The following is a 72,089-nucleotide window of genomic DNA, read 5'->3' on the forward strand; positions in this document are numbered from 1 at the left end:
TTGTCACTATACCCTAAGGGGGAGGAGACTTTTCCATATGACACAAATCTGAGACCTATATGTGTTGTCTTCCCAGTTAGAATGAAAATTTCTTGACAGGAAGGATTATCTTGTTTTTCTATTTGTATCCCCAGCTCTTTGCACATTGCTAGATGCTTAACAATTTTTTTTTCATTTATTCATTCATGTCTGGCACAACTCAAATATTTGTAGACTAGGAGTCCAATGGTCTCTTTTGGAGACCAGAATAAAAGTCACTTTTCTTGATTAGAATAAAAGACACTTTCCATTTCCAAAGGCAATAGTAACACCTTACTCTCACTAGCTTTGTTCCCTCCCACAAAACCCCTGGTATGGAAAAACAATTTGGAAAAGTGAGCAAACCTCTTTACCTAAGCAAATTGTACCAAAATAAATGAGCAAATTGTATAAATTAGAGTAGATGAAAGAACATATAAAAGTAAACGAGCTCTCCAGAAGGGAAATATAATTTTAGCTCAACTAAACAGAGAACACTTTCTGGGAAGTCTGTTCATAGCAGTCACTGGAGGTGTGGGAGGACCAGGAATCAAAGGACATCTTGAAGGGACCCAAGTTCCCCACACATCTGTGTCTCTGGAGACGTTTTCTGTACATCATTACAGTATTTCCATTTTACCTCTCATCTCTCTCTCTCTCTGAAATTCTTCTTATGCAGTATCCTGGATCAAAGGACTCTCAGTTTCAATCAGGAATCATCTCTCCACATACACAACACTCAGCATCACAGGGCCATCCTTCAGGAAACAACCCAGGCTTGGGGCAGCAGTGGATTATAATAAAGATATAACTTCTGGTTCTTTTCACTTCACTCTGTATCAATTCATACAAGTCTTTCCAGGTTTCTTTGAATCTGTCTGTTTCATAATTTCTTAGGAAAGCAAGGAAAAAATATTAAGCCCCTGCTATGTGCTAGGCACTATGCTAAGTGCTTTGTAAATATTATCTCATTTAATCCTCACAACAATCCTGGGAGATAGTTGCTATTGTTGTCACCATTTTGCAGTCAAGGAAACTGAGGCAGACAGTATTTAAATGATTTACCCAGGGTCACAGAGCTAGGTCTGAGTGTTAAGTTTTTAAGTGTCTGAAGTTAAATTTTAATTCAGGTTTTCCCTACTCCAAGCCCAGTGCTCTAGCTACTATGTGACCTAGCTGACTATTATGGAGTAATAACATTCCATTACATTCACATATCATAATTTGCTCAGCCATTCACCATTTAATGGTTATCCACATTGTTTGCAGGTGTGTGTCATAGTAAAGAGAGGGATTATATATATATATATATATATATATATATATATATATATGCTTTCCCCCTATCTTTTTTAGTTCCAAAATTCACAGCTCCATCAGCATTGTATTTGTGAGCCTATCTTTCCATTTTGGAGGGCCACATTCCAGGTTTTATTACAATTTAATTTTATTGTATTTTAGGTCCAAATTCTTTTCTTCCCTTACCTCTCTCCAATCCATTGAGAAGACAAGAAATACAAAGTAAATTACAAATATAAAGTCATGCAAACAAATTTTTGAATATTATATTTTGAAAACATAGTACTTTTAACAACTATTGTTTTCTATTTTTGTCAGCTTTGACATCTGATAGGTTTAAAGTGGAACCTCAGAGTAGTTTTAATTTGCATCTCTTATTAGTGATGAGGAGAATCTTTTCCCATTGTTGGTAGCTTAGACTTATTTACTGAAAACTGCCTATTTATATTCCTTGGTCATTTACTTCTTGGGGAATAGCTCCTGTACTTATATGTATATATGTATGCATTCCCTACCAAGCCTTTGTCAGAGAAATTTTTTGCAAAGATCTTTTCTTAGGTACCTATTTCTATTCTAAGTTCAATGGTTTTGTTTGTACAAAAATGTAACAATTTAGGTAATAAAAATTGTCCATTTGATCACCTGTGATCATATCATCCATTGTTTGATCAAGAACTCTTTTCTACCATATCTGTGAAAGGTATCTCCATATCTGCACTTTTTCTTTTAAAGTTATTATTACATGAAGATTATATATCCATTTTGAGTTTATATGTGCCAGGCATCATAAAATTTCTTTCAGATTGCTTTTTGATTTTCCTAAGCATGTTTTGTTGAATAGCGAGTCCTTACCCTTTGCGTTCTTGAATTTCTACCTTCAATTACTTCTGGATATTATGTAACTAATCTGTTCCATTGATATTTTCTTTTTTTAACCAGTACCAAATTAATGACAACTGCTTTGTAGTGTAGTTAGTGATTTGGTCTTGCTAGCCTCCTCACCACATCTCCTTCCTATTTTTTTCGTTATTTCCCTTGACCTTGATTTTTTGTTTCTGCGCTAATTGTTATAATTTTGTCTACTTATATAAAATATTCCTTTGTATTCAGTCTTCTGCCTTCATTTTGTTTTCTGGCCAACAGAATGTGAGGGACCGTTTCATTTTTGTCTTTGTATCCCTAGCTCCCTGCACAATGCCAGGAACACAGTATACAGAATTGGACAGAATAGAATTGACTTTACTTGCTAGATGGCTGGATGGACAGAAAAGAAGCGCAGAGCTCAGAGCTCGGAGGACTTTGGCTCTACTCTATGGTAGGAACGGACAGTAAGACTACAAGAGGGAGGACATTCTAGCAGCTTCTACAGATCTACTCTATGGCTCCTGGTTTCCTCCTGGAGAGGAAGCTCTGCGGAAGCCATATTTGGAGGGGGAAGAGAGGAAGTGGCGTCCTCTTCCCTCGCCCAGGCAAGATGGAGTGGAGGGCGCAGGACCTCTAACTGAACTCCCGGCGCCCAGGAAGGGCAGGGGCCTGTCCGGTTGGGACAACTGCCCATGGAGCTGCCATAGGGTGAGTGATATCTTAGGGCTCTCCCGACTCCCCTGGAGTGTATGAAAGGGGAGGCCGAGGCGGTGGCTGCGGGGGTACTAGGGCGAGGCGGAGGCGGAGGCGGAGGCGGAGGGGGAGGGGAGAAGTTACCTCGCTGGAGCCTGGGGGGGGGGGGGGAGGAGGAGGAGGAGGAGGCTGCGCAGGCGCATGAAGCCCGGGAGGGAGGGAGCCCGGGCGGAGCCGACGCAGGCGCGTGGAGGGATGGAGTGAATATGTGGGAGTTTGGGAGGGCGGGGTTTGAGACTGCTACGTGAGGCTGGGCGGAGAAATAGTCTGGGCGGGTTTGTAGAGAGTGTGGTGGGTTTTGGGTGGTGATGGGCAATTTGGGAAGGAAGAGGAAATAAGCGTTTAAGCGCCTATGTGCCAGACACTGTGCTAAGCGCTTTATGATTATTATCCCGTTTGATCCTCAGAACAACCCGGGGAGGTAGGTGCTATTAATGATAACCACCCCATTTTGACAGTTAAGGAAACTGAGGCAGACAGGTTAATCCTAGAGCGATCAGCTAGTAAATAAAAATCTGTGATTGGAATTGAACTCTCAGGTCTTACTGGTTCCAAGCCCGGTACTCGTGCCCTGTCCACTGCACCAATGTACATTGAAGGCATATGCCTTGTAATTGGGAGGTAGTCCCAGGGAAAAGGCACCAAGGACAGGAAAAGGCCCTGGAGGAGATGGGGTTTGAACTGAGTCTTGAAGGAAGGCACAAGGAGTGGGAGAGTCCAGGCTTCAGTCTCAGCAACTGTAAAGGCACAGAGGTGAGCAACGAGATTGTAGGGAAAATTGGAGGCAGCTGTGGTGTAGAGGGCTTTGGATTTGGAGTCAGTCCTGGGCTCAGATTTGGCCTCTGTCACTCAGTGGTTATCCTACTAAGGGGGTAAGGACTTCTCTAAACTAATTTATTCATCTGCTAGACTGTTGGGGAACAGAAAGCCTCCAACTAGCTTTGAGTCTCATATGAGAAATATGTGTATATATATATATATATATATGTGTGTGTGTGTGTGTGTATGAAATGACATAACATATAGGGAAAGGCACTAGCAGCTCAAGACATCAGGAACAGCCTCATTCTGGAAGAAGTAGGCACTTTAACTGGTTCTTGAAGGAAGCCAGAGTCCAAGAGTTGGAAGTTGAGTAGGGAAAGTATTTCAGACATGTGGGATAGTCATTGCAAAGGAATTGAGATGGGAAGTATCTGGCCAAATTCCAACCTAGGATTACTCTAACCCTCTCCTTCCCCTCCTAATCTGTTGCTGCTGAAGTTAGCTGGAGGAAGGCACCCCAAAGAACTGATTGGGAACACTGCTGATTTGTTTCTAATCTCATCTGGGCCCTCACTGTGGCTAGGCTGTCCTTGTACTCTTCAGCCTAATTAATTACCTTCTCACCGAAGTTAGAAACCTTTGGGGACTTCAAACCTCCTTCCCTTCAGCTCTCCCTACCTGCTTAGTGGAGGACTTCATTTCTGAGAAAATTCAGGCTAGTTCCCATGAACTTCCTATGCTTTTCTTCAAAAACCTTGACATCATCCCCAACTGTTTCCTCTTTTTTTCTAGTCTTTGATAATGAAGTGACTTATTTCCTTACTCAGACATTCCCTCTTCCTGTGCCCTTGATTCCCTTGCCTCCTGTCCTCTCCAGTATATTGCTTTCTCAACCATCCTCTCTCTATGTATGCTTCAGTTTTCTTCTGTATTTCTTCTTGCTTTCCTTTTGCCTCCAAATAGCTCCATCTCTCCTTTCCATAGGACAGAATTTCACTAGACTCTATTATCACTTCAAGCTAGTGTGCTCACACACCCTATGTGTGTGTACATACACACATACATAAAGAGAGATCTATATATCTATATCCCCTTCCTTTTTCAGCCAGACTCCTCGGAAAAACTGTCTACTCTCATTCCTTTCACTTCCTCCCACTCTTCAACCTTTTTCAGTCTTGTTTCCATCTTCATTACTTAACAGAAATGGCTTTCCAAATTTCCAGTGCTATCTCAGTTGCCAAATGTGGTATGCTCTTCCCATACTTCGTTCTTCTTCACCTCTCTGCTGCATTTGACACTGTTGATCATGTTCTCCTGGGTATTCTTGTCTCAGTTTTCTTGAGACCATTCTTTTTTTTTCCCCCTCATAACTGAACACCTGTCAGTTTCTTTTTGCTGGATCAACTACATAGGACCTGTCTTGGACCCTCTTCTCTTTCCTTTGATAACCTCATCAGCTTTTGTGGGTTAAGTTAAATTAAGTTCTCTGCAGAAAAGTCCCAGTTCCTATATACCTAGTTCTGTTTTCTCTCCTGAGCTCCATTTTCACATCACCATCTGCCTATTGGGCATCTCAAATTCAGCATTCCAAAAAGCATTCTCTTTTCACCCCCCCCACCCTCTTTCAACAAACTTTTCTTCCAGTCTCCCAGGCTTATAACCTTGGTGTTATCCTTTTTTGTGTTTTTTAATCTTTTTTAAAAATTTAATTTTGAAAAATTAACAAATACTTATTTTCTCTCATTCCTATCTTTCCTCCTCCAGTTAAACCAAAAAGAAAGAAAAAAACCCTCATAAAGTGAATTCCTGCATTGACTATGCCTAAATATGTATGTCTCATTTTTCACTTTGACCCCATTATCCTCTTTTCTTTTAGGAGGTAGATAGTATGATTCATTTTCAGTCCTCTGTAGATGTGCTTTGTCATTGCATTAGTTGAAGTTCTCAAACCTTTCAGAATTGTTTTTTTTTTTTTAAAGCAATCGGGGTTAAGTAATTTGCTCAAGGTTACATGGCCAGTTATTTCTGGGTGTGGTGCTGAGTATCTGAGCCCAGATTTGATCCAGGTCATCCCAACACTGGGGCCAGTGCTGTTACTCGCTGAGCCACCTGGCTGCCCCTAAGCAATTGGGGTTAAGTAACTTGCTCCAGGTTACAGGGCCAGGTGTTTCTAGGTGGGTGCTAAGTGTCTGAGCCCAGGATGCTATCTCCAGGTCATCCCAACACTGGAGCTGGTGCTCTTACTTGCTGTGCTACCTGGCCGCCCCCAGAATTGTTTTTCTTTATAATGTTATTTAATTGTCTATAAGTTTTTCTTCTGGAGATGTATTTCTCACTTCTCTTTGCATTAGTTTATTCAGGGCTTCCCGGTTTTCTCTGAAGCTGTTCATTTCATCATTTTCTTATGGTGTAATAGTATGCTATTACAGTCATATACCATAATGTGTTTAGCCAGTTTCTAAAACATGGACGCCTGCTTAATTTTCAGTTTTTTGTTACTATAAGAACTGCTGTCTGTTTTTTCCTTATGAGTCCTTTTACTTTTTTCTTTGATGTCTTTAGGGTACTGTTCTCGTAATGGTATTCATGGTTCCAAATTGCTTTCCACAATGGTGGTGGACCAATTCATGCCTCCGCCAGCAGTGCATTAGTGGGCCTGTTTTTCTGAAGCCCCTTCAGCAATTGTCATTTTTACTTTTTTGTCATTTTTGCCTGACAAGTATGAAGTGAAACCTGACAAGTATGAAGTGAAATTTGAGAAATTGTTCTGATTTGTATTTGGCTAATAGTGATTTGGAGCATTTTTCCTTATGGTTGGGTATAGCTTGAAAACTACCTATTACTATCCTTGACCATTTATAATTTGGTGTTCTTATAAATTTGGGTCGGTTCCTTATATACCCCAAATGTAAGGCCTTTATCAGACAATCATGTTGCAAAGATTTTTTTCTGAGTTATCTTCTTCCCTTTTAATTTTAACTTCATTTATTATGTTTGTGGAAAAACTTTTAAATTTTACATGATCAAATTGGCCATTTTGTTTTTGTGATTTTTTTTCCTATCTCTTGTTTGTTCATAAAATCTTCCCTGTCTATAAATGTAAGAGATCTGTTTCTCCTTTGTTCCTTTAAACCGTCTAGGTAGGATGATGCCTTTAAGAGGCCACTAGGTGGCCCAGGAGAGCGCTGACCAGTGTTCACAAATGGTCTCAGACCCTGGGCAAGTCACTTCACCCTTGTCTGTCTGTATCATCCACTATAAAATAGAGATAACAATAGGACCTACCTCATAGGATTACTGTGAGGATCAAATGACATAATATTTATAAAACTTTTAGTACAGTGCCTGGCATGCAGTAGGTGCTTAAGAAATGCTTATTCCATCTATGCTTTTATGTCTAAGTCCTCTGTTCAGACTGCTTTCTTGTTTTTTCAGCATTTTTTGTTGAACAGTAAGACCCCAGCCTGGGGTCTTTCATTTATTGAATGCTGTGGTATTATTTTTGGTTCTTTGTGTGGTGTACATTATCTGTTCCACTGGAAAAAAAAATCTGTTTTTCCATATTTTTGATATCTTTTCCTCTTTTTGATACCTTGTAAATCATTCCCTTCATGTTCTCACAGTTGTATTGCCTTCAGCATTGATCTTCTCTATATCTACTTGATTCTATCTGACTGCTTTTTTTCTCTTTGTGGTCTTCTTTCCATTTTCATTGTTGAAGGTCCCTGGGATGACTTTACTTAACTGGATAGATTGCCAAGCTTTCTTTAGACTGGTTTTATCCTTCACTGCTTCTTTGTTTTATGAGATGACACTGCTCATAATTATACATCATCCTTTTAAGATTTTTCAGATGAGTTCATATTCTAACATAGTGTTGCCTTTGGTAGCAATCTTTCTCACTGGAACATAAGTCAAATGTATCCAGAATAAAGTGCTTTCTGAACTCTTGGTCTTGTAGTGATTAATTTACATTGATTTTAACTTCTGGATAAAATTATTATAGTTGGTGTTGGTGTCGTTTTTATTGTACATTTCCCCTTTTGATTTTCAGTAACTTGTTAAAAACAGGTTTAAATTTTCTCTTATATCACATCCTTTTCTCTTTATTGGTATTTTGATCAGAGTTTTGACAAGTCACTGGTCTGACTGCACAGGTAGCTGACTGAGATAACTCCTGTGCAGAAGTCTTCCTTCCTGTGAAAATGTAGTCATTGTTTTTTTTTTTTAATCAATGCGGGTTAAGTAACTTGCTCAAGGTTACATGGCCAGTTATTTTGTGTGGGTGTTAAGTATCTGAGGCCAGAACTGATCCCAGGTCTCCTGACTCTGGGGCTGGGCTCTTACTGTGCCACCTGGCCTCCCCCAGTCATTGTTATTCTTTGTGGTATTTGGTGCTCACCATGTCTAGTACCTAGCAGAGTCTTTTTATTTATTTTTGAAGAATGTTTTTGTAATATGGAGACCTGAAACTTCCATATTATCATCTATAAGCCTTTGACTTTTCTTATATCTTTGTTCTGAGCCATATTTTCCCATATATTTCTCGCTATCTTCACCTTTTCCCATCTTTGCGTTGAAATCACCAAGAATTAGAACATGATGTTGATTTGGTTTGAAGGGTCTTACTAAGTTGATCATAAAATTTCTCTGCCACTTCATTCTTAGTAATGGTTTTGGTAGTAAGCTGCAGTTATTTTCATGATCTTTTTTGAAGATATTCATATATACTGTAATACATATTGGCCAAATGTCCCATGAATAACAACATGTTTCTTGTAGTTTTATAAAATCAAGTCTACCAACTCTTGTTTTGTTTTGGTTTTTTTGGCTGCTCCAAGGAGTGTCTTCAAGCTACTTTTCCATTTAGCAGCAACTTCCTTATTCTGATTTCACTTATGACAAGAATGTCAAGATTGATTTGATTTAGCTCCTCCAACATCATGTCCACTTGTTGATTCCTGGAGAAGAATCTCATAGACAGTCAGATTGGTGGGCGATTAGAACTGGGTGATTCTTTGTTCTCTTTGTTTCTTTTTCCTTCACTTTGCTACCCTCACTACTTCTGTTACCATACATACATCATGATCATTCAAAATTTTCCCAAGGTAATCAGGAAAAAAGGAAAAGAACTATATATTCTAAAATATTTATAGTAGCTCCCTTTGTGGCAAAGAACTGGAAATTGAGGGGATGTCTATCATTTGGAGACTGAATAGTTTGTGGTATATGATTGTGATGGAATACTAATGTGCTGTAAGAAATGAGAAGTAGGTTGTTTTTAGAAAAAGAAGGAAGACTTGCATGAAATAATGAAGAATGAAATGAGCAGAACCAAGAGAACATTGTATACAGTAACAATGATATTGTTTGAAGAGTAACTGTGAAGGACTAAGGTATTCTGAATTTAGTATTCAAATCAACTACAAAGTTCTGTGAAGAAAGAACTGATATATGGAAGCATGTATTATATGATTCTCTGGGTGTGTGTAGGTGTGTGTGTGTGTGTGTGTGTGAAATGTTGGACTTTCTCTAGTGAGAAGTTGGGAGGGCTGGATTGTCAAGATGATCCAATAAAATTTCAAAACAGAAAGTAAACACCTAAAAATTCAAAAGGATTGAAAATCTAACAATAGAAGTAACTATGTTCAATGACTCGCTGATAGTGAATATCAGGTAAGGCATAAAATGGAAATATAGATGTTAGTTAAAATATTCATCACTGTGATACAAGAAAACCAGTGCAGAGTCCAGGTTTGAGGATTCCTTTTATATTATGAGGATTTCCAGACACTTTCGTTTGTGAGTGATACTGTTGATTGCATTGAGCCCCAGTATACTGCAAAGCCTTCTAGAAGAGATCTATGATTGATCAAAGGAGTTTGACCTGTCCAGTCATACAACAAAGACCAAATCATTGAAGAATGTCTATTGCACAGATTTCAGCATGCATCTGGATGACCACTGTAGAGCTTGTCCAGTAGTTTATATATCTGGAGCAGAAGACAAGTGGGTGCTGAGCTGAGCCCAGAATTGAAAAGAACAAAAAGAGCAGGCTGGATTGCTTTCCAGACACCACAAAGCATTTTTACAGACTCTCAAGCTTCCACCAACAGTGGGGGCCCATCTTTTCGATAGGAACATTTTTATCATTGTTGCAATAAAACCTGAAACACCATTACCTTTGAAGAATGGAAGATGAGCATCATACAGGCCAGTGGAGAAGCACATGGTAGGTGTTAGGCTGTAACAAAATCAGCAACGAAGAATAGGAATAAAAGATAACATCAATAAACTATGACAGAAAGAAGATGGGCTGGTCACATGAGAGAACGCATCTACACACAACACGTGGGAGAGCATAGATGGGAGTTGCCTAGATTGGGCAGGCATGGATGGTTTGCAATCTGCCTTTTTGGTGTGAACTCTAAATTAGAGATCACAGATCCATTTGAATATTTGAGCACATCTGACCCGCTTAGCTCCCCTACTCAGTAAACTTAAGTGTTTCTCTGTTTTCTCCAGGATAAAACTGGCACTTAAAGCTCCCCAGCCTTCCCTCAATCTATCTTTCCAGCCTTATTGTTACATCTTACTTCCTTTCCTCCCTTTTCTCTGTTTGCACATTACATCTCATCTGCTTTCTTTGTGTTTTTGCACTGTCTTTCCCCAATGCCTGGAATATACTTCCTCCTCCTTTGCCTCATAGAATCCCTCACTTTCTTCAAGATGCTCCTGAAAGTACATCACTTTGTACACAAAGCTTTTATTTATTCATCCCCTTCACTGCTAGTATGTTCTTTCCTGACTACCTTGTATTGTTTTTGTTCTGTGTATACACAGAAATGTGTTACTTGCTGTGATAGAAGGTAGATTCCCTGAGAGCAGAAATTGTTTCCTTTTTTGTCCTTGTATCCCTAGCACACAGACGTGCTTAATAAAGACTTCTTGACGCAGTAATCAGTTTTAGCTTATTCCACAGGATTTTAAAACTGTTCTCTCTTCCTGTAGCTGCTGGTGGGTATCCAAGTAGATAGAGCAGCTGGGAGAGACTGGACAAGTAGGACAGGCTCATGTTGTGGGGAGCTGATATTGGGAGTGAGGCGAAGAGCTTAGATTTGACCCTAAAGGCAGCATGGGGAGCTTCTGGAGTTTATAGTAGCACCTGTAGCACTCATATCATCTCTGTGTCGTCCTGAGAATGGCATGATGACATGACCATAGATTTTGAGCTGGAAGGGATATTAGAGGTTATTAAATCCCACACACTCTTTTAGTAGGTGAGTAAATTAGCTTACTGAGAGGCTGAGTGACTGGTTTATGGTCCCATAGCTACTGAGTGTCAGAGTTGGGGTTTGAACCCTGTCTCCAATTTAGCACACTATCCTCTGTGACATGTGTCTTCTACATAGGGATCAGGTTTTCACTCTGAGAAGGGAGGTTTGCAAACACCAAGACAAGTGGCAACTTGGAGAATTTTGTAAAATGTGTTTGAGGTATATATCACACTGTATTTAGAAGTTGGAATGTAAATTTCCCAATTGTTTGAGAATTGTGCCACATTTATTTTTATGTCCAGAATTGGGGTTTTAGATGTGACCAAAACCATTCCAACTGATTGGCTAGGCACAGCCAATACTTGGAGGGAAAATGTTAGGGGACAGGGAATGTTGGTTACTGAATACCTTTATTAGGATCATAAGAATCTTAGATTTTGTTTTTGGTTTTTTTTGGAGGGGGCAAGGCAGGGCAATTGGGGTTAAGTGACTTGCCCAAGGTCAGACAGCTAGTGTGTCAAGTGTGTGAGGCCGAATTTGAACTCAGGTCCTCCTGACTCCAGGGCAGGTGCTCTATTCAATGCACCACCCAGCTGCCCCAAGAATCATAGGTTTAGAGCTAGAAGGGACATCAGAAGGCATCTAGTCCAGTCCCCTCATTTTATAGATGAGGAAACAGGCCCCAGAGAGGTTAAGTTGTTTAATTAAGATCTGTAGTTAGAAGCAGAATTGCCGAGGTTAAGTTGTTTAATTAAGATCTGTAGTTAGAAGCAGAATTGCCATTTGAACGTTGATCCTCAGACTCCAAATCCAGGGCTTTTTCCATTGTACCTTGCTAACACAGTAGGCAAGCTAGTTGCTGTGTCTTCAGTTAAAAAACTTATGGTCAGTTTATAGGGAGCTCTAAGACAGTGCCCGAAATGGGACCAACTTGATTCTCATTGCCTTACTAGCCTCTACCTCATACTTCATTGCACAACCCTTTAAGACTTTGTTTCCTGCTACACTTTTTTCTTTTATTCTAATACCCCAACTGTGCTGCCTTGTAGTTAGTTTCAAATATGTTCTCAGTGGAGGCTGGCACCTGGGGAGACAGATGGATCAGGTGGTGTTTTTGATTTACATATAAAGAAAACTGATGCTCATAGGTGGTGATGTGCCTAGTAAAGTGTTGACATTTATTGTAAGGGATAGGATCTGGATATTTTGACTCTTTTTTGACTGCCTTTTGCCTGTTAATAAGAAAATTGCTGGCACCATCACATCATCCACCATTCAGCTTTAGGACTTAGCTAGATGAAACCTCAGCTGTTTTTTCCTTTCTTCCCAGCTTTGCTCCCTGGAAATAGCACATGGCACTTAATTTTTTTTTTTTAAAGGTTTACTCCTTGGTTCTCCAGAGAACTATATATAGGACAGAGGGGCCAGGATCATTTCTGAAGGCTGAGGGACTTGGGAATGGTTTCCTGGATTCAGATCAATTCAGCAAGCATTTTTGTTAAGTGCCTACTATCTATGTTCGGGGCTGGGGATGTACAGATAAAAAGGAAACAAAACTTGCCAGTCATCAAGGACTCCCTGGTTCAGCTCAAGCTTGCAGGGAGACTTTGCCTCATTCCTCTAGGTATTTGTGCTCTACCCACTTCCTTCAGAATTACTTTTGTATTTACTGACCTGTACCCTGGGGTTCCCCCTTTCAGTAGAATGTCATTTATTACTCTTTCATTTGATGTAGAATTGATAAGACTTGACAATAGATAGCATGTGGAGTAGGGCTGAGAGTGAGGTGAGAAGTCAAGGATGACACGGCAATTTTGAGCCTTGAATGACTGGGAAGATGGTGCTTTTGATGGTAATAGAAAAGTTAGGAATGGAGGAAATAATAGTGTTCATTTTGAGCTTTAAGATGTGTACGGCTAGAGATGTCCAATAGGCATTTAGAGATGCAAGTCAGTAGATTAATTAAGGCTAGATAAATCTGAGAAGTAACTGCACAAGAGATGATAATTGAATCCATGGGGAACTTCAGCAAGCAAAATAGTATGGTAGAGAAGAAAAGAGGGCTTGAAGATCCAGCAGAGGAGACTGAGAATTGCTCCCTCAAATAGAACCAAGAGAGAGTGGGGGGGGGGGAGGGATCAGCAGTGTCAAAGACAGCAGAGACGTCAAGAAGAATGAGGATTGAGGAAAGGCCATTGGATTTGAAGATTAAGACATTGTTAGTCATTTGGAAAGAGCCATTTCTTTTTTTTTTTTTTTTTTTTTTTTTTGCAGGGAGGGTAATTGGGGTTAAGTGACTTGCCTAAAGTTCACACAGCTAGTTTTTGTGTTAAGTGTCTGAGGCTGGATTTGAACTCAGGTCCTCCTGACTCCAGGGCTGGTGCTCTATTCACTGCGCCACCTAACCGCCCCAGAAAGAGCCATTTCTGTTGAATGATGAAATCACAGGACACATTGTGGAGAATTAGAAAGTAAGAGGAAAGAAAATAAGAGTGGAGGCACCTATTGTAGAACAGCTTTCTCAAGAAATTTAGCCACAAAAAAATAAGAGATATTCAAAGATAATCAAGGATAGATTGAAGTGGACACCTGAGCAGAAACAGGACAGCAATGCCAATTATAATTTGATAGAAATGTTTATTAACCACGGTGACTGCCTCCCCAGTAGGGAAGACAGCATCCAGCCTACTGCAGAGCAAACTTTTATAGAACGAGATGTTACTAACAACAAAATATGGTTCCAAGGGGGTGTAATGCCCTTTCTAGTGAAGCCTTGATTACCTAGCAAAAACAAGAACAGACTTGCATGTGGGGTATGTTTCTAGCAACACAAGTGGGAAGTTCCCACCCTGGTAGGCGCCCCTTCTGGCAGGTTTAGGGGGTTTTGGTGTATAATTTCTGGTGGGTACTTCAGGATCAATCGAGGGTTTTTTGAGGATGAGGAGACATTGGGCATGTTTGTAGGCAGGAGTCAGGGGAGACTGAAGATAAATAAGAGGGGTGGCTAGGTGGCGCAGTGAGTAGAGTGCTGGCCCTGGAGTCAGGAGGACCTGAGTTCAGATTTGGCCTCAGACACTTAACACACACACACACACACACACACACACACACACACACACAAGCTAGCCGTGTGACCTTGGGCAAGTTACTTAACCCCAGTTGCCTTCTGAAAGGCCCCCCCAAAAAAGGAAGAAGATAAATGAGAGAGTGGAGATATGTACATAGGTAATTTTCACAAAAGATTTCATAGAAATGAGAAGGTAACAGTATTTTCTTGATTGCTTTTTTTTTTTGGTAGTAATAAGGTCTGTCACCTTTTTCAGACTTTTTGTGTGTCCCCCTCTCTTTCATATGTTTTTGAACTAGATCCCTCAGTGCCTCCAACACAAATCTCCTTTGTTTGTATACTTCCATTGTTGGTTTCTCTTAAGCAAAACTCAAGAGTATCTAGGCTGACTTTGTCCTTTGTGGTTAAGTTGCTTCCTCCTCCTAGGTTGGTATCATTTTGGACTCTTCACCCTACCACATCCCTAACTCCAGTCAAGTGCCAGATTTTGTAGATTCTCTTGTGGCCTGTCATTTTCTTCACCCATACTATACCTCCGTAACTCAGACCCTTATCACTTCTTACTCCTTAATTTATTTCCTTTCTTTTTAATACTTTCTCCATCCTCCACACTTGCTTGCCATAGAATCTTCTGTGGTTCTCAGTTGCCATTAGAAGGAAATATGTGCTCCTCAGTTTATCATTTAAAGCCCTTCATAGTCTGCTTTCCAGCTGCCATTCTAGATGTACTGTAGTTCACATTAATCTGCCTTCATAGTCTATTGAAGTATTTCATATTAATTGCCTTTATGGTCCAGCTAACTCGGTCCATGTGCTACTTCTAAAACTCACATTTTATGTCTTGTATTCCTTTGCACTGGTTTTCTATGGTACCTGTAATACGATTCCTGCTCCTCTCCACTTCAGGTGCAACCTCCTATGTAAAGGAACTTTTCCTTAATGATTAGTGCCTACTCTTTATTTAATTTTTTATTTTTATTTATTTACTTTGCTTTTTGGAGGGGGGAAGACAGGGCAGTTGGGATTAAGTGACTTGCCCAAGGTCACACAGCTAGTACGTGTTAAGTGTCTGAGGCTGGATTTGAACTCCGGTCCTCCTGACTCCAGGGATCAGTGCTCTATTCACTGTGCCACCTAGCCGCCCCTATTTATTTTCTTATATTATGTGGCAGTTATACAGTAATACATGGCAGTGAATTTGTGTTTTGTTATCTGAAGAAATAAGTGTTCTTTTTGCACACAATTTATCTTTGTTGTTTTCATCACAAAATCATTTTAAGGATCATTTCTATTTTGCATAGTTGGTGTTAACTGTAGTTCATTAAAACACCTATTGTCAATACTAGCCAATTCTTGATTTTTCTGTGATAGATTTTCTAACCTTTTCACGTATTTTCCCTGTTGACTATTAAAATTTTATCCTTGATAGATTAGTATTTTTGTCAGACAGTGAATGTAAGGCAAACTCATTAAGGTAAACTACCTACCACTCTATAACTTTATTCCTATAAAAATTGAAATTTGGGAGTAATGGAAATTAGGCAAAGATGAATCATCTTTGGATTTGTTCATGCCTTTTTTCTTCATGAAAAATCAAGAGTTGATAGTACTTTATTCTTGGTTTGACTCATTTATGTTGTGACCTTTGCTGTGACTGGATTTCACATTGTTCTTAAAGGTTGACTAAGCTGTTACTAACTATTTTGACTCACATTCCCATGACCTGGTTCAAAGACTTGTCCTAACTTGTCTCTGGAGATTTCTCTTTAAGTGCTACTGAAATACTTTAGCATCCTTATCTACCTCCCACTGAAGTGGTATTCTGGAGCTTAGAGAGGAAGAGCCAAGTAAAGATCAGGGAGGAGTTCAGGGAAGAAGGAGTAATATGTGAGTTGGAGTTGAAAGTAAAATAATTTAGTTTTAAAATGTTGTGTTGAGGTTGGACCATATATAAACCTATTTTTTGCTTCAGACAAAATCACCTGAGATGGAGGGGTGTTAGTGATTTACTTGTTGGAATGTGCCTGAAAGTCATTCAGACAGGTCAGAATACACTGATCTGCTTCTGTTGGAATTGTCTTTATTTTAGAATGATGATGAGTGCTTTGTCTTTTATATCTTGAAAAATTGATATGATTAAGCTTTTTTTGAATTTAGGAAGTCTAAAATGCTTTGAGTAACTTTTTTTTTTTTTTTAGTTAATCCTACAAGATTGCAACTTCACTGCCAAAATGTCATTGTCTTCTACTTCTGCACATTGTTCAGCATCTGAAAATGCTTGCAGGATTTCACCAGGACAAGGCAATCAGGTAACCTGCTTTTGGGTATTTCTGTTTCTCTCTCTTTAAAGAAAGCATCCAGTTCTGGTATGGGAACTGAACTAACTGGTGATTTAATTTTCAGACAATAGCATTCTCTGTAGAACTGCTTTAGAAACACATCTTGTAGAAGCCATGTACAATTTTTCTGGCTCTCATAACCTGAGTTGACTACTGAGTAAAAATATATTGGTTACTAAGGAAGGAAATAATTTGAAAGTTAATGTTTTTCTTAATGTGAGGATTTTGCTAATATGGTAAGACAGTCTTCTGTGTATTATTCAGAAATAGGTTGTCCAGCTGCTTAAGGGCCAGCTCCTTTTTTGTTTTTTATTAGTACCTCTGTGAAGTAAGTACTTAACTCTTTTTTTTTTTAAGCAGTTGAGGTTAAGTAACTTGCTCAAGGTTACATGGCCATTTATGTTGTGTGGGTGCCAAGTATCTGAGGCTGGAACCGATCCCGGGTCTCCCGATGCTGATGCCGGGGCTGGCGCTCTTACTCACTGTGCCACCTGGCCACCCCTAGTACTTAACTCTTAATAAAAGTAATAAGTGTTATAAGGACATTAATCATTGATTCATTTTAATTTAGTAATTAAAGTTTAATTGAAAACTCTACTGGGATTTATTATGGGGGCTATGTCTTCATATTCTGTTGTAAGAAATTTACACTTCAAAGACACAGAAGTCGGTAGCAAAATTAGGCTTGTACTGATCAGTCTGTCAGACTGATTTGGCAAAGATTTGTAGTGTGTCGCACCAGCCTGCTACCACCACTATCCCAACCATTTTCCTGAGTTTTGCCTTTTTACTTTTCTATAGATTAGGGTAGTAAATCTGGATTAGTTATAATTTAACAATGAAAAGAAATTCAGAGAAAATTTTGAAATGACAATTTGTGGGATAGAGGCTTGAATTTTTACTTAGGAAAAATACCACCTAGATTGGACAAAATAAACGGAAACTTATGGGTTAACTATTTCACAATTCACACCTTGTATTTAGGGACATTATGATAGTAATCATGTTTATTTGTTTAAAAAAGTGTGGTTACTTTCACTTTTTTTTACCTGAGAGTATATTTCCCAGTAGCAGAAGGGATTAGGGGAAGAAGAGAAGGAATGTTCTGTCTTTGTTACAGCTGTCAGCAACTATGTTTGTCCATCCATTTGAAATACAAAAAGATAAAACAAAGCATTAGGGTAGTTGGGGAAGGAGACCAGATAGGAGATTGTAGAAAAACTGTCTTAATCAACATTGACTACTTGAAGTAATGGTAGAAACTATACAATTTTTATTTCTTCCTGTCCTGGAGTTTTGTAGTACCTGATCAAGGAATACTTAGAAAATTATTGAACTCTCAGATTGTACTGTGCAGATGTGAACGTTTAAGAAAAGGGGGTGGCTAGGTGATGCAGTGAATAGAGCACTGCCCTGGAGTCAGGAGGACCTGAGTTCAAATCCATCCTCAGACACTTGACACAATTACTAGCCTTGTGACTTTGGGCAAGTCACTTAACCCTAACTGCCCTCCAAAAACAAAAAAAAAAAGTTTACAAAAAACCATCAAAAGTACATTTAATATAATGTCCTTTACTGACCTAATCAGATTATAGAAAATTTGGATATTTGGATTAGTAAGACACTTGTGGTTAACACCAAAAAGTGATCCTAATCTTGAGCACTTACTGTCTTGTGCTATAAACAGTATAGGGAAGTAGAGGCAATTTGCTGTAGCAGAAAGAATGCTGCATTTAGAATCTGAAAAGAGTCTAACTGCTTATGAGTAGTGACTTTTCTGAGCCTTTATTTGTAAATGTTAGCTTTATGCTACCAATTTTGCAGGGTTATCGTGAAGATTAAATGAGGTCATGAATATAAAATACCATATAATGAACTGTTATTAAACCAGTGTTATATTCAGTGAATCAACCAAAAATAACCCTTATTGGTATTTTTAATATTTAGCTTATCTTGAAAAATATTTTATGACTTAATTTTAAAAGCTGTGATTTCTTTGGTATTGTAAACTTCCTCGACTAATTTAGATTGGCACCTGCTTTGCAATTTAATCTTAGAGATGTATCTGGGAGCACTGAGAAGTTAAGGACCTTGCCATGGTTATCCAATCAATATATGTCAGAGGCAAGACTTGATCTGTGGTTGTCTTTCTGTCTTCTGTGTCATGCTACTCTCCTACCTTAATTTTAAGGCTGCATTTGGCTGACATACCTTTTCTTGTGAAGGTTATACAAGAGACCAGTTTCTCAGAAGTGTTAAATGCACAAAATGTACTTGAATGACTAAAGTTATTTTAAAATACATGATTAGATATCTTAATAGATGGATATTAAAACTAATGTTTTATTTTGGGAATATAAATTTGTAAAGGGAAGATAGGACAAATGTATTTCATGTTCTTGAGGGCAATGAATACCTATTATTGGTTGCTAATGTAATAGCCTATATGCAAGAAATAACCACCAGTGTTTCTTAGGCATTTAGAGAGACTCACATTTGTGTATGTCTTTCAGTATATACATGAAATTTAGCTAAAATGTAAACAGCAGATTATATTTATTTCTATATTAGGTACGACTGAAACTGCCCCTGCTCAAGATTTTGCAAGCAGCAGGTGCACAAGGTGAAGTGTTCACAATGAAAGAGGTAAGCATCTAGACCTCTTGTACATTAACTTTTAGGAAACAAATAGAAGTCAACTAATTCTCCAACACATTTCAAGAATACTTCAACAGTGGAAACCAGGAAGTGAATTAGTGTCTTAATTCTCCTAGTAGCTCACTGTCCATATTTTTAGACAATCTAGATGACTGTGTGACCCAAATTTTTAGGACACATCATGGAAAAGGGAGAAGATTTAAATCAGTAGTTCTAGTTTTGAGACGTTGGAGTAGCAATTTCTGCTGTCTTTTAAACACTTAAGTTCAAGTTGTATTTGATTATAAATTTTTTTCTCGAGTTCTTTTTGAAGTGGGTTGTCAGCTAAATGTAAGATTCACTGTGAATTCATTTATTTTAAGATTAAAATGCAAAGTATGTACAAGATTAAAAAATGACACTGTCACTGATTTACAGGGTATCCTGCCTGCCAGGAATTAAATGCAGTAGTTTTTCATTATAAATATGTCAGATATTCCTGCAAAACCCTATGACTTATTTTAAACACTTATGCATTTAAATAACTTATTTAGCTTCTAAATTTTTTTTTTTTTGCAAAAACAAATTGAATACTTTTAAATGGTTAAGGGCTTAGTGTTAAAATGTTAATCAGCGTTAGCAGCCCACACATAGCATAGTAGAGCTCTTCCATTGAATGGAAAAAAAATCACGTGTGTCTCTCTAATTTACTGAAACATTTTGTTTTGACACAGCAAACAGTTCCAAACAAACTGTTTTAGAGAGCACATTCTTGGAGAAAGTTAATTTACTTATTGTTAATCTAGAGGAGGCATGTGTCATTTAACTTTGACAGAATGCTTTTTAATATTGACTTTTGCATTTGGCTAGAGTTTTGTTGCTTTTTCCATTGTACTTGTGTCTACTGTTCATTTGGTTCTGTTGACTTCATTTAATGTGTCCTTTTGTAGGTCTTCAGGTTTCTCTGGATTCATTATTCCTTATGTTGCAATAATATTCCGTTTCATTCATGTACCTTAATCTGTAAAGCATTTCTCAAAAGTTTGGAGGCTTTTTGTTATCACAAGTAGCCTATTATGGTCATGTATGTACATAGCGTCTTATCTTTCTGTAATTTACCTTCTGTATTAACGATTTCAGTAGAGAAATGTCTTGAAGAGTATGAACAAATTAGTAACTTTAATTGCATAATTTAAGATTTTTTTTTCCAGAAGGATTGAACCATTTCAAAGATAACTTTACTACTAATGAATTGGCAGTCATGTTTTTCAACAATGAGTTTTCTTTTCTTTTTTTTTTTTTAGTATCTTTGCTGCCTTGATAGTTGCAGGATAGGGGATTAATGCTTCAGGATTGTTTTAGTATGTGTTTGTCTTAATAGGGATTTTGAAAATTTTTCAAGTCTTTTTTTCAGTTGAAGGGATAAAATTTGTTAGTATCTGAGTACTGACTAGGGAGTGGTTCTTAGTCATACACTTGTTATTCCCTATAGTTTTTAGCTATCAGACTTTCATTAGAGGGTTTTTTTTTTTTTTTTTTTTTTTTTTTGGGGGGGGGGGGAGACAATTGGGGTTAAGTGACTTGCCCAAGGTCACATGGCTAGTTTTTGTGTTAAGTGTCTGAGGCTGGATTTGAACTCAGGTCCTCCTGCCTCCAGGGCCAGTGCTCTACTCACTGCGCCACCTAGCCGCCCCCATTAGAGGTTTTAAATGTAGTTTTCCCCAAGATTTTCTTTTTCCTTCTGATGTTAGATGGATAGGTTTTTATTTGTACAGAAGCTTTTTAGTTTTATAAGATGATTATCTGTTTTGTATGTCATGATATTTTCTATCCTATGTTCAATTATGAATTTTTTCCCTAGTGGAAAAATAGAATCAAGTAGAAAATAGTGGAGAATTTCCATTCCTAGTAGAGAAATTAGTTGAGAATAGAAGGTTTCATCTTTCATGATTATGGAGTTGTGAAAGAGTTTTCTTTTCTCTCTAGTTTTTAAAAAAATTATAACTTTACATATTTGTGCTATTTATCCATTTGGAATTTGTTGTAGCAGAAGATATAAAATGCTGACCTAAAGATTTTTTGATTAGGTTTTTTTTTTTAATTAAAAAATTTTTTTTATTGAATAATAGTTTATTTTCTCTCTCACCCCTTATGTTACCTCCATACCATTGAAAAAAAGAAAAACAAAACCCTTGCAACAAATATAGTCAGATAAAACACATTTTTGCCTTGGCCATATCTAAAAATAAATGTCTTGTTCCATATCCTGAGCCTGTTACCTTTCTTCTGTCTGTCAGGAGGTGGGTAGCATGCTTCATCACAGGTCTGCTGGAATCATGGTGTTGATCAAAAGTTCTTTTTTTTTTTTTAACTATATGTTATTCTTGATTTGTTCGCTTCATTCTGCATATAAATCTAATCCAGGTTTCATGGAAACATCCTCCTTTATAATTTCTTACGGCACAATAGTATTCCATTGCATTTGTATGCCATAATTTATTTAGCCATTTTCCAATTGATGGGTACCCCCTTAGTTCCCAGTTCTTTCCTACTACAAAAAGAGCTGCTATAAATATTTTTGTATATATAGAACCTTTTCTTCTTTCTTTGATATATTTGGGGTAAAGGCCTAATATTATTGCTAGGTCAAGGAGTGTGCACAGTTTTAATGACTTTTTGGACACACTTCCAAATTGCTTTTCAAAATGGCTGAACTAGTTCACGGCTCTTTGAGCAGTATATTCATGTGCTATATGTTAAGTTTCTTTATTGTTATCAGTAGTTAGGTGGCAGCTAAGACATGAGGAAGACATGTGTTCTAATCCTCATGCAGACACTGACTCTCTGACTGGGCAAGTAACTTAACCTCTCAGTGTTTCAGTTTCCTCATCTATAAAATGGAGATGATAATCACCTACCTCACAGGACAGGGTTATTGTGAGGATCATATAAGTTTATATATGTAAAGCACTTTGCAAACCTTAAAGAACAATATATATGCTAGCTATTATTAATCATATGGCTTGTGCTCTTGGATTTATCAAAAGCTAGTTGCATTTGTTTGTAGGTCATGTTTATTTGGCCTGTTCTACTGATGTACTTTTCTATTTTTTAATCCAGTGGTAGATAATTTTATTAATTGATGCTTTGTGGTGTAAGATGAAATCTGGTGCTGTTAAATTTCTCTCCTACTTTTTTTCATTATTTACTTGGATATTCCTCCAAATAATTTTTTTAAAATTGTCTAATGACTTTGGCAATTTGATTAATAAAACACTAAATCTGTAGAGTAATTTAGATAGTGTTGCAATTTTTACTGTATTGGAGTGTCCAATGTGTTTGCATTTCAAAGACTTTGCCCAGTTCTGGGTTTCTTAAATGGAGTGCTTGGAAATCAGTTCTGTGAAAATTCCCCTCCTCCTACTTAAGCTCAATATTCAATATGCATTTTTCTTGTGTGAAACATTTCCGCCTTTATATTCCAGTATTTCTGTTCTTGTTGCTGATAAAAAATAGTTTTTTAGGTAGTTTTGCATGATTTTGACCAGAGTTCCCTTTTGTAGAGGTGGTTTTTTTTTTTAGACCACTTAGAATATCTTTTTGCCCTATGAGTTCTTGAGAGTAACAATCACTTTTTTTTTGATGATGGCTTGTAGATTGTATTGATTATCAGTCTCTTTTTTTTCTTCTCCCAATGATACCACTCCCTCCCCCGAAGTCTGAAGGTATTTCCAATTAGATGTAATTGCCTTCCAAAAGGGCTAGATTTTGAGCAAGCTTTTTTATACCACTTCCTAAATTGTAAATTGCTTGTGTCTTTGAGAATCTAAACACCATGGTGGCTCTGTTGGTCTGTCAAAGTCTTAAGTTTAGGAGAAAGTTCTTTACAGAAATAACAGTAAAAATAAATCAAATGCTTTGTAATTATAATGATAAAACTTTGACCCAGAGAAGAGTTGAAAAGAACTCTCCATTCATTTTTGGGGCGGGGGGGGGGACCTATGGCAGGGAATATTGAATGTCCTGACAGACAAGGCCTATGTGTTAGTTTTGAACTGATTTTTTTCTTCTTCTTTTAAAATTTTTGTTGTAAGGTAGAGTTTGGTTGGAAGAGTTAGAGATGTATTTCAGGAGGAATGTGATAAAAAAAAAAATTCAATTATAAAAGGGAAAAAAAGAAAACACTGTTTTAGCACCATTCCTAAACCTTCAGTTTCTACACCAGTGTTGCTTTATAGCAGTGGCACTCACCTTTTCAAATATAAATGCTCTTTTTGCTTAAATAATTTGTGGACCTTGTTCCCCCCACATGATAATTACATGCATGAATGAGTATTGTGCTGGAGCTAAATAGAGATCATAGTAACAATGTTAGGTCTAAAGGGACTATGCAGATCCTCTGAATAACTTGGGGACTGTAGCCTCAGCATTGGGATCCACCATCCTAAGATTTTACTGTTTGCTGTTTGAGTCTTAATGGGGAAGATTAAAAGGACAAGATTGCTTGATGGTTGCTGAGATCTTGTTTTTATTTAGTCAGCACATCAGCAAGCATTAATTAAGCTTCAGTTATGTGCCAGTCATTGTGCTAGGCACTGGGCATATGAAATAGATCTGTCTTCAAGGAAATTACTTACTCTTTGGTGAGAAAACACTTCTTGGGCATTCGAGTCAACAGGAAACTAAGAAGTACTTCGGGTCATACCTGTTCAAATTAATATTAGCACATCAACACTTAATGGTTTCCTAGAATTTCCTGTCAATGCACTTAATGCAAAATGCATTGAGGCAGCAGAGTAAAGCCAGGAGCCCTGAATTGTGTCACTACACTTGTGTTTTGGTTCCAGTTCTGTCATCTGCTTATTGTATTAAAATAATAACTGGCATTTATATATCACTTTAAAGTTTGTAAAATGCTGTGGGCATATAATCTAATTTGAACCTCATGACAAACAGTACTGAAAGGTACTACAGGTGGTATTATGACTATTTTCTGAATGAGGAGCATACTTGGAGAGATGAAGGGACTTGTTCATCATTACACATCTTGGCCTATGAAGGAGATGAACAAAGATTTTTGTGACTCAGAAAACCACCTCTCTTTGTCCAAGGCCACCCCTCTGTCTAGAAAGCCATGTTGCTTTTTTTTGGGCAAGGGAGTACATTGCTTTGGACCTCAGTTCCTGTTCTTTGCAATAATGTTAGGTTAATACTGCTTGACCTCCCTAATTTAGAGGATTGTTGTCAGATTCAAAGTAATTGAGGTAAAAGTATTTTGAAAAGTATAAATTTCCATAACAATATTATTAGAGGAGCCTGCTCTCTGTTCTGTGCAAGTTCTCCTCCTTAGAGTTTGACACATGTGGTTGCACTTTGTTGCTAGGTGTCTTTCTCCTTTCTCTCTTTGCTCAGGTTACTTAACTGTTTATATTGGTACTCTGGGGCATGTCTCTTGGAAAAAGGCACATAGTAGTATCACTTATCCAATGTAATGAGAGTAGCTTTAGGAGATTGTGCAGATGTCTAACATAATAATGAGGTGGGTATTGATAGTTCCCTTAGGCTCTGCTAAATAAGTTTGAAAGGTGTTAGGGGCATAAATGATTTATATGTACTTTACTTTGCTGATGATTGAATTGTGATTGGAGCAAAATTCTAATTGACTGAGGACATAAATGGACTTAATTAATGAAGCATTGTTGCTGCTATTTTGGGGGGTTTTTTGCCTGATACTTGGGCAAATCAGTTTGTAGTTGCTTTAATTTTGTGATACTGATTTATAAACTTAAACTAAGTCTGTAGAATAAGCAGCACTAAGTTAAAATGAGTAGTGACAGTATAGGTTATATTTCACTTGTCATTTTAAAATATTTTATTGATACTCTTTTAAAATAATGCTTTCACTAACCAGTATCTCCCTTGCCTATTATAGAAAGTACCAAAAAGTTCAATTAAGCAAAATGAATCAGTCCACTAACCATGAAGAGGCATTTGTCATTTCTCTCAAGTCAAGATTTTTTAGAATTGTTTTTTGGTGATAACTTTTTGATCATAGTTAATGTACTTGTTTATTTCCATTTTGTTACTCAGGTGAAATGCTGCAAAAGACACTGAATTTTTAAGTAATTGAATGTTGAACTTAAGTATACTTATTTGCTATAGGTTATTTTTTTTAGATTGAAAGGAATGCTGTTTATTTTTTTGTAGTTTAATTGTTTATTTATTTAAAAATAATCTGTGTATTCGGGATATAGTTTGTCTTTCCTAAGTTACGTATCAAGAGTGAGGTTGAGAAGAGAGAAGACCACCTAACATTTACTTGTGTAGGACCCCTTTATTTGGAACATCACTGAACTTGTCAGATTTGTGGAAGGTCATCTGTATAAGATTCTAACCTTCAGACTTCTTTAAGGCTGTAGTGTTTCCTCTTCTGTAGTCTTCCCTCTTTTTTCATTTTATTTCAGTTATTGTACAAGGAGGGTACTGGATGAGATGATGTTCCTTCTAAGTGCTGTGATTCTGGATGACTAAAATTAGTTGATAAGATGGAGAAAAGAATTCCATAGTATGCATTTTAGGCACAAAACCACTAGAAAACTAAAAAGTTTTTATCCACTTATATTAAACAAATTCTAAATTTTAGAGAGAGTAATAGAGGTCCAAACACGGTCAGAGTTCCATATGCCCATGTTAGAAATTTGAAAATTTCTAATACAAGCTGTTTTGGGGTGATAATTTACAATCTCCAATAAATAAAAGTCCACACTTGGGCTTAAGTAAAAGTTCAAGATTTAGATAAAAGTCTCAGAATAATAGTACCTTAATGTGTTGGTGCATTCTGAATAATTTTTGTAAAATTATTGTCTCTTTGGCTACTCCCTCTGATTCTGGACTTGTCTCTTAAAATACTTTTGACAGCTTTATTTAATTGTAGTTGGTTTATTTTGTAGCCATGTGTATTTTGTGCTTTTAAGAACATTACTCTTCGAAGGGGTGTGTAGGTTTCACCAGCCTGCCAAAGGGAAGCACAACAAAAGGAGAATTCTGCTCTGAGGATTCTCACTTCTACCTGAGCAGAAGTAAACAGAAGAGACTTCCTTCTCTTGGTCTAAAGATTATTTCAAATCACTTCAATAAGGGTGGATTAGAAACTAGTTAGGCCTTCTGTAAGAAAGATGTAAAAAGATGTCAGTGTAGGGCTATTTCATAGGATAAGGTTTTCTTATGCAAGATTAGTCCAAAGGCTAAGATGCCAAGAAAAGTGCTTTCTTAATCTTTCCAGAAGATGGAATGTGTGTTAAATCTGTATCCCAAAGAGATCCAAAGAGGGGGAAAAAGACCTAGTCGTACAAAAATATTTACAGTAGCTCTTTTTGTGGTGGCTAAAGAATTGAGAGTCGAGGAGGATACCTATCAACTGGGGAATGGCTGAACAAGTTCTGGTATATGATTGGGATATTATTGTGCTATAGGAAAGGACAAGCAGGATCATTCCAGAAAAACCTGGAAAGTGAATGTAAAGTGAAGAACCAGGAAAACTGTTGCATACAGTAATAGAAATAGTGTACAATGAAGAAGTATGAATGACTTAGCTATTCTTTGAAATACAGTTATCCAAGACAGTCTCAAAAGACTAATGAGGAGGCACATATTTAGGTATATACAGAGCAAGTACCAGATGACCTTGGGGGGAAAGGCACCAGGAGCTGGTGGGACAGGGAATACCCCCTGCAGAAGATAACAGTGGAGCTGAGGCTTGATTCTAAGAAGCAGAGATGAGGGGGAACAATTTCCCAGGCACCAGGGTTTGTCAGTGTGGAGGTAGAGGGCATTGTGGAAGGAATGGCAAGAGTATGTGGAGGGGAGTTACTCATGATAGGGATGGAAACAGGGTGATGTCAGGGTAGGAAGGTATTTAAATATCTATTAAGCCACTGCTGAGTGCAAAGTACTATGCTAGGTACAGGGGACACAGAGAAAAATGAAACCATCCTTGCCCTCATGAAACTTTCATTTTATTGTAGCTAGTACCAATCATGTCCTGATACCCTGCAGTTTTATTTTACTGTAACACTGAGGTCCTCAAAAATATTGATGTTGACATTCCTCAAAAGGTATCCCTCATGTATAAAAATGAGTGTTGAGTTGTAGGTAGTAGCTGAACAGATGTTGTTTTGCTGTTTTATCCCTTTGTAGGTCATGCATTATCTAGGCCAGTATATAATGGTGAAGCAGCTTTATGATCAGCAGGAACAGCACATGGTATATTGTGGTGGAGATCTTCTAGGAGAGCTGCTAGGACTTCAGAGCTTCTCTGTGAAAGATCCGAGGTAAGAAGATGCAACATTTGCCTCTTGGGGTTTGTCCATAGCCTTGTGAATCTGTGTCCAAAAGCCAGCCAGAGTTGGGAAGTCCAGTTCTTTTCTCCCTGTGTAGTAACATCTACTCCTTCTGAACCCATCTTATCTTAGATTTGTAATGAGGATTTGCTTAGTTAAAATTTAAAACTAGAAGTCAAGAACTGATTTTTCCATTAAATTAGTCTTTATTTAGGTTGGCAAGCCACAGAAATAGGAACTATTGGTTTCTCTCTCATAGATCTGTTTCTTCAACAATTAAAACAGGAATAATAATGCAGCACCTCCCTGCCTCAAATGGAGAGAAGTAATAACATTTGTTAAAAAATCACTTTGAGAGTTCTTAGAGAACTATAGAAATCTGAGTAACAATATATTTTTTCTGTGTTTAATTTTTTTCCTTCATCTCTTAACAGCCCCCTTTATGACATGCTAAGAAAGAACCTGGTTACTGCAACTGTTACAGGTATGTCCATCCTCTTTTGTCAGAACATACACACATGCACATGCACACACACACTCACACACTTAGTACCACAGTGATTTGATAAGGGTAAGTAATTGGAAAGGAGGAATATGGATTAAATCATATGGGAATGATTAGAAGGGATATATCACTTTCAAAAATGTTATTGACATGTATTCAAGCGCCAGTTTGTTTATCTTTTTTCTTGATTATGATGTGTTAACTCTTTTCAATGTAGTTGATAAAGTATTTGGAGGAAAGTGTGTGTGTGTGTGTGTGTGTGTGTGTGTGTGTGTGTATTTGTCTTGACTATATTTGTCAAGAAAATGGGTGAGGTCCTAGGGTTGAGTGAGTGAATCAGATGTAATTAAGAACTGGGTCCCTGTATTTTACCATTTCTAGGAATATAAAATTACAAAACATTTTGTTAAGCCTCTAATCCTAGATTTCCACCTATTTGAGCTAGTCTCAAATTAAGAAAGTCTGAAGATTTTTGAAACTGTCTTCTTAAAGAAATCTACCCTAGTTGTGTTAATCCCTGAAATTTTGTCTTGTTTTGCTAGTTTATTAAGCAATAAATAAATTGGTGGTCATCCATCCCTAATAATTGTGCGAGCTTAGAAATAACGGAAAACACTTTGAATTCTTTCAAATCTAAATGTGAATTGTAGTTCTTAAATTCTGCAGATAGGGCGGCTAGGTGGCACAGTGAATAGAGCACTGGCTCTGGAGTCAGGAGGACCTGAATTCAAATCCGGTCTCAGACACTTAACACAAAAACTAGCCGTGTGACCTTGGGCAAGTCACTTAACCCCAGTTGCCCTCCAAAAAGAAAAAAAAATTCTGCAAATAAACTTTGGGATCCTCTTGGACTCAGTGAGACATTTCTGAGTAGGAAGGCCTTGTAAATGAAATGGCTACATTCTTGAAATTTAATTAACTTGTGCAGCAGTTCAGCTGCTATAGAATCTATATTTCTTTGAGCACTAAAGGAAGGAAACGTAGCAATAAATTGCTGGTATTTCAGTAGATACCTAGGAAATCAATAAACTTTGTGTCTAATAATTGAATTATAACAATATAGGATATATCTATATATGTTTATCTAGATTTATCTGTGCATAAACACACATGTATTTAAAGTCCTCCCATTTTTTTTTTACTTCATTTGTTGTTTCAAACTAATTTTGCAGGAGTTAGCTTGCCACAAATGTTATCAATACATAATCTTTTCTTCTTGTGACAGAATTTGCCCCCAAATGTTTTTGTGATTTCCCTTCCTATAGCAGTTGCACTTTTGTGAGTGAACATTTCTTTGGCTATTTTTGTTAACTTAAATGGATTGGATATTGTATTTTCCATTAGTAAAGGAAAGGAAAGGACATTTCACCTGGGATATACCTTTTGATTGAAGGGAATGCTATTATTTTAAAGAAACTTGTTCCATTAAAACATCTGTGTGTTTGAGTAGGATAATAAAGGGAAACAGGTATGGCAGATCTTGGCATTTATTTGGCACTTCCACTCTTTGCATGTTAGTTACCCTAGAGGTGATTTCTACTTTGTTTTGTTTTACCAGTTGCTTTAATAGAAATAAGTAGCTGTTTTGGAGTTACGTGTTACAGTAACTGTCTAACTAGCTCTTTATCTTTGTGCTATCCTAACTTTTTATTAAAGGACAGTATATAGCAGCAAAGCTTTTCTCAAAAGAAACAATAATGTGCTTTGACCTCTTCATCTTCTATCTTTAAGCATTTTTTTTAAACTACAAAGCATGTCTCTTTAGTTATCAAAAAAATTAACAGAACTATGGCAGTTTTGGAGAGTTCTGTTTTGTACCAACAGCTGTATTGTCAATGAGTTAAGATTGAAAGGTCTTCAGTCTTTCCTTGGAAGTCCTTAAATAAGGTTGTCAATGATTGTGTCATGCGTGGAATTGAAGAGGATAGATATGACTATGCTGAGAGCCATTCTCATTGTAACTCAGGTGTATATATGTGTCTACATAACAAGTACTCCTAGTGGTCACACTAGTGAGGTAGTGGTCACAGAGGCCATTTAGTCCAGTCCCCCTCATTTTACAGATGAGAAAATGGAATGATTTGCCCAAGGTTATATAGTAGTAAGTCAGCTTTACAGGTGAGATCTGAACCTAGGGCCTTTGACTTCAGAACCAGTGTTATTTCCTTGATGATTCTTTCCCTTGCTGCTTATTTTTCTCAGACTTTACTTCTCTCTCCTTTTGTGCTTGTAAGATTTCCAAGTGTTGGAGTCTTTGAAATGCATTTTTCCTTTGGAATGATTTAGTCCCCAAATGGTAGTCTCACTAAGGATTATTGTAATTTGTTCACCTTGATAAAGTCTTTCATCTGCCTACTCTGCCCTTTTTTTGGAGCATACATGACCAGAATAATTAATGTTGTGTTTTAGGCACCTACAGTCTTATATCAAGTCATGAGTCCTGTCTAATGTAGTTGTCAAATAACTAGCTGATACTCATAGTATAATTGGTACTGGATTAGATAAGTATGCTTATTTATAAATGAAGGAAGTGGAGAGATTTCTGTTTTCAGATTTCTTGTAGATCTTTACAGATTTGGCAGTTTGATTAAAAATATGAGGAAACCACATGTGAAGGAGCTCTTAAAGAGTTCTCTACCACATCTTATTTAACGAGGTTCTCTTTCTAATTGTAGCCATGTTTTCAAAATTTCTTAGAGAAATTTGGAAACTTACTGTAGAAGAACACTTGTAGCCATCTTGCTCTTAAGTAAAGCATCTCCTCTTCCTTACCCTCTCCCTTTCCCCCCAAATTTTACTTTATCATTTAATTTTTAACCAGGCCTATCTTGACTTAGCATTCTTATCTTTGATTCCTCTCTCCCTGCTAATGAAAGCATTATGCACTCATCATGGAGGCCTACACTTGTAATGGCCAAGTCCGGATCCAGGAATGCTTGCTGAGGTCCTTTTTGTGTGGAAAGAATGGTTATTACCAGGGAAGGTTTTTTTTTTCCTTTTGTTTTACTTGCCATCTAGATGCTGCACAGAATCTCACTCTCGAACAGGATCAGAGTATGGATATTCCGAGCCGAGATCAACTGAAGGTAAAATCACCAACCGGTGACTTCTTTTGTTGTACAGAGTGGCCCCTTCTCTGTACCTCTGGATCTTAGGCTCCCAAAACCTTTCCTCCTTGTAGTCAAACTTGACAGATAAAGTTCTTGGGAGTCTACAGACCAAGGACAGAGTGAACCTTCTCTGTTCCATAACAGAGTTCCAGTCTCTGAGTCTTTCTTGGGATGTAGCACTTCTTATCTTTATTCCTTCCAGTTTACACTTTCTTTTGAGTTTGTGTATGTGTGTATGCGCATGTGTTTTGAGCAAGCTGCTTTACTGGAATTGAAACATCTTATGTGCAAGTAAGGACTAATCAGGCAGTTTCTTGTAGTTTTCCCCAAAACTACAGAAACTGTTCCTATAATCTTGATTTTTACATTCATTAAACCAATCTTCTAGGAAATGCTTCCTTTATTTTAGTAGTAGGCTAGAGGGAGGCCAGGTGCTGACCGATTGTTCAAAATGACAGTTTTTGGCCTCTTGTTCAGCTGAGATTTTCCTCAGGTTTGGGACTTCCCAGCTCCACTCATAGTGGGGTTAGGGAAGATAAACTGACTCTGAATTTAAATGAGTGTTTACTTCAGTGTTCACTTTCTTGTGCATAACCCATTGTGTTGCACTTTTACTGGTGACTCAGAATGGAACTGCTACATCCCCTTGGCCCAGTCTAGTCTACCACACTCATTGGATGGTTTTCTCCTTCCTTCCATTTAGCAAGGTGCAGAGGGAAGTTCTAGTCCAGGGAATGGACCTGAAGAGGGTGATGCTCCTGCTTTGTCTACCTCACAGCGCAAATGCAGAAGTCCAAGATCAGGTAAGGTTTGAATTAAAGCAGTGCATACTTTTGTTGTGGGCTATAAAAATGACCCTCTGATAAAATCCTCCTCCAGTGTGTTATTGTAGCATCATGGTGTGACTCTGGGCTCTGGAAGGCTACATTAGCAGAACCTAAGTTTTGGCAGATACTGCCAAACTGGGAAGAATTTGAATGTATAGCTTTTTTTTTTGCATTATTTATTTACCTTTTTTTAAAAACTATTTTTAGTTTACATCATTCATTTCCACAAGATTTTGAGTTACAAAATTTCTTCCCATTTTTCCCCTACCCACCACCCCAAAACAGCAATCCCATTGAATATCCCCTCCCCCAGTCTGTTCTCTCCCATGTCTTCCCCCATGCCCTCTCCGACTTTCTGGTAGGTCACTGTGGATCTCTGTGCCCCAGTGCCTGTATATCTTATTTCCCAGTTACATGTAAAATAAGCATAATAATAATATATACATTTTAAACATTTGATTTTAAACCTTTGAATTTAAGATTTTTTCCTTACCTCCCTCGTCACCCACCCTTACTGAGAAGATAAGCAATTCAGTATAGGGTGTACATGTGTAGCTATGCAAAACATTTCTAGTGGATATATTGTGAAAGATTGACTATATTTCCCTCCATCCTATCTCACCCCCCACTTGTTCTGTTCTCTACTTTGCTCCTGTCCCTTTTGAAAAGTGAGTGCTTCCAGCTTCCCTTCCCCCCAGCTTGCCCTCCTTCCATCATCCCTCCTCTTCATCCCCTTCCCCCCTCCTCTCCTGTAGGGTGAGATAGCCTATTTAGTGTGTATGTCATTCCCTCCCTAAGCCAAATTCATAGAGAATAAAGTTGACTCATTCCCTTTTGCCTTCCTGTTCTTCCCCTCCATTGTAACAGTTTCCCCTTGCCTCTTCTATATGAGATAATTTACCCCATTCTATTGCTCCCCATCTCTTCTCATTATATTTCTCTCTTACCTCTTAATTTCACCTTTTAAGTATCATCTCTTCCTATTCAACTGGTCCTGTACCCTCTGTCTATGTATACCTCTACACATATATACACAAATTCACATATGTATTCATATGCCCATATACCCACCTATATAGACATATACATACACACACACATTTCTATTTCCTTCAACTATTCTCATACTGAGAAAAGTTTCATAAGTTACAATTCTCGTTTTTCCATGTAGGAATGTAAGTAGTTCAACTTTGATAAGTTCCTTATGATTTCTTTTCCCTGTTTACCTTCTCATGCTTGTCTTACTTCTTGTATGTGAATGTCAAATTTTCTATTCAACTCTGCTTTTTTCATCAAGAATTAAAGTCTTATATTTCATTGAATGATCATATTTTCCCCTGAAACATGATACTGAGATTTGCTGGGTAGGTGATTTTTGGTTTTAATATCAACTCCTTTGACCTCCAGAATATCATATTCCAAGCCCTTCGATACCTCAGTGTAGAAGATGCCATATCCTGTGTTAGCCTGATTGTGTTTCCACAATATTAAAATTGTTTCTTCCTGACTGCTTGTAATATTTTCTCCTTGATCTGGGCATTCCAGAACCTAGCTATAATATTCCTAGGAGTTTTCTTTTTGGGATCTTTTTCAGGAGGTGATTCTTTCAACCTCTGTTTTGCCCTCTGGTTCTAAAACATCAGGGAAGTTTTCCTTGAGAATTTCTTGAAGGATGATTTCTAGGTTCTTTTTTTGGTCATGGTTTTCAGGTAGTTCAATAATTTTTAAATATCTCTCCTGGATCTATTTTCCAGGTCAGTGGTTTTTTCAGTGAGGTATTTCACATTGCCTTCTATTTTTTCATTTGTTTGGATTTGTTTAATAGTATCTTGATTTCTCATAAAGTCACTAGTTTCCATTTGCTCCATTCTAATTCTGAAGGAATGATTCTCTTCAGTGAACTTTTGAGATTCTTTTTCCATCTGGCAAATTCGGCTTTTAAGGCATTCTTCTCCTCATTGCCTTTTTGAGCCTCTTTTGCCATTTGAGTTAGTCTATTTTTTAAGGTGTTATTTTTTTCAGTCAGATTGTTGACTCTCATTTTGTAATTTTCTTGCATCATTCTCATTTCTCTTCCCAATTTTTCCTCCACTTCTCTTATTTGGCTTTCAAAATCCTTCTTAAGCTCCTCTATGGCCTGTAAGCAGCTTACTATTTTCTTTAAGTGTCTGGTGCAGGAGTTCTGACTTCACTGTCTTCCTCCTGTTCCATGCCCTGATCCTTTTTGTCCCCAAAAAAGGAATCCAAAGTTGGATTGCTGTGCTTGCTTTGCTTCCTTTGCTTGCTCATGTTGCCACTCAATTACTTGACTTTTGAGCTTTTTGCCACAGAAGGGGGAGCTGTGTCCCAATCGCTGGGGTTTTCTCAGCTGCTGGAGCTGTTACTTGGCTGCCCTCTCAGAAGCCTCCACAAGCTCTGACACACTAGTCATACACCCCAGCACCTCCACCCCAGACAGTGATCCAGATCCAAGCAGTTTAAAGCAAGAGCGATTACCCCTCAGACCGGTTGCTTTGTCCCCCTACAATCTGCAGGCCAGGATCTCTGAAGCAGCCACATGGCTGCAGCCACCATACCTCAGCTGCTTCTCCCTCCGGGGGGCAGAGGGCATACTACACTCCCGGACTCCCTGTTCCAAAAGTCATACTGACCTTTCACTTTGTCTTTGGCATTCATGGGTTGATAATTCTGGAAACTGCCACAGCTGCTGGTGATCTACTCTCCTGAAGGAAGAGAGCTTCAATTTACTTATTTAGTTTACTCATGGTTACTAAGTAGTAGAGACAAGTTTTGAATTCAAGTGTTCTATCACCTCGGTGAATCAGATGTGCTCTCCTGTCCTCCACAGTGGGGGTACTAGGAGTGCTAGTGAAGGCTTAGGAAAAATGTGTGGATGTGATAAGCAGCTTGGGACACTGGTAAGGGCAAAGGGAAAGAAAGAACATTGAAGGGTGGCTAGGTGGCGCACTGACCCTGGAATTAGGATTTGAGTTTAAATCTGGCCTCAAACACTTAGTATTTACTAGCCGTGTGACCTTAGGCAAGTCACTTAATCTCAATTGCCCTGCCTTTCCCCCTCTAAAAATAGCAGCGCCCCCCCCCCCAAAAAAAAAATTAAAAAAAGCATCGGAAGTAAAAAGTTTTGTTTGGGCTTTTATTTTTTTTAAAGGAGGTTATATAAAAAATTGGAGGAGGGAGAGTGTAGCGGAAGAAAAAAAAGGTTGGGAGTGTTGGGAGTACTGTAAATTACCTACCTCTGGCTTAGAGGTTAGAACCATGAACCAGGCCGTTGGAAGCACTACAGTATATTCTTTGCTCCATCATTAAATTATTAAAGACCTGGAGCAGATCATTTAATGAGTATTTCATCTGAACAGTAGGAAGAATAATTCCTGTTCATTATCTACTTTGTACAGCAGTTTGTGGGGATTTTTAAAGAATGTAGCTTCTTCAGTTTCACGTACATAGATTCATTGTCATTCTCATTCGACTTCGATAGATGAAGACTTGATAGAAAATTTAACCCCAAGCAAGTCACCTAGGCTAGACCTTGTGTTCGAGGAATGGGATGTGGCTGGCCTGCCTTGGTGGTTCTTAGGAAACTTGAGAAACAACTACACACCTAGAAGTAATGGCTCAACTGACTTACAGACAAATCAGGTAAATGCCTATCAGATTTGTAGGGGTTGTGCTTTTTCTTTCTTGTAATTTCAGGGTTGTTTTTTTTTTTGTTCAAGTGAGAGAATGAAATTTGTTTCTCTCTTGCTTTTGACAGGAGCATGTATTTTTTGTTTTCAGTTGGAGAATATAGTAGTCTAAATGCATAGACACATCAACCTCTTTAGCTTTTCAAGGGTGCTCGGGAAAGAATAGACACAGAACATTAGTAGATTGATGCAGAAATAGAATACTCCATGGAGAAAACTAGACATTTATTTGGTTTGTGTAATTAGATTATTTGTGCTCATCTTCCTGTCCTCCAGGAGTTCAGAAAGTGCCAGGGCAAAGGGCTTTGGGAGCCTTCATTATTTACCTCCCAATATTTCATCACTAAACTTAATTGATCGTTAAAGGAATAGGTTCCATCTTTTTGCAGTGCCATTTGTGGGAGGGAGTTGTTGTTGAGCAAATCTTTGTTATCTGCAACCTTTCAAAATCTTCTGAATTGTTACTCTAGTCTTACGGCAGCTGTCTCAGTAGAAGGAGCTGAATTTAGCAAGTGCCTTTCAGTGTGAGAATTTACTGATTCTATTACTGTGGAGAATTCATTGCCTTCATCATCTTTTGACTATTTCCTTTGGCTAATATAAGGATATAGTAGGTGGTTAATTCATTGAATGATGGTCAGTGTGGAAAGCCAGGTCCTCCTTAAGAGTGAGAAGTTATTTAAGTTAGGTGGCATTAACTTATGACTTAATATTCACCCTCACTTTCATCTACTTTCACCTTCTTATTCTTTAGGATATCGATACTGCCATTGTTTCAGACACTACGGATGACTTGTGGTTCTTGAACGAGTCAGGACCAGAGCAGCTAAATGTTGCAGTAAAAGTTGAAGCTACTGATACTGAACAAGCAAGTGAAGGAGGGAAAGAGGCTGACAAAAAGGTTTGTCCTGGAAGTCTTGTTAATCATGTGTGTGCACATTTTGTAAATAAGCTCGCTCAAGTCGTGGACTGTGTCTTAAGCCATTTTGTATCTCCAGTGCCTAGTAAGCGTCTTCAGGACAGTAGGTCCTCAGCAAATTGTTGTAGATGCTTTACTCATACAGTGCCCTCTTATTACGTATTTTTCTTTTTTCCCATCTCTTAGAAGATAAGCTTTTAAAAAATTTCATAATTTACCCATCTTCATTTTACTATAACCTTCTATAAGCAGGAAAGAAAGCAGTAGCTGACTTGTCTCTATTTACGTATTCTTTCGTTCTGTAATTTTCCTTCTGGAAACCTGTTCAGGTAATATAGAGCATAGTCAGGAGGCAGAGTAAGTAGACTTTTAAGTCATAAAAGGTATTTTTTTGTACCAGAGAAATAAACAGCCAGAAAGAAACATCCTTGAAAAACAAACATCCCCCAGTTATCCTAAAAGAAAAAATCCAGTGAAAATCATGCCCCAAATAAACTTTATGTATATGACTCTATTTCCTTTTAAAAATGATTTTCAGATTGCCCAAATTAACAGAAGAGGAAGTAAAAAACTTAACCCCATCTCAGAAAAAGAAATTGAACAAGCCATGAATGAACTCCCTAGGAAAAAATCTCTAGGGCCAAATGGATTTATAAGTGAATTCTATCAAACATTTAAAGAACAGTTAATTCCAGTACTTTATAGACTATTTAGGAAAATTGGTGGAGTCCTACCAAATTCTTTTTATGATACAAATATGGTACTGATACCTAAATCGAGAAGAACCAAAACAGAGAAAGAAAATTATAGACCAATTTCCCTAATGGATATAGATGCAAAAATCTTAAGTAAAATATTAGGAAAAAAGATTATAGCAAGTAATAATACACTACAAGAATAATATGCTTTGGGGTGGCCAGGTAGCACAGCGAGTAAGAGCACCGGCCCCAATGTTGAGAAGACCTGGAGATCGAATCCTGGGCTCAGACACTTAGCACCCACCCAGAAACACCTGGCCGTGTAGCCTTGAGCAAGTTACTTAACCCCAATTGCTTAGGAGTGGCCAGGTGGCTCAGCGAGTAAGAGCACCGGCTCCAGTGTCGGGATAATCTGGATCAAATCCAGGCTCAGATACTCAGCACCACACCCAGAAATAATAACTGGCCGTGTAACTTTGAGCAAGTTACTTAACCCCGATTGCTTTAAAAAAAAAAAAAGAAGAAGAATATGCTTTGATTAGGTAAGATTTATTCCAGGAATGCAAGGCTGTTTCAGTATTAGGAAAACTATCAGTATATTTAATCATATCAACAAAACTAGTAGAAACCATATGATTATCTCAATAGATAAAGAAAAATTTTGACAATACAACACCCTGTTAAAAACACTGGAAAGCAGAGGAATAAATGGAATCTTCCTTAAAATGATAAGTAGCATCTACCTAAAACCATCAGCAAGTATTATATGTAATGGGGATAAGCAAGAAGCATTTCCAGTAAGATCAGGGGTGAAACAAGGATATCCACTATCACCCCTGTTATTCAATTTGGTACTAGAAATGTTAGTGGTAGCAATGAGAGAAAAAAAAGAAATTGAAGGAATTAGAATAGTCAAAGAAACCAAGCTATCACTCTTTGCAGATGATATAATGATATACTTAGAGAATCAAGTAAAAACTACCTGAAACTTTAGCAACGTTGCAGGATATAAAATAAACCCACAAAAATCTTTGGCATTCCTATATATTTCTTTTTTTTTTTTTTTTGGCGGGTAATTGGGTTAAAGTAACTTGCAAGATGTCACGCGGCTAGGTTTTTTTTGTGTTTTTTTTTTTTCTGTTAAGTGTCTGAGTCTGGATCTGAACTCAGGTCCTCCTAACTTCAGGGCTGGTGCTCTACTTGCTGCACCACCTAGCCGCCCTGTTCCTTTATATTTCTAATGAAGCCCAACAGCAAGAAATAGAAAGAAAAATTCCATTTAAAATTACTGTAGACATAAAACACTTGGGAGGGTCCTTGCCAAAACAAACCCAGGAACTATATGAACACAATTAAAAAACACTTTTTTTTTTTTAAGCAATCGGGGTTAAGTAACTTGCTCAAGGTTACACGGCCAGTTATTTCTGTGTGTGGTGCTGAGTGTGTGAGCCCGGGATTCGATCTCCAGGTCGTCCCAACACTGGAGCCGGTACGCTTACTCGCTGAGCCACCTGGCCGCCCCTAAGCAATTGGGGTTAAGTAACTTGCTCAAGGTTACACGGCCAGGTGTTTCTGGGTGGGTGCTAAGTGTCTGAGCCTGGGATTCGATCTCCAGGTCTTCTCAACACTGGAGCCGGTGCTCTTACTTGCTGTTCTACCTGGCCGCCCCTAAAAAACACTTTTCACACAAATAAAGTCAGATCTAAATAATTGCAAAAACATCAGTTGCTTGTGGTTAGACCAAGCTAATATAATAAAAATGACAATTTTGCCTAAATTAATTTACTTATTTAGTGCCACGCCAATCAAACTACCAAAAAATTTATTTTATAGAGCTAGAAAAAATAATAACAGTCATCTGGAAGAACAAAAGGTCCAGAATATCAAGGGAATTAATGAAAAGAAATGTTAGGAAAGGTGGCCTAGTCATACCAGATTTTAAACTGTATTATAAAGCAGCAGTCATCAAAACCACTTGGTACTGGCTGAGAAATAGAATGGTGGATCAGTGGAATAGATTATGTACATAAGACACAATAGTCTATGACTATAGTAGCCTACTGTTTGATAAACCTAAAGACTCCAGCTTCTGGGATAAGGACTCACTATTTGACAAAAACTGCTGGGAAAACTGGAAAATAGTATGGCAGAAACTGGGAACAGACCAGTATCATACCATATACCAAAATATAGTCTAAAATGGGTTCACAGTTTAGGTAAAAAGGCTGATAATATAAGCATCTGAGAGAGCAAGGAGTAGTTTGCACGTCAGATTTATGGAGAAGGGAAAAATTTATGAACAAACGAGATAGAGCATTACAAAATTCAAAATGGGTAATTTTGATTACATTAAATCGAAAAGTTTTTGTTACAAAGCCAATGTAACCAAGGTTAGGAGGGAAGTGGAAAATTGGAATAGAATTTTTACAACCACTGTCTTTGATAAAGGCCTCATTTTTTAAATATACAGAGAACTGAGTCAAATTTATAGGACTACAAATCATTCCCCAGTTGATAAGTGGTCAAAGGATATGAACAGGAAGTTTTCAGAGGAAGAAATTAAAGATATCTATAATCATGAAAAAATGCTCTAAGTCATTATTAGAGAAATGCAAATCAAAACAACTCTTAGGTATCACGTTTTACTGGTCAGATTAGCTAACATGACAATACTGGAAAATGATAAATGTTGGAGAAGATGTGGGAAAGCTGGAACACGAATTCACTGTTGGTAGAACTGTGAGCTGATCCAATCATTCTGGAGAGCAATTTGGAACTATGCCCAAGGGGCTATAAAAATGTGCATGCCCTTTGACCCAGCAATACCACTTTTAGGGCTGTATCCCAGCTCTTTTTGTGGTGGCGAAGAATTGGGAATCAGGGAAATGGATGCCCATCAACTGGGGGATGGCTGAACAAGTGGTATATGAATGTAATGGAATACTATTGTACTATAAGAAATGAGGGGACTTCATTCTAATCAGGAGAGACTTATATAAATTGATGCTGAGTGAGGAGAGCAGAACGAGGAGAACATTGTACACAATTACAGATGCATTTCTCTGTGAAGACTTACTCTGATAGACTGGGCTCCACTCAGCAATGCAAGGCTATAAGACAACTCCAAAGGACTCATAATGGAAAAAGCTATTCACATCCAGAGAAAGAATTATGGAGTCTGAATGCAGATTGAAGCAAAGTAGTTTCTCTCTTTCATTTTGTTTGGTTTCTTCTTTGTTCATTCCATTGGCTATAATTCTTTATAACTTGACTAATGTTTAATGTGAAGGTATATGTGGAATCTGTATTGGATTGCATGCTGCCATGGTGGGGGGAGGAGGGGAGAGGAGAGGGAAGGAGAGAAAATTTGGAACTCAACAACTTGTGAAACTGAATGTTGTAAACTAAAAATAAATAAATTTTAAAAAAGTTTTAAAATGATCTTCACAGGAATTGAGTTTTGTGGAAGATAGACATTTGTGCATATACTTGTGTTGGGTTTTTTTGCCTTTTTTTTTGGAGGGCAATTGGGGTTAAGTGACTTGCCCAAGGTCACATGGCTAGTTTTTGTGTTAAGTGTCTGAGGCTGGATTTGAACTCAGGTCCTCCTGACTCCAGGGCCGGTGCTCTATTCACTGCACACCTAGCTGCCCCTTGCTTGTGTTCTTAGACTGGTGAGATGCAAAGCTGCAAAAGTATGTAGAGATGCTTAAGATAGGAAGAGAGGCTTATCATTGGCAAATATGGATTAAACATTTGGTTTTGACAGTTGTATGCCTTTTTGGAAAAGTATTCCTAACATGAAACTTATGATTCTGTGAACTCTGAATTGGAACTGTTATATTTACTGTATCACAAATTAAAACCATTATTTTTCAGTTGAATAGAAACTTTTAGGTAGGGTCAGGGAAAAAAGCATAATTTTGTTGGCAGCATGATTTTTTTCTTAAAATAATTATAAACAAGAACAATCAAAAACGTATCCGTATATGTATCATAGGCATATCTATGCTCCCTTCTGAATTTGTTTCTAGGTCTGTTACCTTTTGACTCTTTTGTCCATATAGTTGGAGACAGTGAGTGTGTATGCTGTTCAGGTTTAGGCGTAAAGTGAAAAGCTCTGGATGTAGAGTCTAGCAGACCTGGCTTTTTATAATTTTGAATTTCCTTTACCTTTATAAGCTACCATTCCATCTCCAAATGCCTTTTCCTTCTTAAACTTTTTCTTCATCCTCCCTATAGCCCCTGCTATAGCTTCACTTGCTTTTCTTCCCAGTCTTCACCATTTAGTTCACTGGTTCAGCTCTCCTCTCCCCTCTCTTGAATCCTTTGTTCAGTTGTTCTTCTAGCACTCATGTCTTGTCAGACGCAATCCTGGATTATTCTTCATCCTCCTCCACCTTTGTTCCATTATTGTGCTATTGAATGGAGCTAGATGAAGGCAAATAGTGCTGCCTGGGTATACTACAAATTAGTTATTTAATTTCAGTTGTACTTTCAGTACAGTTAAGGTGATCTTTTTACTTCTTCCTAATTGATTCTCTGTCCCACTTTTCACAGCAGCTGTACCTTCCCTTCTCTCCTCAAGCCTCACCGCCATTCCCTCCCACCACTCTCCCAGTTGAGAGTCTTCCTCATACTTTACTGAGAAAATTGAGGCCATTCATCTTAGACTCCTGTTTGTCTCTAAAATGCCTCTTGACATAATCCCCATTCCTTTTTTACTCCACTAAGAGGTGGCATTGCTCCTCACCACCGAGGCAAATAAGACCCTTTCCATGTATCTTCAGTCCTCTCCCCTCCAGCTTCTCTAGCAGAGTACTCCCATAATCATCCCCTCTCTCCAATAGTCAGTCTTTACCTATCTTTTGGTTCCTTCTTTGCTGCCTGTAAACATAACCAAGTCTCCAACAATCTTAGAAGGAAAAAAAACCTCACTGGATCCAACCATCCCTCTTGTTACTATCTTATGTCCTTCCTCCCTTTTGCAGTCTGATTCTTAGAAGTTTGTCTTACATGCCTTTACCTACTACTTCTCTTGCTCACATCATTTCTCAACTTCTTTCAATCTGGCTTTTTTTTTTTAACCTCATCACTTACATGAACTTGTTTTCTCTAAAATTACCAATGATCTCTTTTGGCTGTGGCAAAGGAATTGCTGTATCTGGTGATCCATCAATTCTCATTCTTCTTGAACTATTTGTAGTATTTAGTGCTTCTGACATTGTCCCCTCCCAGGAACTCTTTCCTTTCTGGGTTTTGTAACACTCCTCTGTTCTGTTTTCTCTCCTCACTCTTCTCATTCTCCTTGGCTGGCTCATCTTAAGACTGTCCAGGGTCCCATCTCTTCTGTCTCTATACTCTGATTTAGTGAACTCATCACTTCCCAGGATTCATCATCTTCCCCATACAAATGACTCCTCTATCTAGATATGTAGCACGTTTCTCTCTTGAGCTCCAGGCCACATGACCAAACGCCAAAAGACATTTCAAACTGGATGTAAATAGTCCTTTCCAGTTCAATATGTCCGAAACAGAACATCTCTTGCTCTTCTTTCTCCCTGCCCCAATCCCAACAATCTGTCTTCCATATAACTAATAAATTGGTTCTCCTTAATTACATGTCTGAACCTGTCACTCTCCTTAGTGGCTCCCTTGTATCTCAAGGATACAATGTAGACTCCTTTCTTGGCATTTATGGTTTTTCAGTCTACCTTTTCAACTTTGTTGCACATTTCTCCTCTTTACTTATTGCTTACTTATGCATATTATTATATGTAATCTCTGGTAGAGCCAAAGTGATCTTTTTATTGTACTCTTCTATGACACTTCCAGCTCCCATTTTTGTATCTTTAATGGGCTGCCTATCCTCTATACATGGAATGTCATTTCTGACCTTGACCTGTTAGAATCCCAAATGTCCTTCCACACACTGCTCGACTCTGCTTGATCTCAGCTAATAGTGTCATCTTCTGAATTACTATGTAATTTTTATATGCTTGTATATGTCATTCTGTCCCCCACTCTGCCCTCAAGAGAATTCATATTCCTTAAAGCCAGGGACTGGTTCACTTTTGTCTTAGCTCAGTTCCTGGAACATAGATGCTTATTTGATGCTTGTTGATTGACTGACCAGGTACAATCGCAGTTCTGTCATTCATTACACATGTGACCTTGGAAGGCCACTCCATTGTTCATGTTTTCAGTTACTTCTTTTGTAAAATATAAGTTGGACTAGGTGACCCGGGATTCTTTCTGGCTCCAAATCTAGATTTGAATGATATTAGTTCTCCTTTACATAAGCTTTAAGATTTGTAAAGCACTTTATATATATAGTTGTTGCATTTGTTCCTCACAAAAACCCTGGGAGGTAGATGCTATTACCAACCTTATTTTACAGATAAGGAAACTAAGCCTGAGAGATGTTAAGTAACTTACCCAGGGTCACTGTTAATAAGCATCTAAGGCAGGATTTGAAACAATTTCTTCCTGACTTCAAATCCAGCACTCTTATCTGCCTCATCTAAATATCTGCCATCTATCTGCCTCCTACATCCTCTTCTAAATCTATCATATAAGCTTGTGTATTTCTTTTGATTTGATTTTTTTTTAGTGACAATATTACATTAATTTGCCATAATTTTTTAAAAACCTTTAGTTACTGGGTTTACTTATTTGCTGTTAGATTTTTGCCCTTAAAAAAACATACTATAAATATTTTTGTATATTTATATAAAATTTGTATATTTATATAAAAGGTCCTTTTCTCCTTTTTATGATATCTTTAAGATAGAATTTTTGTAGGGGAATGAATCAGAAGTTATGATTACTTTTGTGACTTTTTGTTATTGCCAGATTGCTATGAGCATCTTTTCATAAGAAAGCCAGAATACCAACGATTTTGTTAGACTTTTCTATATGAAAAGTGAAAAGAAAATAACTACTTTAGTTTTTAGATTCTTATCACTTTTTGTAAATACTTCCCCAAAAGTTCAAAATAAAGATGTTGTTGTCCCTTGCCTTTAGAAACTTCAAGTCATCTGTTAGTGACTGTTAGGATGCCTCTTTCTGTTTCCTATAAAGGGACAGACTTTTGCTGCCACCCCTCTTGAATACTTGGGGAATACTTTGGTCCTGTTCAGCTGTTGAGAAGCTGATAGGAACTGTTCAGAGCCTCAACTTAGAATCCCGTCCAAACTGTTCCCTTGGTAGTGCTAGTGACAAAAGCAGTATGTGCAATTTAGATGTCATTCTGTTCTGTGCCACAAGCTAATTGTGCTAATCTTGCTAATGAGGGTTTTTTTTTTAATTCCCAGTTGATTGAAGTTAGGATATTTGATGACCTTGAGGACTCTCAGTGCTTAAGTGATGACACAGATACGGAAGTTACCTCTGAGGTAGGATACTTTTTATTAAAACATCTACTTGTGTAGCCTGTATTTTCCAAAATACAGTTCCATCAGTTGGTTTTGGTTGAAGAATATACACTGGTACGTCTTTTTTTTCCTTAATTTCTGCTGGAATACTTAGAGTCAAGAGGTATTGGTGCTTGTTTAGATATTGTTGGAAATTTTTATTGATTGTTGTGAAAATAAGGGAATGGATTTGATTCCATTATCTTACTTGGTTGTATATATGGAGGCACTATGGCTTTAAATGGCTGCTTGTCTGTTTCTTTTTTCCTAAAGCCATCTTAGATATGATGCAAGATCTAAATCAGGTATTTCAAACTCATAGAGAACCATTCATCTTATATACTATCTTTGTGTAACTCTGGAGAGAGACTTCTTTATCATATTTTACTGGGCAGTTCTTGCCTTAGAACAGTATTTAAGTATCACTTAAAATTTTAAATGTTTTTCTGCTGAGTAGAAGCAGAAGGAAGTAGAATGAACATTTTTTAAAAAAAAATGCACAAATATATAGATTCATAAGGAAAGCTATTAATGAAATTTGGGGATGAAATCCTTGGGATGTGTAGGTGGTTTCCATTGCTTCTTCATAACCCAGGATCATATTTAAACCTTGCTTTTCCCTTTTATGGGTATTGTTTAGACAGTTTCTTTTGCTAGGTACCCTGTACCTCTGAACATAGGAGGGGAGGGCAGGATTGAGGAGGAAGAGGTATGGAAAAGTAGATTTCACAGTGCTTCATTTTGCTGCTGTATTTGCAGTTTATATAGGACAATGGAAGAGAGGAAAAAATCAGTAAATAAAGGATATTTAAGATTGCCTGGGAATTTCATTTATCTAATTAATTAGCCCCTTTGACTGTTAACACACAGCATTAGCACTTGACCATCTCTAGGGAGTAATGTGAAACCTGTCAGCCCAGTTCTTGACCATTTTGTATAAAAGTTTATCATAGCCCTTTATATCCTAATTAAACTTCTATTGGAAATTTAGGTTAATGATTTAGAGAGAAAATCTTGCAAAATGTTTCCTTGGTTTGAGTTTCTAAAATTTGACAAATTCTCTCCTTTCTGAGGACTTCATAATATTTTTGTCTAGAATTTCATAGCTCACTCTAATTTCAACATGAGGCTTCTAGAATTTCTATAGAATTTCTTTGAGGATATCTACAACATAGAAGGTATTCCAGAAGCCTCAGTGCAGTGTTGAGTCTCTATTAGAAAAGCTTGTAGAAACGGACAGATCCAAAGGTTCTGTGCCTTACTGTCTAAAGTGTACTCTATCTTAATAAATGGGATTGCTTCAGCCTTTAGGTAATTGAATCGTGGTTCTTTAGTAATAGTTGGTTTTGGCCAGAGAATAATTAAGGTAATGAGTCAGCACAAACAAATTACCTGTATTAAATACTTTTGACTTGTTCTGGCTACCCTTAAAGGAAGGCATTTCCAGTTGAGTGACCTAGTGTTTCCTGATTGCAATGTGAAGGAAAAAGGGGTAAAATAAAACTAGCATACAAAGACCCGGGTCTTTTTAAGTTTAAGGGTTCTTTGATATAGAACCTACCCATCAGTGCTATTGAAGGAAATAGCATAAATAGATGGATTTTATCATACTAATAATAGCTGTATGAGTGCTGGGGATACAAAAAGAAGCCAAAAGACAGGCTCTGCCCTCAAGGAGCTTACAATTAAAAGTAGCTTAGCATTCATATAGCGCTTACTGTATGCCAGGCACTGTGCTAAACACTTTATTATTGCTATCTTATTTGATCCTCACAACAAGCCTGCAAGGTAGGTGCTGTTTTTATCAGCATTTTTATCCCCATTTTACAGATGGGGAAACAGAAGCAAACCGAGGCTAAGTGGCTTTCCCAGGGTCACACAGCTAATCAAGTGTTTAAAGCTGGATTAGACCTCAGGTCTTCCTGACTTCAGGCCGGAAACTATACATTACACTACTGGCGAGTATTTGCCAAATCTGGGTAGTAATACAAACTCATTCCCCCCCCCCCCCCGACCTTTTAAGAGATGTTAACTAGGTAAGAAGTTTGAGTCTTCTTGTACCTTTACCTCAGGTAATGTTGATTGGACAAGACACAGTACAAAAAGGAGAGAAGGAATGAGTAGTGTAAAATTTACTATCTACAACCTGATTAAAATAAAGGTAGCATTCTTCAGAAAAGCCTTATTACCCCTTAATTTGAATCTTGACAATTCTCTCAAGCAATGTGCTTCATTCAAGTCCTGCTTTGCTACATCAATCTGGCAGAAAAGTGATCCTGGGTTCTTGAAGGCTGTGCAGAGTGGAAGCTGGTGGATCCTGCCAAGCTAAAACATATTCATTATTTGGGTCTGGAGATTGAATAGATATTTGTCTCCTTAGGACAGGCCTCCTTATTTCGAGAGAGGCTCATTACTCAAAGGTGAACCACTATGAGGTAATGGATTTTTCTACCCATAGCAACCCATGAAAATAATAGCAGTGCCATTAGTCACAGCTCCTTATCAGGGAGTGTGGGACATCTTCTGACCAGCCTGAGGGAATTTTGTTTTCTGCTTGCTTCTTCTTTTATGTAGAATTGTACTCAAGTGATTAACCTGAAATCTGTTGATTCTGTAGGGTGAATGGCAGTGTACCAAGTGCAAGAAGTTTAACTCTCCAAGCAAAAGGTACTGTTTCCGATGTTGGGCACTGAGAAAAGATTGGTATTCAGATTGCCCTAAGCTATCCCATTCCCTTTCTGTGTCCAATATCCCGGCCATGCCAGTGAAGAAAGAAGACCAAGGAATTGATGTCCCTGATTGTCGAAGAACCATATCTGATCCCCTTGTCCGACCCAAAGAACCATGTAAGGTGGAAGAAAAGGCTAAACTACTGGACTCGTGCAGCTCGGTGGAATTCTTGGATTTGGCACAGAGTTCTGAAAGCCAGGAGACCATTTCAAGCATAGGGGAACAGTCAGACAACCTTTATGAACAGAATACAGATACAGCAGCTATGGATAATTGCAGAAATCTCTTTAAGCCATGCAAATTGTGCGAGAAGAGGCCACGAGATGGGAATATCATTCATGGGAGGACCGCTCACTTAGTGGCTTGTTTTCGCTGTGCCAAAAGATTGAAGAAGACCAGGGCTCCGTGTCCCATTTGTAAGAAATCAATTCAGATGGTCATCAAAATCTTTGTGGCCTAGCTTTTTAGCTCACTGAGTTTTACAGACCTGATAACCAGCCATGTCAGGGCTCCAAACTTCAGTGGTGAGCATCTGCACTTAGGGTATGGTCTTAGTATGTCCCTCTTTTTTGCGTGCCATTCCTGGTAAAGTCACCTGGAGTCTGAGCAGGAGGTGTTTGGGACTAGATAGCTTTTCCTGAAGTTTCTCTTTTGAGAACCTTTTAAAATGAATGACTAATAGTTCTTCAGAGATGACTCAGCCAAATGAAAAGTACTTGGAATGGCTGCCCTTCTTTCCTTCACAGGTTGAGGTAGATAGAGAAGGATCTGAGAGGGAAGCATGACACAAACATGAGCCTTCTTTTCTAAGCTGTTAGGGGTTTCAAGTTCCTGGAAAAAACTTACTGTTGATAACAGCCTTTGACACTCAAGATGATTAGGAAAAAATTGAAGGTGGCGATTTGAAAACACAAACATTAATCTTAAGATCATTCCCTCAGATTATGGCAGTCCAGTGGATCTCTTCACTTTGCAGTCACATTGCTCATTTATAAGAAGGACAAGGGCCTTGAGCAAAGCAGAGTAGCCACTGATGTTTTTCTTTTCATTGTTCCCTAGACTGATTTGTTTTGTTTACTGAACCTGTTATAGAACCCTTAGACTTAGTGCACAAAACTTCATTGCTGAAAGGGCATTGTCACAGATCTCTAGAATAATGATCTCTAAGATCTGGCAATTCTCTTTTTTCAGATGAAAAAAGTAAAGTTCAGAGGTATTGTCACCCAAAGTCACACAGCCTGTGACAGTGAGGACCAAGATTCTGGACTTCAAGAAATAGAAGTATTTAAATTGTGCATTTGATTGAAATACTAAATTATACTGAAACATTTTGAAGAGTATCACTATTCAAAGGGATTTTCTCTATGAAACTCTGCCTCAGTGTTTTAAGTAGCCTCTAGTTTTTTTTCTTCTCTTCCATTTTGCCGCATCAAAAGAGTGAGTTACTTGAGAGTGGTTATGATGGTATATGATTGAGATCTACACTACTTGTACTAAGTTCAGTTATATAACAAATTCAGTTCTGTAGACATTTATTAGCCACCTCTTATAGACATGGCACTGTACTAGGTCCCAAGGCGGTGTAAGGACTCAAATCCTTGCTATCAAAGGAGTAGTTTTGTAAAGTTATAATTTTTTATAGAGTGCAAATTAAAAGAATTTAGGGAGGGGGAAAAATACGTATATAGTAATGAGAAAACTCATGTATTCAGGAGAGCATGTAAATTTCAAACGGCAGTGAGAGCAAATGTATGGGTGTATGAAAGTCTTTAACAAATTTTTAGTATTTTAATTCTGTACAACTTTCACCTCTCAGATATTCAGCTTGTCTTTCTTTTATTTTAGCCTTTGTTTTTCATTTGTCCCTTTTGTGCCAAGTGTTATCCTCAGAAGATCCTAAGATATACATTAGAACCTAGCCTGATTGAATCGCTCTTGATCCCTCTTTTGAGGACCTGTCACCAGTATCTGTTTTTGATTGTTTTCTCTTCCTCACTGCTACCAAAATGCTATTATGCTATAGGCCTGGTGTGGTGGAACTGAAGTAGTAACCGGGCTCTTCATGGAGTCTGGAGGGGGTAAGGGAAGTCCATATTTATACAAACTTCCTCCCCCCCTCCAGTCTTCTCTTGCTTTGAGATGTGTGTTCAGAGCTTCATAGATTCAAAGCTGGAATAAACAGCATCCTGTCTATTCCAAGCCTATAGTTTTACAAACTGTACTTGACTCTCCTCTTAGTTTTGAAAAGATTTCAAAATATGTCCATAGAAATAACCTATTTGCCTATCTCCTTTTGTTGATTTTTCACCCATTTCTTTTGTGAACACTGTAAGTCACCAGATAAGCAGCTGTATCTATATACACACACATTTATGTTGTATAAAAACAAACGGGTTAAAAGGACTTTAAAAAGTGAACGATTTCCAGGTTTTGTTCTGAAGAGGCTTGATTACATTAACTTCATACTTAGTATACTAAAATATTTTGTACAAGTATTTCAGGCTTATTCTGTCTTTAATAGTTTAATAAGTCTCAGCATCAAGTATACCTATAGGTATTACCATTTCTTAGTAAATTATTTAAAGATTTTCATAGCTTTCTATAAATTAAAAGGATGCTAGAAGTTATTCACCTCCACCTCAGACCTACTGCAAAATTAGCTTTGACTTCTACCCACTTTGACAACAGCAAGCTAATAACAGATTTTGTTTTGTATGTAATTTTGTCTGTGTGTGTGTATGTGTGTGTACATGTGTGTGCGTGCATGTATGAGTATAGGTCCATTCCTTTGCATTTGTGGATAAGAATTGTTTGTTATGATTGTTGTTTTGTTTGTTTTTGGGGGGAGCGGTACTACAAATTTGTAGCTATTTTTTATATGGTAGCATCTAATTTTGGTCACTCATGATCGCTTTGCAATATTGTCTTCTCTGTGGGGAGTCATTTGTATAAAGCTAGTGCACCTTAGTTTGTGGATTTTAAGAGCATTTTTGGATGTGATGGTGGGCTTTATGAATTTTAGTTCAGAAACTAGCTGAGTTTTCTTCTAGTGAGGTCTATGTGCTCATGAAAGAAGCACATGGTTTGGATACTGTGAATCTTTTTTTTCATTTAGTTACCTTTTCAAATTGATTGAGTGACTTTTTAAATTTTTTTTTTTGCTTTTTGGAGGATAATTGGGGTTAAGTGACTTGCCCAAAGTCACATGGCTAGTAAGTGTGTTAGGTATCTGAGGCTGGAGTTGAGCTTGGGTCTTCCTGACTCTAGGGCTGGTGCTCTATTCACTGCCATGTAGCCACCCCAAGAGTGATGCTTACAAATGAAAACCTAAGACTTCTAAATTTATCAAGAGAAGAATAATTTTAAACTGTATATGAAGAACAGGAACTTGAGACATGGACTTTTTGCAACTTATGCCTGGAAATATCTGTGGAAATATCATCCCCATTGTCAGAGGGCAGACAAAATGTCTTCTTCTCATTTCACTGCCACTAGAGATGCTACCAGCACGTGTTACTAGAATTTTCCAGAAGTACCTTTGATTGGTGGTATGCATAACGCAGGTCAGAGAATGAAAGGAAAGCAAGATAGTTCATCCGGAGTTTGATGGGTGAGGGGAGTCCCAGGAGGGGGAAGTTGTGTTATTGTGACCTCATTTTTCTTGAGTACTGGTATACTCTCCTTTCAAATGCTAAACCTACATGTTTGTTTTAGTCATTGCTTTGCTCCTTTTATTAGAGCTTCCAGAAAGCATCATATTAATGAGATGTTCTAATGATCTGAGAAAAGCATTATTGAGCATGCTACCCTTAGGTTGTTTTTTTTTTTTTTTAAGAAACAAGCACATTAAGGTCTTGCTTGTATATTTAAATGTAGAGGTCGGTTTCCTCTACCCCTCTAGTAAGAGGCTTTTTGAGGGACTATAAAATGTCAGACAGCAAAATAATTTTTGAAAGCCGTACTGATGTATATTTCAGAGTTATCTGAAGTCCAGAATGCTCTATCTCTTGCTGCTTATGTATTGCCGAGTAATTTATTGCTTCTTCAGTGTCTAGTACCATCATTTCTCTGTTCTGGATCAGCTATGCAAAAGGCAGTGCCTCAGAAGTACAACATTTCCACGAAGAGCAGCTATTTAATTCTTTGTGACAACCCTTTCTGGGAAATGAGCACTATTGGTGTTAGATCAGAATCTCTCTGCTCAAGTCTTTTAATTTTTTTCATGTTTGATTTCTGCTCAGATTGAGGCCATAGGATTTTAGGGCAGTGTTTCTATACTTGAAGCCAGTATGCACAAGTTCCCTTTTCACCCCCACGACTAGTTTATGTCTATTTAGTACTCCACAATTAATTTTTGGCATAAAACTGTTGTTGTCCTGGAGGTAAATGTGGGAACAGGAAAGGTGGGACAGCAAACTCACCTTGAGGAACCTGAGGCTACCTGGGCTTTTTGACTTGAAGAAGCCCTCCCAGCCCATATAACTGAGCACTCTGAAACAAGGCTTATCCTACTAGGGCAAGGCTCTTTCTTGTCCTCTTGTTGGCCACTTAGGTTAGCTTCCTTTTGAGTAAGAACCAAAGTTTCTCCTTTGCTTAATTCCTTTAATAAGCCACTGAAGATCTGGGGGGAGGGGGGGATTTGAAAAGTAATTTCAGATAAAGTGCCTAAACGCTAGTGTGCCTTCTCTTAGTTTGTGGGATTGGTGGCAGAGGGGAAGTCAGGTACAAGTGGAGAGAGCCAGCCAGCAGCCAGGCTGGGTCTGAATAGGGATGAGGACCCTTGGAAGGGCCAGGCTTGGACTCTGGTGTATGGAATAATTAGTTCTGCCAAGGAAGCTGAAGGGAGAGTGAGTGGTCTATGGAAAAATCTCTGTTACTTAAATGCTTTTTTTGATGATGATCTTAACATTGAGCAAACATTACAGTATAAAGAAATAGTAAAAGGCTGTATGTGAACCCTTTTAACATGTGTTAGGTGCAATTTTTAAAAGTGTAAGTTACATCTCATGCCAAAATAGCAAAATTATGACCTTTTGAACTTATCTTTGTTTTTGTTTTATGTATTTTTAAATATTGATGCTCTTATATGTGTTTATGTATATGTGTGTGTGTGTGTGTGTATATATATATATATATATATATATTTTTTTTTTTTTGTCATAAACCCTTCCTTGAAGTAAATAAGTATGGTCCAAAAAAAGCAACCCAACATGTTACTCATACCTGAAAATGTCTCTTTTATTCTGTGCCTCAAGGCTGTATGCTCTCTGTCAAGAGAGATGCCACAGGGTTCTGTCCTGCCTCCCACCACTAAGTTGTTGTTTGACCTTGGGCAAGTCACAACCTCTGAACCTTCATTCCTTCATCTGTAAATAAGGATAATAATACCTGCCCTGCCTACCTCAAGGGTTTTGAGTGTCACATGCTTTAAAAAGCTCTACAGCTTTTCAGTGATGCATTTTATTTGCTACATAATGGGGTAGTGTTAAGATGGCATTACCCTGATGGCAGACAAGTCTTGGGCAGATGTTTCAGGTACTCATATCCAGAAAATGGGACTCATAAACTCACAGGTCTCCTTGTCTGGCAATGAGCTGATCAGGCTAATGTTGGGTGTAGCTGCTGCAGAGGACTGAGTGGTTTTTGTCAGGATAATGGCTTTATGGAAGATTGTGTAGCTTCAGGTAGTAGTTTCCAGCACTACTACCACACAGTTAACTGCCACACCATTATTTGGGAACACAAAAGTTCTTTTGTTCTTTGCACTTGTGTAGTTGGTACAGAAGTCACTGCCAGTGTGTCAATAAACTTGCAGCTTATGTTAGATTTTTGCACAGGTGCTGAAGCAAGTATTTTTATTTTAGGTTTGAGGAGAAAGAATTGTTATCAGTTAATCTTGAATAGCTCAACGACGTGTTCATATATGAGGAGAAAAGTTTTTATTCTTAACCTAGTTTTCTTAAGTCTTGTTCTGTAGCATCTGTGTGTATTTGGCATTTGCAAATATTTAATGCTTTTGAATAAATACTGAAGTTGTATTTTGCCTGTTCATATTAAATAGATCTTTAATTTTGTCCTTGTGATGTCATTATTGGAAAGATAAGTTATTTTACTTGTTTGAGTGAAATTTCAGTTTTAGGTAATGACAATCTTTGCATGACTTCGGGGAGAGCAGAGCTCTACTGTGTTAGAGGAGTCATCAATTTCACCAGGAACATCCATAGGTAGTAGAAGTGATGTGCTCTGTCTCCTTTCAGTTTCCTAGTCTTATGGAAAACAAACTCCAAGAATTCAAAATGGGGCTCTTTTCTGCTTTCTTCTCTTTATTTCTTCCCACTGCCCACAGCCCTACAATTCAGGAGGGCAGGAGTAATACCACCAAAACAAAAGCCTTGCTCTGGAAAGGGACCTTAGAGGCCATTGAGTAGGGCAGCCCCTCCCATAACCCCATTTTGCAAATTAGAAAACCGAGGAGCAGTGATGTCTTATGAGTTGGCCCAGGATCACTCACTCCACTATGTATGTATGAGGTCAGATTTGATCCCACATAATCCCGACTTCCTGGTCCAATGCCCTATCTACTACTGCACTGTCTTGCCTTTAAAAGTTATGTATAGTAATTGATAATCCCAACTTCCTGGTCCAATGCCCCATCCACTATTGCACTGTTTTGCCTTTAAAGGTTATATATAGTAATTGAGCTTAAGCTTTGCACATCAAATTCATTTTTCCAAAGGATCATTCACACGTGCAAGTCTTTTTAGTATACTAATGGGCCTTTCCCAACTAATAATTCTTTCAGCAAACCCTTATTAAGCATCTCCTTTGCAATTTTCCATTGTAACTTTTCAGCTTCACAGTTTCTTTGATGTTGATTTTAACTTGATTTTTTTTCCCACTTTGAGGTTGGAACTGATCAACTGTGGAGACAATCTCTTTGCAAATAGATACCTCTGAGGCTCCTTTAGTGACCTCATGCTGTCTATTAGTGTTCTTCAAATAGAGTTCACTAACCCTGGAAATGGCACTTACGGCAAAAGAGAGACATTAATGGAGTTTCAGAGTGGCAGAAGCTGCAAAGTTCTTTGGGCTGCTCACCAGGCTGATTGGATTGAAGAAACTAGAACTTCCCCCAAGCTGCCATTGCCGCTGCTACCCAGGTAGAAGACACTTGACTGGCAAATCAAAATCCCTACTCTTGTAATCAATGTGTATTACTTCTAACAAAATGATGTAACAGTTCTTCCACCAGAGGGCACCAGTGGCTCAATTCTTTGAATGACTTCTGGGGAAGAGATAGTTAATCGAGTTCAAATAGGTAGTTCATTTAACCAACCCATGGTTATTTATACATAACACTTCTCAGGTTCCTGTCTGTAGTTAAGTGTTCTTATTCCCTGTACTTTGAAGAATCTTGTTTGTGAGACCTCCATACTATTCATGTCCATTTCTTAATTTATTTCTCCATCTCTAGGCTACTTCGCAATAGCTAATTTTAAAAATTAAAAACCTGAATATTTCAGTTCCTTTTCCCCTGGCTTATGCAGATGAGTAGCACTGCTCTACAGTTTCCTTTGCTTCCTCTCACACATTCTCCCTCCCTTTTGCCAGAAGGGTAGGTGGAAGAAAGAACCTATTTCAGCCAGAGCTTGCAATCTGCACAAACACTTAAGCTGTGTCTCATGTGAAATTGCCTTTTTTGAGGAACCTGTCATACTGATTGGTAGATGTCTTATAATATGGTGATTCTTTAGGATAGAATCCATTTTCCTTTTTCAAATGAAGGTGGGCAAGTGCTCTCAATATGGTGTTCATGAACCCCTTGGTGATGGATTTCTGAGGTCTATGAACTTGTGTTTTTAAAAAATATATATACATATATTTTAATTATTTCAACATCATTGGTTTCCTTTGCAATCCCATGTATTTTCTTTTATGCGTTTAAAAACATTTTGAGAGACTTCAGACTGCCCAAAGAGTTCATGATAGAAACAGTTTAGCCCAGTGCAAGCACTTCTAGAAACTTGTATAATATATATATCATGTGTATCATGTAATATATATCATATATCATGCAAATATCATTCATCTTTGTATCCCCTATAACCTCTTAAAATAAAATTTTAAATGAAAATGTTATATGTGTGGTATGTGTGTATATAGTACCTTCTGATCATTCCCTCTTAATTGCTGGGGAGGGAAGGCAGTTGCTTTCAACATTTTGTACCTGGAAATGGTGACCAAGAGAAAAATGAAAGGGAGTTCCATTAGCTTGCATCCACAAATGTACCTAACTGTACTCTAATGGACACCCGAGAATTAACAGGACAGCTAGGCCAATTATAATTTGATAGGAGTGTTTATTAACTGGTCGGGACTGCCTCTCAGACCAAAAGATAGCATTGAGCTTACTGTTAGACATAATTTTATAGACAATGTGATTGCTAGTGACAGAATATGTTTCTAAGGGGTTAGCATTGTTTCCATTGAAGCAAAGCTTTCTCAGTATTATTCTTGTTGAAGCAAAACATTCTCAGTATTATTCCTATTGAAGCAAAGCATTCTCAGTATTATCCCTATTGAAACAAAGCCTTAGTATTATTTCTATTGAAGCAAAGCAAAGCCATAGTCCCTTAGCAAAGCCTTGGATACAAACATAAACAGACCTGAATCCATGGGAATCTGTGGTGAGCAACACAGGTGAAACATTTCTTTACTATTGGAGCCTATTAGGTGGTTTCCAAGGAACCCAGTAGGGGTCCCCTCTAGCAGGTTTAAGGGGGCTCTAGTGTATAATTTCTGATGGGCACTTCAGTACTAAAGGCTTTGCAAAGGTTAATCCAGAAAAGGCACTGTCCATTGAACCAGAATTCTACCGGTTACTCTACCAGCACTGTAGTTTAGATCCTTGTCTTCTTTTGCCTGGAGTACTGCAGTAGTTTTCTAAGTGGTCTTCCTGCTTCCAGTCTCTTCTATCCATCTGTTCAACTCACATGTTTCTAAAGCACAGGTCTGATCCCACCACTGTTTAAAAAGCGTCAGTGGCTCCCAGTTAACCACTAGGATAAGATTTTTAAAAACTCATCTTTCCAACCTGTCTTCCTAGACATTTGATGTTATTGTTGATCAAACACGTGTTGAACATTCTGGCCATACCAGCCTACTTGATCTTTGTATGCAACGTTCTGCTTCCTGTTTCTATTTCTTCACCCAGGCTCTCACCCCCTGTTTCCCTAGCTATATCTAAGGCTCTATTTCAGTGCTGCCTCTAATAGGCCTTCTGTAATTTCACCGGTCATCAATTCTCCCACTCCCCAAAATATTAGTTTGATATGTGTTCATACTGACTTATTTTTGCATGTAGTATTTCCCCTCCGTAGAATAAAGCTCCTTGTAAGCAACAACTGTTCATTTTTGTCTTTGTTTTCATCACCTACCAGTGCCTGGTAAGTAGACATTTAATTGAATCCCTGGTATAAGCTTACGATCATAGAATAAAAGATAATAGGCTAGGGACTGGCCTATGATTTCATTAGTATGGAGAATTCCTGTGAAAAAACTCTCTGCCAGTGCAATTGGTTGCCTTCTCTGCAAGTCTAGTTTTCCTAGAACACTGAGAGAAGGGTTGGTTGACTTACCCAAGGTTACATAGCCATTACATGTCAGAGATGGGACTTGGGCCCAATTTTCCTTACTTCAAAGTGAAGTCTCTGTCCATCATACCCACTGTTTCTCAGAAATGAATGTCCCCTTAGATAAATTAGAAAAGGGTAAGAAACAACCTTCAAATACCTTTGTTACTTTGGTTATTTTTCTATTCTTGGAGAATGAAAGATGGGCAGGAATGGAGAGATTCACAAGTGTTGAAAAAAAGATGATGTAAAACAAAATGGTATTAAACCTCCTCTCTAATCTTCCGTCTCTTCCTGTTCATTGGCTTCTTCCCCAGGATCCCAAAGATGATCATGTCTTCCATCCTTTAACCTTCACTAAATCCTTTCATCTTTCCACCCCTTACTGGCTGAACTTGAAAAAGCTCTTTACCCTCAAATCTTCACTCAGCTTCTCTTGCTTCCTTCTAGCAATCTAGCTTGCAACCTTGTCATTCAACAAAACTATTCTCTTATATAATGAAACTTCCTCTGCCCATGCAGGTCAAAACCCATGCCACTTAGATTGGCATTGAGAGATTAATGACTTGCCCAGGATCACATAGCCAGTGTGTCAGAATACTTGAATACTGGCCTCTAGGCCAGCTCTCTACCATTATGCCTGGCTTCCCATCACTGAAAGTTTAAGCAATGGCAAAGGCTACTGCACAGATACTCCCCACAATGGATAGGAGCTTGAATTGCCTCTAAGACCTTATCTCATACGTGAGAGTCTGAAGACAGAATTGGGGAAAGACGCCTGGAATCTTATGTCCTTCTATATGATAAACCAAAGTGGATCCCTTGTACTCTTTTTTTTTTTTTTTAAGCAATCAGGGTTAAGTAACTTGCTCAAGGTTACACGGCCAGTTATTTCTGGGTGTGGTGCTGAGTGTCTGAGCCCGGGATTTGATCTCCAGGTCATCCCAACACTGGAGCCGATGCTGTTACTCGCTGAGCCACCTGGCCGCCCCTAAGCAATTGGGGTTAAGTAACTTGCTCAAGGTTACACGGCCAGGTGTTTCTGGGTGAGTGCTAAGTGTCTGAGCCCGGGATTTGATCTCCAGGTCGTTCTGACACTGGAGCCGGTGCTCTTACTCGCTGTGCTACCTGGCCGCCCCATCCCTTGTACTCTTAATGAGAGTCTCAGGTTTCAGCCCAGATGTATAGAAATGGGAGAAAGGATGTGTACATCTGCCTGTTCCCTGGAGGCCCCTTGCCTTGTTCTGGCTCCTGGCAGTTGACAAAATCTAGCTGAGTTTAGTCTCTTAACAGCCAGTGGGGACCCTGCCTCTAACTAGTGCTAAAACAACTAATTTTCCAACCCAGCTGTTCAACCACACTGATTTTAGTTTAAATGCATTCTTTAGAAACATTTGAGGAAGCTCTCAGGCAGCCTCCCAAACTCCACCCCTTTTATGATCCCAGATGAAACTGGGTACACTGTGAACTGACAAGAGTAATGGGTAGCAGGCCAGAGCATACTCATCAGATAGCCAGTCCACACTTCTCCCCTTGGAGCATCCTGCCTGTGTATAAGAAGTCAGGAATGTATTTGCATCTAATCTACCTGCATCCCTTGGGACTTAGCATTTGCAGATCCTTTTAGTTCTCTGGCCTGGTAAAGCTCTGAAACTTTAAAAATAGTGCCTTTGATCTCCTGCTTATGGCAGTGGGATTGTCAAATGTGGGGGAGGTGAACAGGGCTTTGCAAACCAAACCTTTGATGTTGAGGAGCTGAAAAATCTGAGATGAAAAATTTGTTGCAAATGTTAAACATTAACAGGCCTGGAAAGAGGCAAGAGAAAGCAGATCTTTTCACCCTCCTTTCCTCCTTGGTGTTGCATATTCAGCCTCTGGCTTCAGAGTCTTTGTGTTCCTATTTTGGGTGCCAACCCTAGGGAGCTTGGGGAGAGCTCTGTGTTAGCCTTGGAAACGGTTTCCCCCACCAAAAAAAAAAAAGTCCTGTTCCCACCCTTTCTTAGCAGTCTTGTCAGCAATATAATCAGGCCGACTTTCTTGAGTACCAGTGGTGGAGTGGAAAGACCAACCAGTCTGAAAGTCAGCAGACTTGGTGCTTGAGTCAGTGTGACCTTAGGCAGGTCACCTTGCCTCACTGAGTCTGTTTCTTCCTAAATGAGAAGGTTGGATTAGGTGAGAAAATATGGGTGAAAGTAAAGAATGGCCAAGGAGGGTTCAGTCCTTAGAGCTGCACAATATGCTCTGCCTGGCATCAACCCAGTGGAGGCTTGGTGAACCTGCTTTTTGAAAGAAAGTGTCTTCTCTTCCTGTACAAGTACCCTGGCTCTTTACTATCAGTTTATTGAATGATAATGAAGTTTTTAAATTGCCTGCTGAGTTAGAACGGTGTGTGTATAAAAGGATCAAAAAAGAAGTCTCTTCCCTGTGTTAACCAAAGCAACAACTGCCTGTGGGTCTGGGTGAGGGAGGAGCTCTGGGCCCTCTCTGTCACCTGGTTGCCTTGTGGTCATGAAGCCAAGGTGCCCTTTGTCCCTTATTTTTTTTGTTCACTCCTGAGCTCACATGATTATCAGAAATGGAACACACTAAATGAAGACCTTGTGACCTTCAAAAGGTTAGAGAACCCATCAGAAGTCCAGCAATTACATTAGAGCTGACTTATAGTTGGAGTAGCCAAGGCTAGTCAGGAGCTAGCCCTTAAGAGGAACCTCTTTGACCCCAGACAACAGCGGATTGACTCAGCAGCTAAAGCATCATGTCCTGCAAGCAACTGAGAGACTTGTCTGTTGATTATGCCATACTCAGAAGTTAGCTTGGTGGGGAGGAATGGTGTTTAATTGATAGTGAAATCAACTGGTCAAATTAATATTGGAAACAGAATAATTGGTAATTGATATGGAGAACATCAGTTTGGGATTCGTGAGCAACAGTACCAGAAAAATACCTCCCCCCTCCACAAAAAAAAAAAAAAAAAGTCCTTCCAGCATCTTGCTGGGGAGAAGTAGATAGCCACATGCTGGGGAACCAACCTGATACTCAAGTTAGGATTGGGAGAGTAAGACCTGTGCTTTACGAAGGCACATACTTTAAATCTTTATCAAACCATAGAGAAAAGTGGGATTTCTGTCCTAACCTAATCATGGACTAAATTTGAAGGCTCTCTTGAATGAATGAATGAATGAATGAATGAATGAATGAATGAATGAAAAAGCATTTATTCAGAGTTGCAGCGTTCTAGGTACTGTGCTAAGGAACTGGTAAACAAAAGTGAGACAGATTCTACCCTCAAAGAGCTTTTCTAATAGTATGGACAGCAATGTTCTTTAGGAGCTAGGTAGCCAGAGTCAGGTGTTTTGGTCTGTGAAATCATAGGATTGGTGAATGGAGCAATACAGCAAAGTGAGGTAGGTGCCACTGGTCAAATAGGAAGGAAGTGTAGAGTCTGGATTCAGAATCTGACTCCCAAGGGCCTGGGCAAAGCACTACCTAGGTGCCAGGTACTGTATCAGCATTGGGATGCAAAGGAAAACAAAAATAACCCCAAAACACTGTTCCTGCCTTTAGGGAGCTCCCATTCTAATGGGGAAGACAACATGCAAAAAATTGTATATACAAGATATGTCTAGTGCAAATAGGAAGTCATCCTAGAGAAAAAAGCACTAGCAAAGGGGAAAGGGGTATGGGGGAGAACCTGGAATTTCTCCTGCAGAAGGTGAGATCTGAGGAAAATCTTTAAGGAAGCCAAGAAAGCCAGGTGAGGAGCAAGAGCATTCCAGGCATAGGGAACAGCCAGTGGAAACAAAAAACATGTGTATGTGTGGGGGGGGGTTGGCGGGGGGGGGGGGGGGGGGGAGCAAGGCAATCAAGATTAAGTGACTTGCCCAGAGTCACATAGCTAGTAAGTGTCAAGTGTCTGAGGTATATTTGAACTCAGTCCCTCCTGACTCCAGGACTGGCCACTACCACCCAGCTGACCCCCCAGTGTGTTTTGAAACAAATGGAGGAAGTTACTACAGCTAGAACTAGACCAGAAATAGAGGGAGACGGTACCATTTTCTTCTACAGGGAGGTTTCAAAATCAGGGCCAACAGCTGCATGGAGGCAGGGGCCTGGATAGACTACCCCCTTGAGCTGAGAGCAGCTCTATTAAAATGTCCCTGGACAAAGCACAATGCAGGGGAATCCAGGGGTCAGAGAACAAAGGGTCTTCTCTGAACACTAGCATCTTCTTCTAGCTACACTAATTCGTTAACACCTTTCCCCTACTCTCCTCTTTCCTGACCTTTTTGTCACCATGATTGTTTTTGTTAAATCAACTTTATATATGAAGAAAAATGAACCTAACAAATCCAGATGGTCTCATGCCAAAACTCTTTTCTGGCTGCTGGCTCCCCTGGGTCCCTGTGTCCTATGTGGGTACTCTATAGGGGCTGCTTTGATCTGCCTCAGCTGCTCCCAAAGGGGTAGTCACTGGCATAGATTAAATATTTACCACCAAGCTGGTCCCCACACCCCCCTGTAGACTCATTCCTTTAATTAAAGATTCAGTGCGAGGGTGGTGTTATGCTGGGCAGGGAGGGAGAGGCAGCACTGTGAGCTTGGTCCCTTTAGGGGAATTGGACTTTGATTTCTCTCTCTGTTTTCCCCTTCTCAAGAGTTTTAAAATCCCTGTTCTTCCAAGAGTCAACACTGCAAACTGGTTAAAAGACAAAGATCTGGATTGTAAAGGAGCTTTGTGACCTTGGACAAGTCACTTTCCCTCTGAGTCTTACTGTCTTCATCTGCAAAGTGGGGAAATAGTAATACTCACACTGGTTAGTTCACAAAATTATGGATTATTTTAATTTTTAAAAAATACTTATTTCATTCCAAACTTGAGAAATAAAATAAGCATTTCCATAACAAAGTAGGATAGAAAAACAGAGGATTGCACCTGAAATTGTGGATTCATTGTGTACAACTTGCTATTCATTTCAAATATACATTATCATGTAACTTTCTTTTTTTCTCCCTCCTCCCCCCAAGCTTTGAGATGACTACCATTAGACACAAATCTTTATGTGTATATATACACATATACATATACCCACAGCCATTCACCCATCCACACTCATATATATATATATATATATATATATATGTATATGTACATACACACATACATGTATAGGATCTTTGCAGTTAATTTGGGTATTTATAATAGAATATCTTGGTTGCTCATAGTTGTTCTTGAAACAACACTGCTGTTACTGTATACAATGTTTTCTTGATTCTGTTCATTTTGCTCTTCATTATTTCAGGAAGGTCTCTCCATGCATTTCCAAAATCATTGCACTAACTTCTTATAACTGAGTCATATTCCATCATTAACATATACTGCAATTTGTTTAGCCATTCACCAATTGAGGGGCATCCCCTTAATTTCCAGTTCTTTGCCAATTAAAGGAGAGCTGCTATAAATATTTTAGAATGTGTAGGTTCTTTTCCACTTCTCCTAATCATTTTGGGAAACAGATCTAATAATGATATTGCTGGGTCAAAGGATATAAGCAGTTTAATAACTCTTTGGGCACAATTCCAAATCTCTCTCCAAAATGGTTGCATCAGCTCACAGATCCACCAACAATGAATTAAGGTCCCAATTTTTCCACATCTCCAACATTCATCACTTTGCCCTTCTATCATTTCAGCCAGAATGATAGGTGTAAAATGGTATCTCAAGGTTGTTTTAATTTGTATTTTTCTAAACAATGATTTAGAACATTCTTCACATGATATAAATTTGTTTTGTTTTTTAAATTTTCACAGTAGTCATGTTATAAAGAACAAAGAGAACCAATGGGAGAAAACATGAGAAAGAAGAACTAGAGAGCAAATAGTGTGCTTCGATTTGTGTTTAGACTCCATAGTTCTTTTTCTGGATATGGACGGCATTTTCCATCATGAGTCTTTTGGAGTTGTCTTAGATCTTTGCATTGCTAAGATGAGGTAAGTCTGTTAAAATTAGTGTACGATGTGCTTCTACTCCACCATCTTGGCTCTGCCCCCATCAGTACATAATGTGACTGTGACCATGTACAATGCTCACCTGGTTCTATTCACTTCACCCAGCATCAGTTCATGTAAGTTTTTCCAGGTTTTTCTGAAGCCCACCTGCTCATCATTTCTTATGGAATGATAGTTTTCTTTTACATTCATATACCACAACTCATTCTGCCATTCCCCAATTGATGGGCATCCTTTCAATTTCCAATTCTTGGCCACCAGAGCTGTATTGCTTGTAGGTGGTGCAGTGGATAGAGCACTGGCCTGGAGTCAGGAGGACCTGAGTTCAAATCCGGCCTCAGACACTTAACACACACTCACACAAACTAGCCGTGTGACCTTGGGCAAGTTACTTAACCCCAATTGCCCTACCTTCCCCCCTCCAAAAAAAAAAGCAATTCTTGGCTACCACAAAAGAGCTGCTATAAATATTTTTTTAGGGGGCAGAACGAAGATGGTGGAGTAAAATCAGGAACTTGCTTGAGCTCCTGCTCCAACCACCTCCAATACTTGTAAAATATGACTCTAAACAAATTTTAGAGCTACAGAGCCCACAAAGTGATAGAGAGAAACAAATCTCCCACTGAAGGCAGCCTGGAAGACCAACAGGAAGGGTCTATCGCACCAAGCTGGGAGTGGAGTGCAGTTCTGTGTGAGCTGCACGAGCCCAGATCCCAGGCAACCCAGAGCAGAGGCACAGACTGCCCAGAGCAGATTTCAGGAGAGTGAATCACTGGCAGCTGTGGTGGTTTCTATACTTCTCAACCCATAAATGCCAAAGAGAAATTAAAAGGTCAGTGGGGAGCCCTGTTGATCCTGGGTGAGGAAAGAGTGTGATCTGGCCCCAGCCACCCCCAGGGTGGTGGATGTGACAGCGGCTGCAGCTGCTGCCTTTGCTGCTGCTTCCGGCTCCAGGCCTACAGGTCGTAAGGGGACCAAGTGACTGTCCAGAGGGGATTTGCAGGAATTTCTCTGCTGGCACTGAGACAGGATTCTCTGCTTTGCCTAGCTTGGATCTGGGTCACAGTCTTGGGTGGTGGTCCTGGGTGAGGAGCACTGGTATGGCAGAGCTTATTGAGGCTATGGAGAGGCAATCCTCCTCATAGTTCTGAGGCAGGTGCCTGGAAAAAACTCTGTCAACAGCTGTGCAAAACCCCAGAAATTTGGGACACAGCACTCTCCACTCTGGAAGCAGAGTTCTACCATGGCAAAGAGCTCAAAAGTCAAGTAATTGGCTGGCAAGATGAACAAGCAGAGGAAGTGCAATCAGACTATAGAGTCCTTTTTGGGGGACAAAGAGGATCAAAACATAGAACCAGAAGAACACAACAAAGTCAAAACTGCATAAAAAGCCTCCAAGAAAAATATGAATTGGTTGCAGGTCATGGAGAAGCTCAAGAAGGATTTTGAAAATCAACTAAGAGGAGTAGAGGAAGAAGTGGGAAGAGAAATGAGAATGATGCAAGAAAATAATGAAAAATGAGTCAACAGCCTGACTGAAGAAAATAACATCTTAAAAAATAGACTAACTCAAATGGCAAAAGAGGTCCAAAAAGCCAATGAAGAGAAGAATGCCTTAAAAAGAAGAAGTGGTCAGATGGAAAAGGAATTTTAAAAACTCACTGAAGAGAAAAATTCCTTCAAAATTAGATTGGAACAAATGGAAGCTAGTGACTTTATGAGAAATCAAGATACTATAAAACAGATCCAAACAAATGAAAAAATAGAAGGCAATGTGAAATATCTCATTGGAAAAACCACTGACCTGGAAAATAGATCCAGGAGAGATAATTTAAAAATTATTGGACTACCTGAAAGCCATGATCAAAAAAAGAACCTAGACATGATCTTTCAAGAAATTCTCAAGGAAAATTGCCCTGATATTCTAGAACCAGAGGGCAAAATAGAAATTGAAAGAATTCACCAATAACCTCTTGAAAAAGATCCCCAAAAGAAAACTCCTAGGAATAGTATAGCAAATTCCAGAGTTCCCAGGTCAAGGAGAAAATATTACAAGCAATCAGGAAGAAGCAATTTGAATATTGTGGAAACACAGTCAGGATAACACAAGATCTAGCAGCTTCCACATTAAGGGATTGAAGGGCTTGGAATATGATATTCTGGAGATCAAAGGAGCTAGGATTAAAACCAAGAATCACCTACCCAGCAAAGCTGAGTATAATACTTCAGGGGAAAATATGAATATTCAATGAAGTAGAGGACTTGCAAGCATTCTTGATGAAAAGACCAGAGCTGAACAGAAAATTTGACTTTCAAATACAAAAAGCAAGAGAAGCACGAGAAGGTAAACAGGAAAAAGAAATCATAAGGAACTTATTAAAGATGAACTATTTACATTCTTACATGGAAAAACAATAATTGTAACTCATGAGACTTTTCACAGTATGAAGATAGTTGAAGGGAATATATATATATGTGTGTGTATGTATATATGTATACATATATGTATGTATAGGAGGGCATATGTGTATATACATATATGTGTGTATATGTGTATATGTTTGTACCTGTATACACAGAGGGCACAGGATGAGTTGAATATGAAGGGATGATATATAAAAATAAAATGTAAGAGGTGAGAGGAATATATTGGGAAAAGGAGAAAGGGAGAGATAGAATAGGATAAATTATCTCACATAAAAGAGGCAAGAGAAAAATGTTATAATGGAGAGGAAGAGCAGAAAGGTGAAAGGGAGTGAATCAACCTTAGTCTCACTGGATTTGGCTTAAGCAGGGAATAACATACACACTTAATTGGGTATTTTACCCTACAGGAAAGTATGGGGGAAGGGGATGAGGAGGGATGATAGAAAGGAGGGAAGATTGGGGGAGAGGGTAGTTAGAAGCAAGCCCTTTTGAAAATGGACAGGGTCAAAGGAGAAAATTGAATAAATGGGGGGGAGGGGCAGGATAGGATGGAGGGAAAAAGTCTTTCACAATATAACTACTATGGAAATGTTTTGTGTAACTACACATGTACAACCTATATTGAATTGCTTGTCTTCCCAGTGGGGGGTTGGTGAGGAGGGAAGAAGGGAAAGAATCTGTAAATCAGAGTTTTAAAAATGAATGTTAAAAATTGTTTTTTATATGCACCTGGGAAATAAGATATATAGACAATGGGGTATAGAAATCCATCTTGCCCTACCAGAAAATAAGAGGGGGAGCTATGGGGAGGACATAAGAGAGAACAGATTGGGGGAAGGGGTATTTAGTATGCTTGCTATCTTGGGGTGGGGGATAGGGGAGAGACGGGGAGAAAATCTGTAACTCAAAATCTTGTGGAAATTAATGTTGAAAATTAAAAAGTAAATAAATTTATTTTTAAAATTTGTTTAAAATTAATATTTTTTACATATAGTTGAAAAAATAAAATTAAAAGTAATAACTAAATTTTAAAAAATTTTGTATATGTGGGTCCTTTTCCCACTTTTATGATCTCTTTGGGATACAGACCTAGAAGTGGTATTGCTGGGTCAAAGAGTGTGCAGTTTTATAGACCTTTGTGCATAGTTCCAAATTGCTCTCCAGAATGGGTTGGATCAGTTCACAACTGTACCAATAATGCATTAGTTCCGACATCTCCAACATTTTTCATTTTCCTGTTTTGTCATGTTAGCCTATCTGATAAGTGTGATGTGGTACCTCAGAGGTCTTTTGATTTGCATTTCTTTAATCAATGGTAATTTAGAGCATTTTTTCATATGACTATAGATAGTTTTAATTTTTTTCATCTAAAACTGCCTATTCATATCCTTTGACCATCAATTGGGGAATGACTTGCCTTCTTATAGATTTGACAAAGTTCTTTCTATATTTGAGATATGAGACCTTTATCTGAGGAATTGTCTATAAAATTCCCCCCCCTCCCGTTTTCTGCTTTCCTTATAATCTTGGCTACATTTGTTTTATTTGTATAAAAACTTTTAAATTTAATGTAATCAAAATTATCCATTTTACATCTAACAAAATTCTCTCTCATGTTTATTCATAAATTGTTCACCCATTCATAAGTCTGACAGATAATATGTTTCATGTTCTTCACATTTTCTTGTAATATCTCCCTTCATATCTAGGTCATGTATCCATTTTGACCTCATCTTAGTAAATGGTGTAAGATATTGGTCTATGCTCGACTTTTGCCAGATTGCTTTCCAACTTTCCCAACAATTTTTGCCAAATAATGAATTCTTATCCCCAAAACTTGTCTTTACACTTGTCAAACACTGGGTTACTATATTTGTTTGCTGCTGTAGATTGTATGTTTACTCTCTTCCACTGATCTACCTTTCTATTTCTTAGCCAGTACCAGATAGTTTTGATAATTACTGTCCTATAATATAGTTTGAGATCTAATACTGCTAAACCTCCTTCCTTTACATTTTCCCATTACCGTGTTTCCCCGATAATAAGACCTATCCTGAAAATAATCCCTCCCCTTACTGTGTAAGATTCCTCTAAAATAAGCCCTCCCCCGAAAATAAGCCCTATTGAGATTGCTACTGTAGTGAAGGTGATCCCCTGCGCTACACGCTACATTACGGTACCCTCTGTATGCACCGTCCCCCCCCCCCCCCCCGGTGAAATGCACGCCGCGCTCCAAGCTGCATCCAATCAGAGCTGCAGCAGTGAGCGCGTCATCCTGTTCTTCCCCAGTGATTTTCTTATTGAATAAAGGTACATTTTTTTGTTCACATTTACCTGCTTATTAAAATTGCTGTCAATGTTCATTAAAATAAGCCCTCCCCTGAAAATAAGCCCTCTGGTGTTTTTCTGTCCAAAAAAAAAATAATAAGACAGCGTCTTATTATCGGGGAAACACGGTAGTTCCTTTGATATTCTTAACCTCTTGTTCTTCCAAATGACTTTTGTTATTTTTTTCTAACTCTGTAAAATAATTTGTTTGGTAATTTAATTGGGATAGTATTGAATATATAGATAAATTTTTAGTAAAATTATAATTGTTATTACATTGGCCCTGCCTACCCACAAATAATTAATATTTCTCTATTTATTTAAATGTGATTTTATTTGTGTATAGAGTTTTCTGTTTGATATAGATCCTGGTTAGTTTTGGTAGGTGTATTCCCAAGTATTTTATACTGTCTACAATTATTTATAAAGGGATATCTCTGGCTATCTCTTCCGACAGGATCCTATTGGTAATACATAGGAATGCTGATGGTTTATGTGGGTTTACTTTACATCCTGCCACTTTGACAAAATTATTAATTATTTCAACTAACTTTTTAGTTGAGTCTTTAGGATTTTCCAAGTATGTCAAATCTTCTGCAAAAGAGATAGTTTTATTACCTCATTCTCTATTCTCATTCTTTCTATTTCTATTTCTTCTCTTATTGCTATTGCTAAGATTTCCAATCCAATATTGAATAATATTGGTGACAGTGGGCATCCTTGTTTCGCACCTGATCTTACTGGGATAGCTTCTAACTTATCCCTGTTATAAATAATGCTTGCCAATGGTTTTAGGCAAACGCTTCTTATCAATTTAAGGAGAAACCTATTAATACCTATGCTTTCAAATGTTTTTTTTTAAATAGAAATGAATGCTATACTTTATCAGATGCTTTTTCTGTATCTATTGACATTATCATATTAATTTTGTTACTTTTATTATTGATATAATCAATTATGTTAATAGTTTTCCTTATGTTAAACCATCCCTCCATTCCTGGTTTGAATCCTGCTTGGTCATAACATATAATCTTTGTAATATATTGTTGTAATCTTTTAGCTAGTATTTTATTTGGAATTTTTGTATCCATATTCATTAATAAAATCTGTCTATAATTTTCTTTCTCTGTTTTTAATTTTCCTGGTTTAGGTATCAGTATCATATTTGTTTCATAAAAGGAGTTTGATAGGACTCCTTCTTTGCCTATTATTCCAAATAGTTTATTTAATATTGGAATTTGTTGGTCTTTAAATGTTTGATAGAATTCACTTGTAAACCTGTCTGGTCCTGGTGCCTTTTTTTAAGGAAGCTCATTTATGGCCCATTCAATTTTGTTTTCTAAAATAGGTCTATTTAGATGTTCTATTTCCTCTTCTGCTAATTTAGGCAGTTTGTATTTTTTGTAAATATCCTTCCATTTCACTTAAGTTGTTAAATTTATTGGCATATAACTGGGCAGAATAACTCATTATAATTACTTTGATTTCATCCTCTTTAGTGGTTTAATTTTGTTTTCTTTTCTCTTTGGTTTATTTATTTTATTGATTTTTTCACAATACCAGTTCCTAGTTTTGTCTATTAATTCAATAGTTTTCTTACACTCAATTTTATTAATTTCATCTTTAATTTTTAGGATTTCCAATTTAGTGTCTAATTGGGGATTTTTAATTTGTTCTTTTTCTAGGTTTTTTTTTTTTAATTGCATGCCCAGTTCATTGGGCTTTCTCCTTTTTGTTGATATAAGCACTTAAAGATATAAATTTTTCTCTGATTACTGCTGTTACTATATACCACATATTAACAACACTGATATGTTGTTTCATTATTGTCATTTTCTTTAATGAAATTACTGATTGTTTCTCTTATTTGTTCTTTAACCCATACATTTTTTAAGATTAGGTTGTTTAGTCCCCAATCAGTTTTCTTCTATGTTTCCATGATCCCTTTGGAAATATAATTTTATTACATTATAGTCTGTAAAGGAAGCATTTAATTTTTCTGTTTTTATCTATAAAATGTTTGTGCCCTAATATATAGTCAATCTTTGTAAAGGTCCCATGTACCACTGAGAAAAAGGTATGTTCCTTTCTGTTTCCACTCAGTTCTCTTCAGATATCATAGTTAGCTTATCTAAAATTCTACTCACTTCATTAACTTCTTAATAATTAATTTTTTATTGGACTTGTCTAGTTCTGAGAGGGGAAAATTAAAACCCCCCACTGTTATATTACTGCTATCTATTTTCACCTGTCATTCGTTTAACTTTTCTTTTAAAAATTTAGATGCTATGATATTTAGTGCATATAAGTTTAGTTTTGATATTGCTTCATTACCTATAGTGCCTTTTATTATAATGTAGTTTCTCTATTTATCTCTTTTAAGTAAACCCATTTTAGTTTTGACTTTGTCTGATATCATGATTGCTACCCCTGTTTTTATTTTTTTTCCATTAGCTAAGGATACATTCTACTCCGGCCCCCTTTTAAAAAACTACTCCAGCACATTTTAAAATGCATTTCTTGTAAGCAGCATACTGTTGGATTCTGATTTTTATCTCATTCTGTTATCCATTTCTGTTTTAGGGATGAATTCATCCCATTCACATTCAAAGTTATAATTACTATTTGTGTATTTCTTTCCATCCTATTTTCTCTCACAATTGTCTTTCTCAGCTTCTCTTTTTACCCTATCTCTCCTCTAGTTTACTTTTAACCACTACTTCCCCATTCTACACCCTTTTAAAAAATCTCTCCCTTATCCTCTCCTCTAATTCTCCTTTTCCTTGTTCTTACCCCCTCCTCTAAGGGTCTTTTCTTTTTCTTCTGCCCCCATCCTCCTAAATCTTAATCTCCACACCCTTCTAAATGCCATTGCCTCTTATCCTGTTCCCTCATCTTATTTCTTTATAAATTTAGAAGATTTTTATACCCTTCTAGATATGTATATTATTCCCTCTTTAAACCAGACCTGGTGAGAGTAGGGTTCCAGCACTACTAGCTCTCCACCCCTAGCTGATTACTCAGTTTTTCCTCTTAATGCCTCATTTGTATGAGATTATTGTTCTTTTTACCTTCTCCTACACAGTTTTGTTTTTTAGAATCACCACATCATACTCAGCTCTTCCCCAGTCTTTCTTTTGAACTACCCAATTACTAATGAAGTTCTTAAGAATATGGCTTACATTTCTGCATATAAAAGTAAACAGTTTGACCTTATTGAATCCTTTGTAATTAGTTTTTGATATTTACCTTTTATTTCTCCTGGATCTTATATGTCAAATTTTCCATTAAGTTCTGGTTTTTTCATGAAAAAAATCTGAAAGTCAGTCAGTTCATTGACTGTCCATTTCTTTTTTTCATTCAGAATTTTACTTAACTTTGCCTGGGTAAGTTATTTTTGACTGAAACCCCAATTTTTTTTGCTTTTCAATATATAGTGTTTCAAGACATGCAGTCTTTTAGTGTAGCAGCTATTAGGTCTTGCATAATTGTGGCTCTGTAGTATTTGAATTGGTTTTTTTTTTTTTCTTGTTGCTTGTAATATTTTCTCTTTAACCTGGGGTTTTTGAAATTTGGCTATGATATTCCTGTAGGTTTTCATCCTGGGATCACTTTCAGGTGACTGGTAGATTTTTTTCTATTTTTACCTTCCCCTCTTGTTCTAAAACTTCAGGGCAATTTTCCCCTCCCTCTTTATATTCCTTTTAAAAAAAATAAATTTTTAGTTTTCAGCATTCTTTTCCACAAGATTTTGAGTTCCAAATTTTCTCCCCATCTCTCCCCCACCACCCCAAGATGGCATGCATTCTGATTACCCATTCCCCCAGTCTGCCCTTCCTTCTGTCATACCCCTCCCCCATCCCCTTCTCGCTTATTTTCTTATAGGGCAAGATAGATTTCTCTACCCCATTGTCTGTATATCTTATTTCCCAGTTGCATGTAAAAACAAGTTTTAACATTTGTTTTTAAAACTTTGAGTTTTAAATTCTCTCCGTTCTTCTCTCCCCACCCACCCTCATTGAGAAGGCAAGCAATTCAATATAGATTATACATGTGTAGTTATGCAAAACACTTCCATAATCGTCATGTTTTGAAAGATGATTTTTCCCTCCATCCTATCCTGTCCCCCACTTATTATGTTTTCTCCTTTGACCCTGTCCCTTTTCAAAAAAGTGTTTACTTCTGACTACCCCCTCCCCCAATCTGCCCTCCCTCCAAATCCCCCATCCCTCCCTTTTCTCCTTCCCCACTTACTTTTCTGTAGGGTAAGATACCCAATTGAGTGTATATTATTCCTTCCTTAAGTCAAATCTGATGAGAGTAAGGTTCGATCATTCCCTGTCACCTCACCCCTCTTTCCCTCCATTGTGAAACCTTTTTCTTGCCTCTTTTATGTGAGATAATTTACCCCGTTCTATCTCTCCCTTTCT

The 72,089-nt window shown here is 38.0% G+C and overlaps 1 protein-coding gene across 10 annotated transcripts; it reads left to right on the forward strand.

Moving 5' to 3' along the window:
* The first annotated feature begins 2,710 nt into the window (after positions 1 to 2,710).
* MDM4 (MDM4 regulator of p53) lies at positions 2,711 to 55,403 on the forward strand. Of its 10 annotated transcripts, none has more exons than XM_069074652.1 (12): positions 2,711 to 2,889; positions 16,239 to 16,349; positions 18,951 to 19,025; positions 27,213 to 27,346; positions 27,790 to 27,839; positions 30,879 to 30,946; positions 31,674 to 31,773; positions 35,297 to 35,457; positions 36,259 to 36,405; positions 44,438 to 44,518; positions 47,154 to 47,682; positions 54,172 to 55,403. In XM_069074652.1, the coding sequence occupies exons 2-12, from the start codon at positions 16,272 to 16,274 to the stop codon at positions 54,180 to 54,182; spliced, it is 1,434 nt and encodes a 477-aa protein (XP_068930753.1). In that variant the 5' UTR covers positions 2,711 to 2,889; positions 16,239 to 16,271; the 3' UTR covers positions 54,183 to 55,403. The 10 variants fall into 10 exon arrangements, 6 of the variants coding, with proteins under 6 accessions (XP_068930753.1, XP_068930755.1, XP_068930752.1 ...); XM_069074654.1 differs by having other exon boundaries at positions 47,154 to 47,203; XM_069074651.1 differs by lacking the exon at positions 54,172 to 55,403 and having other exon boundaries at positions 47,154 to 53,340.
* The last annotated feature ends 16,686 nt before the right edge of the window (positions 55,404 to 72,089 follow it).

This window comes from Petaurus breviceps, unplaced genomic scaffold, assembly GCF_028583685.1.
Source record: "Petaurus breviceps papuanus isolate PSGF00001 unplaced genomic scaffold, PetGlider_PUasm1.0 90895, whole genome shotgun sequence".
Taxonomy (NCBI): Eukaryota; Metazoa; Chordata; class Mammalia; order Diprotodontia; family Petauridae; genus Petaurus; species Petaurus breviceps.

Excerpts from the sequence above, each read along its gene's own strand:
- MDM4 (XM_069074651.1), top strand. The coding sequence starts at position 16,272 with ATGTCATTGTCTTCTACTTCTGCACATTGTTCAGCATCTGAAAATGCT. Across the intron at positions 19,026-27,212 it reads AAGTGTTCACAATGAAAGAG|GTCATGCATTATCTAGGCCA; the intron begins GTAAGCATCTAG and ends ATCCCTTTGTAG. Across the intron at positions 27,347-27,789 it reads TTCTCTGTGAAAGATCCGAG|CCCCCTTTATGACATGCTAA; the intron begins GTAAGAAGATGC and ends ATCTCTTAACAG.